The sequence below is a fragment of the Pygocentrus nattereri genome, chromosome 19, assembly GCF_015220715.1.
Source record: "Pygocentrus nattereri isolate fPygNat1 chromosome 19, fPygNat1.pri, whole genome shotgun sequence".
NCBI classification, from domain to species: domain Eukaryota; kingdom Metazoa; phylum Chordata; class Actinopteri; order Characiformes; family Serrasalmidae; genus Pygocentrus; species Pygocentrus nattereri.
In genome coordinates, this window is record NC_051229.1 from 7,527,537 (window position 1) to 7,599,625 (window position 72,089).

At 40.2% G+C, this 72,089-nt stretch overlaps 4 protein-coding genes across 5 annotated transcripts in view; 2 read left to right on the forward strand and 2 right to left on the reverse strand.

Moving 5' to 3' along the window:
* Nucleotides 1-2,279: 2,279 nt before the first annotated feature.
* mkxb (mohawk homeobox b) lies at nucleotides 2,280-31,453 on the forward strand. 2 transcript variants are annotated; one of them, XM_017702460.2, is made up of 7 exons: nucleotides 2,280-2,320; nucleotides 2,597-2,834; nucleotides 7,656-7,803; nucleotides 9,710-9,863; nucleotides 12,503-12,823; nucleotides 28,018-28,051; nucleotides 30,750-31,453. In XM_017702460.2, exons 2-7 carry the CDS (start codon nucleotides 2,659-2,661, stop codon nucleotides 30,949-30,951), a joined length of 1,035 nt encoding a protein of 344 aa, XP_017557949.1. In that variant the 5' UTR covers nucleotides 2,280-2,320; nucleotides 2,597-2,658; the 3' UTR covers nucleotides 30,952-31,453. The 2 variants fall into 2 exon arrangements, with proteins under 2 accessions (XP_017557949.1, XP_017557950.1); XM_017702461.2 differs by lacking the exon at nucleotides 2,280-2,320 and adding an exon at nucleotides 2,325-2,411.
* Nucleotides 31,454-40,770: 9,317 nt separating this feature from the next.
* Nucleotides 40,771-52,906, reverse strand: rab18b (RAB18B, member RAS oncogene family). Its single transcript, XM_017702480.2, has 7 exons — nucleotides 52,765-52,906; nucleotides 50,607-50,662; nucleotides 50,049-50,110; nucleotides 47,233-47,305; nucleotides 45,643-45,761; nucleotides 44,915-44,981; nucleotides 40,771-42,562 (listed from the first exon to the last, which is right to left on the reverse strand). The coding sequence occupies exons 1-7, from the start codon at nucleotides 52,830-52,832 to the stop codon at nucleotides 42,390-42,392; spliced, it is 618 nt and encodes a 205-aa protein (XP_017557969.1). The 5' UTR covers nucleotides 52,833-52,906; the 3' UTR covers nucleotides 40,771-42,389.
* Nucleotides 52,907-56,338: 3,432 nt separating this feature from the next.
* LOC108430154 (patched domain-containing protein 3) lies at nucleotides 56,339-65,343 on the forward strand. Its single transcript, XM_017702455.2, has 4 exons — nucleotides 56,339-57,055; nucleotides 58,464-58,585; nucleotides 58,684-58,829; nucleotides 63,807-65,343. The coding sequence occupies exons 1-4, from the start codon at nucleotides 56,339-56,341 to the stop codon at nucleotides 65,318-65,320; spliced, it is 2,499 nt and encodes an 832-aa protein (XP_017557944.1). The 3' UTR covers nucleotides 65,321-65,343.
* A 3,842-nt stretch (nucleotides 65,344-69,185) lies between these two features.
* The window catches only part of yme1l1b (YME1-like 1b), a 13,775-nt gene continuing 10,871 nt past the window's right edge, over nucleotides 69,186-72,089 (reverse strand). The window contains exons 14-18 of the mRNA XM_017702481.2: nucleotides 71,953-72,089; nucleotides 71,493-71,619; nucleotides 71,033-71,106; nucleotides 70,297-70,383; nucleotides 69,186-70,210 (exon numbers count right to left, since the gene is read on the reverse strand). The exon at nucleotides 71,953-72,089 is cut by the window's right edge and continues 15 nt beyond it. Coding sequence (XP_017557970.1) covers nucleotides 70,067-70,210; nucleotides 70,297-70,383; nucleotides 71,033-71,106; nucleotides 71,493-71,619; nucleotides 71,953-72,089 — 569 coding nt within the window. The 3' untranslated portion in view covers nucleotides 69,186-70,066. The remainder of the gene's footprint in view (nucleotides 70,211-70,296; nucleotides 70,384-71,032; nucleotides 71,107-71,492; nucleotides 71,620-71,952) is intronic.

A 72,089-nucleotide genomic window follows, 5' to 3' on the forward strand; every position in this document is an offset into this window, starting at 1 on the left:
ACGAATGGACCAAAGCCACTCAGAACAGCAGCAGAGTCCTCTTTTAGAACGTGCCTACAGGAGGATATGTATAGGCTAACATGTCGTGATAGTATAGGCTCGTGTGTTATGGCTTCTCGTAATACTATACTGGGAATACATAATAAAATACTGCAGCCCGAGCAAAACCTTTAGAGTGACTTATGTTGTGCCACTGGCCCTATTAAATCACTGGTGTAATGCAAAGCTTACACCCTTCCAAATAAAAAACAAGAAGGGTCTTTGGAGTGACATGGTCTTTGGTTTCACTAAGGATGTGGTTTGGTGGTCTTCCGGGCCCTCCAGACGGTTCACACTTTTGCTTCAACCCAACTCGCAACAGTGAGGCTGGCTGTCCAAGCTTTCGCGTAACGCTGCAGCGTGTAAACGCTTAATTGTTTTTATACAGAAAAAATGTGCTTGTTTTCTGAACACAGAACAACATAAAATGCTTCAACACTGCTGTTATAATGTTGAGCACTTTTCAGCTCCAGTTGTTGGACTCTGTAACATCAGTGAGCACAAATCACTTCAGCCAATGAAACCTGTTAGCTTTTCAACCAATCAGCACCAAGTAGCAGTAATGTCAACCAATCAGCACCAAGTAGCAGTAACGCCAACCAATCAGCACCAAGTAGCAGTAATGCCAACCAGCCTCTCTTTGTCTTTTTTCTTTCTTTTGCCATCTTTCTCTTTTTCACTCTTCCTCTCTCTCTCTCTCTTTTCCATCTCTCTGCCTCTCCTGCCCCCTTCTTCTCTTTCCTCTTCTCTTTCTCATACTCTCTTTTTCTCTCTCTCTTTTCTTGCTATCTTCCTCTCTCTCTCTCTCTTTCGCTCTCTGCATGTCTTTCTCTCTCTCTCTCTCTCTCTCTCTCTCTCTCTCTTTCTCTCTATATATGCCCCTCCCCCTCCTTCTCTTTGGGAACTGACCTGTGTCTTTAATGTGGAAAGTATTTTTGTCGTTTGTTGTTTATCTGTTGTGTTTATCTCAGTCTGACCGTGTCTCTTGTTTTTCCATGTTTTCTTATAGGTAATATCAGCCCATGCTGAGGCGAGGCTACCTCCGAGGGAGACAACTGTATGACCTGTGCAGTGTGTAATGTGCCTGCGCTGCTGGTGCGGAATGCGCTGTCTGGGTTTAGGGTGTTGTACGGGGCTCGCTGTGAGTAGAAAAGCTGAAGCTGGACCACTCTGGGTGGCCGTCTGCGTCGCCTGATGTATGTGGATGCCTGTTTTTCCTGCATTGTGACAAACGTGGACACCGTGTACTCTGCTGTGTTTGTTTGTTTGTTTGTTTGTTTGTTTGTTTGTTTTGATAGGTATTTTGCTGCACTTAAAAAAATGTATTCGTTTTTATCAAATGCTTGAAACGTTTTGTCCAGTCAGAAGCCACATTCTCAAAACAGTTAACACACAATACCAAACAGAGGTGGTCTGGCCAAAATAAGACACTTTCTCAGCAAAGTGGCCAAATCTTCACCAAACACTAAACACACACTAGAAAGGCAAACTTCACAATCAGGTGAGTAAATGTATTGAATCACTCACAAAACAACCACCTCCGTGTCACTGCAGGACTGAGAATAGTCCACCAACCAAAAATATCCAGTCAACATCGTTCTGTGACCACTGATGAAGGACTAGAGGATGACTAGCTCATACTGTACAGGTAGAGATGAGCTGTCATCTCTGGCTTTACATCTACAGGGTGGAACCAACAACACAGGTGTGTCTAATAGAGTGGACGACAGTGAGTGTTTAAAAACTCCAGCAGCACTGCTGTGTCTGATCCACTTGTACCAGCACAACACACACTAACACACCACCACCACGTCAGTGTTACTGCAGTGCTGAGAATGATCCACCACCCAAATAGTACCTGTTCTGTGAGGGTCCATGTGGGTCCTGACCACTGAAGAACAGGGTAACAAGTATCAGAGAAACAGATGGACTACAGTCTGTAACTGTAGAACTACAAAGTGCAGCTATACAGTAAGTGGAGCTGATCAAATGGACAATGAGTGTAGAAACAAGGAGGTGGTCATCATTTAATGCCTGATCAGTATATAGATAGATACACACACATACACACACACACACACACACATATATATATGCAGACTGTTATTTGTTTCAGTGTTTACCTTTAACATGTAGTCCAGCCAATCCCACCGCGGGTGGGCGTGGTCTGTGTGAATATGGGTGGGTGAATAAATAAATGTCCCCGGAGCGCCGCCCACTGGGACACGCGGAGCTCTACACGCACCGCGAGCAGCAGCTCATGGATGGAAGCGGAGGGGAGGTGAGGCACGCGCAACATGTCCAGCTCTGTCTGAGTTCATTTCAATGCATTAACCCTTTCTGACCTGCATGACGACCCTCATTCTAGACTGGTGGGCTCGTTTTCTGTGCACTGAAGCAGCCAGTGCTGCTAAGCCATTCACTTAGATCTAGTTTTTGAATACAGACGCGCTGGATTACGAGGAGACACGTCACCTGCTCGCTGCTGTGGTGTCTGTCTGTCTGTCTCTCTGTCTGTCTGTCTGTCTGTCTGAAATCTGCTCTAACCTCCTCACAGGGTCATCACAAGAGAAGACGTGCGGACAGTTTGTGGACCCCCAGATTCATTCCTGGACAAAGATGAGTGCCATTGTCTTCAACAAACTGGAGGAGCACCTGCGCTTTGAGGAGAGCGGGAAAGATGTAGAGAGGAACAGCCTGAACTATTTAGAAGTGATAGATGGACAACATCCAGAACTACTGTCCAGGCACAAGGGGGTGGACAGCCAAGGGGCTCTCAAACCCAGGAGGAGTGGGTACGTACTGTGCGTTCTGACCGGAGACTTTCTTTGATCTCTGGTCAGATGACTGCGGGGACCTCTGTGGAGCTGATCCTATTTTTGGTGCGGTTCGAACCCGTGTGTCCAGTTCGCTGGAAAAACGGTGTTTTCCAACGCCCATCGCTTCCGCGTGAATGAAGCGAATTGCATCACCACGAAAGAAAGTCAAAACTGACGTCACGTCGCGTCGTTTGTTCGCGTGCGTTAGAGTCAAGTGAATTGAGCGCGCTAGTTGACTGAGGCGTCCTGTGGGCTGATACTAATACAGCTCGAATAGAGCTCCAGGCGCAGTGCGTTTTACTTTGCCTGTGCAAAAGTCATGGCACCCCTGTTCAAATGACATTTTGCTTATTTTTCTAAGGGAAAATATTATTTTTTTTTGCACAATTTAATGCACAGTTGCTTTCTGTTTGCTGGTTGGAGCACATTGAGGGAGAAAATAAAACATAAAACCTGAAATTGGGGGAAAGTTATGTGCTAGACTCAGCAAATAAAGTCAAACCATGCACTGGCATTGGCAGAAAAATGTCATATTTGATGTAACATATGTGTCGTAGTCTGTACCGGACGCGCTGCCTCATTTTCTCCTTTTCGCCGGGGGTGCCAAAACTTTTGCACACGACTGTGGGTGCCTCCAGTGTACGTGCCGTATAAACGACGGCGATGATAAGGAGTGTAATGGTGCGTAATTGACGAATTATCGATATTATTAGCCGCCCTTCCCTTGCTTCGGAGTGCTTCGCCTTCATAACCCGGTCAGAGTTTTTGAATGTGCTTTACAGTGAGGGTGACTTAGCCCACCCTTCTGACAGCCCACTGTGTTTGGAAGAAAGCTGAACATAGTCAGAGCTGAGTGCCAAAACCTGCTGCAGTAGCACTCAGCAGTAGCAGCTTGGGCTATACAGTGACATCTGCTGATTAAGGAAACTTCGGCTTACAAGATTAGAGCCTGGTCTACTTTATTCTAATGAGTCACACACACTGAACTGCTTCAGTGGCCAAAGGCAGGTCCGGACTTTTATTGTAAACTTGTGTGACTTGAGAATAACTCACAGCAGTGCATGTAGTTAGTGAATAGTGCGCCTAAGGATGGGGTTTTAAGGCGTTCACGTCTTGAACCATGGGCTGTGATTGATGTTATTAATGTTAAGACCTTATCTATCTTAGTATTAACTGAGATGGTTCTTCAGTAACTGCTATGAAACTAACATGTACCGCACTGTCCAAAAGTCAGAGACCACCCTTCATTTATTACATTTCCCTTCAAAACGGTCATCAAGTTATTCATTTTTCAGTGTCAGGAACAAAAGCAGAAAACATATTTAACAGAAAATTTCAGCACTCTTTACCTTTGTTAAAGCTTCCGTTCTTTCCGGAGACTCGCTTTCGGTTCTTCAAAGAAATCTGCAGGGATGTTTGTCCGCGCCTCCAAAGTTCAGTCTTAGAAGTTGGTTGTATTTTCTGCTTCTCAGTGGTGTTGAGGTGTGCACTCTGGGGTGGTCAGTCCACTGTTCAGCTTCTTTGTTTGGTGTGTCCGTCTCCTTTTCTCAGTGAGGTTCTTCTCAAACAGCTACACATCCTTTCAGACCCACAGCGCTGAGTGGTCTTCTCACAGTGGAAGGATGGACAGAAACACCTGTGGATGTTTTCAGCTCTGAAGCAGCTTGATTTTCTCCTCTCTCTCAGAGACGAACGCTTTAAGTGCTGTTTATCTGGTGGGGGCAGCTTTGGTGGTTGACCAGGTCTTGCTTGGTTGTTAGGAGTGCCAATTTCTCTGTAGCTTTTCATCGGTTCTGTAGTTCTGAGAGTGAGGAACTGAAGTGTGGACAGGGTTTTGTGGTCTAAGGTGTTGAAGCATCTCCTGGTTTTCACATTTCTGTGAGCAGAATGTTGAATTCAGTTTGATTTTTTCTGAATCTCTAAAACTTTACATTTTGGGTTCTTGTTGTATGTCAGATATTTGTGTCGAAGTTTGTAATAGTTTGTGCGTTTGCCATTGCTGCATCTCACTGTTGTCGGAAAAAAATCTCCAATTTTGGTCGATTTTCAGTTTTTGACAGAATTTGAAAATGCATATTGGCCTTTATATTGTGTGTAAAAATCATGAAGGATGGACCAAAATAAATGGCCAAAAATGACTTGGAAAAAGGTCTGGTTCCATTGACTTACATTGAAAGTAATGTGGGTTTGTTCCTTCTCCTATAAAGTTACCATTCTGGAGTTTTGTTCCGACAACAGCGAAATACTTGTGGTCTGATGCAGGGGCGGGCAAAACAATGATATTTATCATTACAGTGATCAATTACAACACAGTGTGCTTTTCTGAACATATTATGGACATCGTCAGTGCTTAACATTGACCGACTGCATGTTTTGTTACAAAGAGAGCATCATTGGTCCTGTTTTACTGGATTTAGGCAGTGCAGCATGTGACGCCGAATGCAGGTCATAGTTTGTATTAGCATTTTGTAAATGTGGCACTACTGATTAATTCCATCTGTTCTAGTCAGTCTTCTCAATCCTAAATATTGCAATACTGAGATCAGTATATTGTGATATCATGTGTCATGTAATGTCTTCAAGTACTGCAGTACCTTTTCTTGCTATATTACTTACCCCTGCTGTGGTGTCTCGCTTACTTTCATGCTTTTGATGCTTTATGATGCTTTTATTCTTGCACTACAAATATGTAAAAATCACTCATGGGTCACAATCTTCAAAGCTGAATTGTGTGAATATAAGATGAATGTATCACTGTCTTCAGAACAAAACCTCATCTCCAAAATGGTAACTTTACAGGGGAAGGAAAAAACATGCTGTACTTTTAATGTAAGTCAATGGAACCAAACTTTTTTCCAAGTAATTCTGGGTCATTTCTGTTGCTCCATTCATCGTAAAATTTATACACAATATGACGTGCAACAGGTATTTTCAAATTATGTCAAAAACTGGAAAACAGCAAAAATAGAAATATATGATATCATATGATACTCTATTATGATATATATATATATCAATATATATATCATAATAGAGTATAATTTCATATATATCACTGCTGTTGGAATGAAACCTCATATTTCTATTTTTGCTGTTTTCCAGTTTTTGACATAATTTGAAAATACCTGTTGCACGTCATATTGTGTATATATATATATATATATATATATATTCACAAATTTTAACTAATTAGTAGAAAGCTGTTGTCGGTGGTTCTATAATTACTGAGAAAGCTGAAGAACATTGAGAAAGAAGTTAATAATAATAATAATAAATAAATAATAAGTTAATATAATATATTAATATCAGAATGCTTCATATTTCAAAAGTGGTGTAAGGAAATCTTGAGATATCTTGGTCTGTAATATTGTATATAGATATCTACAGTATAGCATTGTAACTAAATAACTTGCTGGTGAAAAATAAGTGAAATATTAAATATTCAAATTAAATAAACAATGTATAAAGCTATTTTATACTGTTTAGGTCTGCATGTTAAAAGTTTTACTGTATATAAAATCACACACAAGCTAATGAGGACAGATGTTTGAACAGTAGTGTAAATCCTAAAGATTGCGGCCCATGAGGGTGAATTTCTTCTGCTTTTTTCCCTTTTTGGAGTGTTTATATGAAATTGAGGCATCACAGATACAACGTTTAAACAGCCCTGATCGAATGACATGTTGAGTTGATTTTCCAAGCGTAAATAAGTTACACATCCTCTACACTTCTGCGCATTTTAATGCAGTTACTGCTTATTAGCTGGATATAACTTTTTTTTAAGGGGGGCACAGAAAATGTACAAATGTTATGGCACATGTTATGCTTTCTTTTTGTTGTCCAGCATGGATGTATTAACTTTGATGGATGGTCATTTGACCAGGGGTGTTCAAACCTTTGCAAACAACTGTTACTACTTCTTGATGTGTGTGTAAGCCAGCACTTTGTCTCTTATTAAGTTACATAATTGCACATTTTCTGCAGTTACACAAGGTTCTGAAGAATGTTCTGGACAGTCCTGTGAAGGTGGAACAGCTGGACTGGAGTGGAGTGGGATGTGATTCATTCAGGCCGACACTGTTGTGCTCTTGCGGCTTTAGTGTTGCTTCAGTCGCTCTTCAGACACTGGCCTTTAGCTCGAATTGTGGGCACAGGAGATGATCAGAGGGGTCCAAAGGTCCAAGTCCACAGTGAAAATCTGGGATTTTTTTACTCTTTTAAACCTGGAAAAAAAATCGGAGAAGAAAAGTTATGACAAGTAAAATCAAGACGAAATATTCAAGATTCTGCACTATTTCTAGGCCGCTGTTCAAATTGAAGCTAATCTGTGACATTGACCACGTTAAGGCCTTTATGCAACAAGTCTGATTGTTGTTTAGTCTTATTTCTTCCACTGAAACATGTTCAGATGACTCTCAGATGGATTTGATTTACTCAGAGGTTTTTAGCCAAACTCGCAGCGTTCATGTCAAGATTTAGCTTTTCGCTCAAATTGTTATGCTGATCATATCTTTTGTAAAGTAATGAAAGTTGTATTAAATTAGAAACTAATGCAAAAACAGAAGCATTTTCACTCTTTGGTTTTGGACCCCGCCGGGTGTTGTCATTTCTGAGGCGTGGCATCAGCATTTGAATGATTCTGCTTGTGTTTCAGCTGTCGCCCTGAAAACTGAGACCATTTTTGAAAAACAACCAGAGCTTCCCAACTTCTAATAGCAGCCAGAACTGAATGCAAAGCTAACAGACCCAGATGTCTGTCCCAAATGACTCAGCCTGTTGTTCTCTCTCTGTGGTCAGTGGAGGGAAGGTCCGGCACAAGCGTCAGGCCCTGCAGGATATGGCCAGGCCGCTGAAGCAGTGGCTTTATAAACACAGGGACAACCCCTACCCCACCAAAACCGAGAAGATCCTACTGGCCCTTGGCTCCCACATGACCCTGGTTCAGGTGAGGTCAGCAGCCGTCCATCCATACACTCAAAAGAGACTCCACACTGTAAAAAATGATTTTAAGTTTCAACCTAATAAAGGTTCCTTAAAGTTTTACATTTATTGAACTTCGAATTGTTAACAAAACGATAATGTGTTTTATATCTGTTATTTTTTGAAATACATTGAATTGTAAGGCAACCGGGTTACTAACGTTTTGAAGTATGAATCATTTTTACAGTGTCTATCTGCATGATGTCCCAATGTTTATGAGTTTTAGTGTTTTTTAATGAAATTGAAAAAAATGCTGTAGGACAATATGAATTACATTCTTTACAAATCAAAATAAATCCAACAACAGCACTGAGAAATCACGTGACTAACCCTTGTGTGGTGTTGATGTTGTTACTCAGTGGTCTGGTGGGCCCACTGCATTATTGTTTTGATTTGAATTCATCAATACAGCCATAACAATTTATGTAAAAATACCAGATGTTTAAAATATCACAAGTGGCCAGTGTAGGGTTCTCCTTTAGCAGCTGTAGCCAGTCAGCAGCCTGTCCATGTCCATGCGGTGAACAGAGTGAAGACACTGAAAATGGGTTATTTTATATGTTCTTCACAGAAAATGAGCAAAGGCTGAAGAATTTGAGGTTGAAATAATAATAAATTGCTTCATTTTTTCTTTTGGTAAACCTTGAAAATGGGTCCCACAGACCTGAGCACCACACAAGGGTTCATGGAAAAGAGCAGATTAAATTGCAGAAAGTGCCACATTTTTGTGTCTGCCTTAAAGAAATCACTGACCAACTGTCCTGTTTAACTGGATTTACTACAGCACAGAATGAGAAATGTTAAATAAATATCATTGTATTCATCGTTTCTGATAGTATTTTGTAAACGTGGCTCTGCTGCTTCTTTCATGTCTGTTCCAACTTTGTATTTGTTTGTATTTGTGTCACGTTACTTCAGTCAGAGGTCAAGTGTCCAACTCTTAGTTAAAAGTGCCAGCATGGAACCAAAAATATACTTGAGGGGTAGTAAAAAAAAACTACATTTAAACATAATTCAGACATATAGACGTGAAATGTTTATGGGGCCACTGTATCGTTTTTCAGCTTTAAAGCAGCTTTTATACTGGACATGTGCTGATCACGCTTTGTTATCCAGACTAGCAAGTCTGCATTTTCTTTTCAAAACTTGTTTGTAAAAGTCCTGTATGTGTAAACACCAGGATAAACTTCACATAACTTCCCATAACTGAGGCATTGCCAAATGTGTGGGATTGGCAAGCAAAAGAAAAAGAAATCTTCTGGTCTGTCAGATTTTGAGATCTGTAACGAGTACTTTGCATGTCTAAATGAACGTAAGGAGTAAAAAGTATGTTTTTTTTTTCTCTTGGAAAGGGAACTTAGTAAAAATACAAGTATTTCAGTCTCAAGAATAATTAAACAAAGTACAGATCTTACAATTAATGCTTAAGTATAGCAATGAAGTCCAATTAGTAGCAATTTTCGGTTGTTGGACTTGGGGGCGGGTGATGTGGCAAAAAATTGTATTTTGTGATACTTCAAGAGATTTTCATGATAGACGATATGCATCAGAATATTTTGTGTTTATAAGTTAATGAGTTGGAACAGACAAAAGAGAACCTGTAGCACCACATATACAAATACTGTGCTAATAATAAGATTAATAAACTTACAACTAAAGTTAGTATTATTGTTATTAAATGCTCACTTTATAATGACACATGCAGTCAATCATTGTTCTCTAAGTTCTGATGATATCCACGGCTCAGAAAAGCATATTTTCAGATATTTTATCATGATCATGATAAAAGTTTGTCATATTGCCCACCCCTGGTTACCACTGACCAGTTACACTGCATGGCTATTTATCATGTCATGTTGTGGTTTCTGCAGGTATCAAACTGGTTTGCTAACGCTCGGCGCAGGCTGAAGAACACAGTACGGCAGCCTGACCTGAGCTGGGCTCTACGCATCAAACTCTACAACAAGTACGTCCAGGGCAACGCAGAGAGACTGAGCATCAGCAGCGACGACTCGGCCTCAGAGGGTAAGACGGGAGGAGAGAGGAGAGTGAGTGAGAAAGAGAGCAAGAGACACACCAGGTGTCAGTTACTTACCAAACCCTTAAAGCAGCAATTTAGGGAAGTCCGGAGAGGCCATGAGGCCCTTATAATTCTCTGTGTTGTTATCCTGCGATCACGACTTAATTATCTTGTGATCACAAGATAGCAAAAGTTGTATTTTGAGATCACAAGATAACAACTTAACTCTTTTGTGATCTCAAGATAACAAAGTTGTTGTCTTGAGATTGCTTGATCACAACTTAATCATCCTATGATCTCAAGAAAACAAAAGTAATTGTATGGATTGTTATCTTGAGATCACAACTTAATTATCTTGAGATAACGTTTGTTATCTTGAGATCACAAGACAATTAAGTCATGATATCAAGATAACAAAGTTGTTGTCTTGAGATAACTTGATCAATACTTAATTGTCATGTGATCTCAAGATGACAAAAGTTGAGATCACAAGATAATTAAGTTGGGATCTCAAGATAACGAGCCAGAAAGTTATAGCCACCTGGACGTCCGTCGCAATTTACACCATTTCAAACTCCCTTTAAGTGTAGTCGTTCAGCAAAGACCCGTTTGGTGTCTGACGCTCACTCCAGTTTAGTACTGGAGGAATGAGGCTAATGTTGTTTACAACAAACGGGTTTTGGGCAGCAGGATGCTAGCGTTACTGCTACCGAGTGCTGATTGGTTGGCAAGCAGAGCAGCTCATTGGCTGTTTGCGCTCACAAACGTCATGGGCGTACATGAAGCACCGTTTTGAACTCCTATAACTGGAGTTTAAAAGTTTTGAAAAAATATAACAGCAGTTGTAAAATGCTTTATGCTGATTTGAATGACTGTGTTCTGTTATATAAAATGTTTAAGCCTTTATAAACTTTTTACTTTCTTGTTGATTTATTTATTTTCTTACTGATTTTCTTAAAATGCTCCATCTTAACCCATTCATTTTTGACTCGCTCAGCAGCGCCCTCTAGTGTTTGAGAAACCCGAAAGAGTGGTAATTCTACTCTCTACAAGTTCTCTATTCATATTCGGGTGCCCTTTGCAACATCTCTGGCTAAGATGTGAAAATGCTAATAGACTTGCTTATGTGGTTTCTGATGCTGGATGCAGTCTGAATTTTGTCTTTTTGTCCATTTTCATATATAAGAGTGTGTCAAATCGTGTCAGAAACCACAAATGCGAGTCTATTGGAAAGTACTTAACTACTGAACCTGGTTTGAGGCAATAGCAAGATGATTTAAGCATGCAGTTAGCACAGTGCAGATTGGGATAGCATTAGATTCTATTACTTGTTAGCTAACATGAGCCTCACAGCCCCAGTGTAAAACTAAAGAAGCTAACTAAAGGCACTCAACTACATTTGGGGTAAGGGGGTAAACTGTGTATTGCTTTTAACAAACTCATACTGACCATCTCACTCTGAGAATCAGTAGAGAACCTGGATCAAGTGTTCTTCCATCCACACAGATCTTATTCACTATGATTCGACAGTACTAAACAGCACCGAGATGCCAAAACTTGATATAAAGCACTGTGCAAGCGTCTTAGAAAATTCTATTTAAAGCTATTTATCTGGGCAGTAGGCCTTTATTTGCTCGGAAAAGCACTAACATTACAATAATACAAATAAAAATGAATATAGTCCATGATAATTTAATGAGTGTATTAGATTAGCCATTTCCATAGTTCTCCTTCAGGAAGTCGAGTATTTACAGTTAGCGTCCAGTACATGCCAAACCCTGATAAACAGCACTGTGCAAACGTCAATTCTTCTTTAAATTAAATCAAGGGGTGCTACTGATGGAATATAAAAGTCCATGCAATGGCTGGAGTTTACCAAGAATTTAAGAACCAGACCCAAGTTCTCCTCACCAGCTCAAAACATAGCAATTAATTCTTGTTATATTTGATTGTATTCATGGTAATTTGCATTTACTCTGATGTTATGTGGTGTTTACAAGTGAAAATGTGCTTAATGCCGAGATGGCCGTAAAAGACTGGTTCAGTGCAAAATTACATTTACACAATGTTCCACTAACTCCAGATGTAGTCGATCAGCCAGGACATGTTTGGTATCCAAATTTTGCTTCTTTATTTTAGCGCTGAGCTAAGAAACTTACAACACTAGAAGTCAATAGTCACCCAAATCTTTCCTGTGAATTCATTCTAATACCAACCTGCTCAAACCACATCCAGGTATTTATTAAGGCCGCCCGGACTTGTCAATGCAGTTTGGGACACAGTTTGACTTACTGTGAACTATTAAAAACAAACAAAACTTCATCCTTTAGCTGAATATTGTGGGCAGCTATTTTATAAAACAGTCGTTTTGTTTGTGTTTACAGCAGGTATTTACAGAAAGGATTTGGGTGACTATTGACGTCTAATGTCATGTTAGAAGCATTAGTCTCAACGCCAGCTCTAAACTAAAGAAAACTGTGGACACCAAGCATGTCTTGGCTGATCGGCTACATCGGGAGAAAGTGGAAAATTGTGTAAATTAGATTTTTGTTCCTTTAAACAATTTTCCTGACTGGCCTTAGCCTTTTGCAGTATTGAACTGTGTATAACACATTTTCCTGTTCCACATCTTTCTTCACCACAGACGGTGAGAACGCTCTTCAGATGCAGGCGGGTGAATCTGAGTCCAGCAGACCCAAGAGTGTGATCCAGGACAGTCAAGGCTTAGGGGCAGGCCTGAGGACAGACCCATCGCTCTGTGGTGATTATGTTTCCCCGCCAAAGTACAAGAGCAGCTTGCTGAACCGTTATCTCAATGACTCCCTGCGCCACGTCATGGCCTCCAACAAAGGCCTTGACTCCCGTAAGAGGCACCACTCAGGATCCTTTAGCTCCAACGAGTACGATGATGAGCTCCTGTCACCATCGTCCTCAGAGACGGAGGCCAACTTCACCTACCGCACAGGTAAGAGCGGCCAGCGCATTAGCGCTGAAACCTTGAAAACGTATGTAGTTATAAAGGTAGCAGGATATAAGAATTACTCTCATCACATATTTGTAGCTTTAAATAATAAAAAACATCATTCATGTAAATATCAGATGTGGGTGCAGAGAATATTCATATATATATATATTTATTGCCAAAAGTATTCACTCACCCATCCAAATAATTTAATTCAGGTGTTCCAATCACTTCCATGGCCACAGGTGTATAAATCCAAGCCCCTAGGCCTGCAGACTGCTTCTACAGACATTAGTGAAAGAATGGGTCGCTCTCAGGAGCTCAGGGAATTCCAACATGGTACCGTGATCGGACGCCACCTGTGCAACAAGTCCAGTCATGTAATTTCCTCACTACTAAATATTCCACAGTCAACTGTCAGTGGGATTATAACAAAGTGGAAGTGATTGGGAACGACAGCAACTCAGCCACGAAGTGGTCGGCCACGTAAAATGACAGAGTGGGGTCAGCAGATGCTGAGGGGCATAGTGCACAGAGGTCACCAACTTTCTGCAGAGTCAATCGCTACAGACCTCCAGACTTCATGTGGCCTTCAGATTATCTTGAGAACAGCGTAGAGAGCTTCATGGAATGGGCTTCCATGGCCGAGAACGGTACTTGTCTGACTGCATTGTGCCAAGTGTAAAGTTTGGTGGAGGGGGGATCATGGTGTGGGGTTGTTTTTCAGGAGTTGGGCTCGGCCCCTTAGTTCCAGTGAAAGGAACTCTTAATGCTTCAGCAGACCAAGAGATTTTGGACAATTTCAGGCTCCCAACTTTGTGGGAACAGTTTGGGGACGGCACCTTCCTTTTTCCAACATGACTGCACAAAACAAGGTCCATAAAGACATGGATGAGCGAGTTTGGTGTGGAAGAACTGGACTGGCCTGCACAAAGTCCTGACCTCAACCTGATAGAACACCTTTGGGATGAATTAGAGCGGAGACTGTGAGCCAGGCCTTCTCGTCCAACATCACAAATCACAAATGCGCTTCTGGAAGAACGGTCAAAAATTGCCATAAACACACTCCTAACCCTTGTGGAAAGCCTTCCCAGAAGAGTTGAAGCTGTTGTAGCTGCAAAGGGTCGCCCGACATCATATTAGACCCTGTAGATTAAGAATGGGATATCACTCAAGTTCATATGCGTATAAAGGCAGATGAGCGAATGCTTTTGGTAATATATATATATATATATTATATTATATTATATGTATACACACACTGATTAGGCATAAAATTATGACCACCTCCTTGTTTCTACACTCATTGTCCATTTGATCAGCTCCACTTACTGTATAGCTGCACTTTGTAGTTCTACAGTTACAGACTGTAGTCCATCTGTTTCTCTGATACTTTGTTAGCCCCCTTTTACCCTGTTCTTCAGTGGTTCAGACCCCCATTGACCCTCACAGAGCAGGTACTATTTTGGTCGAGGATCATTCTCAGCACTGCAATAACACTGATTGTGTGGTGGTGTGTTAGGGCATGTTGTGCTGGTACACATGGATCAGACACAGCAGTGCTGCTGGAGTTTTTAAACACTGTGTCCACTCACTGTAAGTAAGTAAAGTAAGTAAGTAAACATTTATTTATATAGCACTTTTCTAAGCACAGCTACAAAGTGCTTCACAATCAACAAGTAGTAAAAATAGAATGATAAAACAAAAGATACATATAACTATAAAAACAGTACAGCTACATTCATAAACAACATAAAACTGACATAAAACCATAAAAACAATGCAGCACTATCTAATAAATAACAAAAGCATCACCTGTGACCAACCTCAAATATTCTCAGTCCGACAGTGACACTGAGGCGTAGTCATAATGACCAAGGAGGTGGTCATAATGTTATGCCTGATCACAGAAGCAGAAATCTGATAACTGTCTGACTCATATAGACCTGGAGTGTTTCCATTGTCTGATTACTCAAGTACATGTAAATGTGTTGATTGGATTACCAAGGAAATTAGATTTTCTGCAATTATTGTTTATTAATTATTAATTATTATGTAAATGTGCTACATTTTGCCCCATTGCCCATCCCTACTACCAGAGGTGTAAAATCCAGGTCCAGAAAGGAAAAATCCTTCCCAGGAATTTGTTCCAACAGCCTGGCTTCTCTAGTTAGATTAAACCACCAGCAGAGCTGTCCAGGCAGTTGGAACAAAATCCTGGGAAGGAAGTTTTAATTTCTGGACCTGGATTTTACACCTCTGCCTACTACTTCGCTGGACTGTGTTGTTGTAGCAGATCAAAACAACAATGAGTGGAAGGTTACACTGAGTGTAAATGACACTGAATTTGCCACCATGCTAACATTCGCTTGATTTCGTGACTAGAACTTTACACCAGAGAGGAGAAATCTCTCTGACTTTTTACAAGCTTATAAATAGATCTATTTTGAAATTAAGAATGCATTTTAAATCTGGGTACTTCACACTACAATCTCTCATTAGGTTAAATGGAATTTTCACTGACATTCTGAAAAGACTGTCATCGCAACAGTAGCTATGCATAAGAACAGATTTGCAGGATAAGCATGGATTGGCTGAAGGCTCAGTACCTCAACAACTGGTGCCAACATTGACGGTACCCCAGGTGAAGAAGCAGGTCAGCTTTGTAGGTACGGACAGCCCCTTTTTCACAGATCACAAAGCTGTTCTGTCTAAGTTGTTCTGCCGATTTGATCAGTTCAACAAGTTCTCAGCATAGTCAAAGCACCGAAGCAGACAAGTTATAACAGGGAGGTGTTTCAAGCAGGGGTGCTGAAATTTTAAGCACCAGATATGTGATGACTTGAATTTGATGGCAATGGATACATTTAGCTGAGGCATCAGGCCACTGACACACATCATCTCTTTGCAATCTCTATTGTTTAGTGTTTTTATTATAAATATTATTATTACTGTTATTACTTTTGAAGTCTGAAGTCTGGGGGTGCTGCAGCACCCTCAGCCCTGGCCCCCCACCCACCCACACTTCCCACAGCCACACTTCCCACAGAGTTATCATGTAATAAAACCCTATGAAACTTTCCTTAGTCCTTGCAGGTTTTTTATTCAGTTATGATTATTAAAGTAGGTTGTTTGAGAACTGAACTGCAAAATCTTGGTATCTTGTCAAGTGAAATTGTTCGCAATATAGTCAGTACATCTAATATTTCTCCTGTTGAGATTGTTGTAAGTTGTAAGTTTATCATTATTTACTGTATTTAAAGACATTTTTACTTGTTTTAAGTAACTTTATTCATTTACATTTACGGCATTTGGCAGACGCTCTTATCCAGAGCGACTGACAGTTTGATCATTTTACACAGGTAGGCTATGGTGGTGTTAGGAGTCTTGCCCAAGGACTCTTATTGGTTTAGTGTAGGGTGCTTACCCAGGTGGGGATTGAACCCCAGTCTACAGCATAGAACACAAGTAAAATTAAGTAAAATTGTCTCACTGTACTGGCAGGTTAGTGCACAACTATCTCAAAGTGGGAAATATTAGATATATCAACTAGATTTAAGTTAATTTCACTTGACATGAGGCAAGATTTTTTGCAGGGTACAATAAATTATTCAGATATTACTATTAAATTATAATGTCATTTTCATAGACAGAGTGAGATATCGATCTGTTGCCCACATATGGATCACTAAAGGACTGACGTCATGAAGTAGTTGTTTTTTTAAGAGAACAGAACTACTTTGTAGTGTTTTCAGAAGTAGTTTGTAAAGTTATTTATAGCTGCTTCGGTTCTCAGTCATAACTGGAATATCTTAAACTTCAAAAGCACAGTTACAGCTCCAGTTAATTGCTTGCCTGTTTTAAAACTGAGGAATATTATTAGCTGACATCATGCGAGTAATACTTTTCGGATGATGTGTTTATTCTGAACGTATTAAAGGCAGTTATTTGAACTGTGGAAAGTTCTTTTACTCTGTGGTGTCGTAGCTTATAGGAACACCTGCTAACGTCTCTGAACAGTGAATGTTTCTGTCAAGCCAAAGAGGTTGAGTTTAATTCATCGTTTGCATAATTTCCACCGCAACCTTTTCAAACGTCCTATTTCTCTGTTGGTTTTGTCTAGTTGCCACAATGGAGCGGCCTCATTTTAGGAAAAAAATGAAGGAATGTTCTCCTTTTGATTTCTTTATGTGTCTGTACTCGTAATTTAAGTGAGTCGTTGTTTGTGTTGCTTGCCTCTAAGCCAAACAAGGTAGCCAACCACAAAGTGTGGACAGATTACATTTCCCTAATGGGACATAATAGCAGTGTGGGTAGCATTAGTTGCTTATCTCCTGATTTTATCCTGTTTCACAGGCATAAGTTGAGTTTTTAGATGGAGTTGATGTTAGTGGGTGACGTGGCCTATTCGTTAGAATCCTTCTCCAAGGTCACACGGGTCAGGTTTGGTCCATTTTTTGGAAAGAATTCAGCAGACTGTGATGAAGCATAGATGGTCACTTGAATAAGATGCTTGCAAGGTTTAACACAGACAGACATATGTGTTAACCTGACTAACCCTTGTGTGGTGTTCAGGTCTGTGGGACCCATTTTCAATGTTTACCAAAAGCGATTTATTATTATTTCAGCTCCAGATTCTTCCGCCGTTGCTCGTTTTCTGTGAAGAACATATAAAGTAACCCATTTTCAGTGCCTTCACTCTGTTCACCCCCTGCACATTTATATTACACATGTGGTGCTGAGCTGAAACTGCAGGGAATAAAAGTGTGGAGGTGATGTGTCCTTCACTCTGTTCTCCTCCTACATGGCCTGCTGTTAGTGTGTGTGCGTGTGTGAAGGTGGACAACATGGACAGGCTGCTGATTGGCTACAGCTGCTAAAGCAGAACCCTTGTGGTATTTTAAACAATTGATATTTTTACATGAATTGTTATGGCTGTATTGATTTAAATAAACAATAATGTGGTGGGTCCACCAGACCACTGAGTAACAAACGCATCAACACCACACAAGGTTTTTTTTTCTGAATTAGGTGATGCAGATTTTATGAACATGAAGCTTGTGCCTTTTTCCATAGTGAATTTCTAATCAAGAACTAACTGACTACATCAGGCCCCACTCTGGAGACGTGACTATGGACATCCAATAATCATCTACAATCTACGTTTAAGTGTATAGACTTTGGGCACAGTGATTTTAATGCTGCTTTTCAGCTAATCTATTGCAGGTTAAGAAACCTGGACTCATCCCTGTTTAAATAGTTTGGTGAAGAATCAACTTTACATGTTTCCTGTTACTGCAGGTGTAGGAGATCAGTCGGTATATGCTTGGTTTTCAAAGCTTACCTCTTTAGTTTTAAAATGTGAAGAGGAACAGACAAAAATGAGGCTTCAAGAGGCTTCAACACCACTGTGTTTTTGTCCATTTTTAGAGATAACAGTAATTCCAGAAATTTTGGAGTTGACCCCGATTCCAACTAAAAGGAATAGATAGAGCTTGTGGAGACGGACTGATCGCCGCTAATCTGTTGTTAATTGACAACTGAATGTTAATAATAGCTAAACTGCCAGTTTAGTTAAGGCAACTCTCATATGGAAATCTGATATATGACCATATAGGCACACACGCTCACCAGCCACTTTATTAGGTACAACCTGTTCAGTTGCTTGTTCCATATATGATTCCATATATGATTTTTTTTCAATCATATATTGTTCAATATATGTGTTACACATCTTTCACTGTTGTCGGGAGAAAACCTCGTATCTCCAGAATGGTAATTTTACAGGATAACTTACTTTTAATGTAAGTCAATGGAACCAGACTTTTTTCCTGGTAATTTTGGGCCATTATGTTTAGTCCATTCATCCTGAAATTTACACACAATATAAAGGGTACCCAGTATTTTCACGTTATGTCAAAAACTGAAAAACGTCAAAAATGGAGATATGAATATGTTTTTTTATATTGATGTATGGCTAAAATATATTTGCCATACTTAAAAATGGCAAATTTCTAATTAGATGACATATATATATATATATATATATATATATATATATATATATATATAAAATCAAACATCTATATGTGACAAATGTAAGTTGGATATATAAGAGAAATCCGTATATGTTAATATATGCCATATATTTGAAATCCATGTTATGCCATAATATATCAGCTTTCCATCTGATATATTAGATAAATAAAGAGCTAAATTTCTGCCAGCTCTTTCATTGTTTCAGAACTGAATCTGATTCTTTTTCCAGACAGGCTGTCTGGACTGTGACAGCAGATGTCTAAAGTCATACATCATCCTGTAGTCTTCATCATGCCCATGTTAGGAACTCTGGGTCTTTTCTCTAGGAATGGCATTCTTGAACATCACCACTACCGCTGCCCCAAAGCCGATACGTTCTCTTCTGTGTACATTATTTCCCCAAGAATCACTGGATCCTCCAAAATATGAGGTTGTTTAGCAGTTGAAATATATAAATTGTTGCATACATGATGCCTGCAAGCTACTATTCTACTATATACTATTATCTACTATTATTCTACTGTAAGTCTACTATTAACCTACAACATTTATATACCAACACCAGCTACTCAAACTGCAGCCAAAAACTCCACTAAACTAACACATTTGACAAGGTCGTTGATTTGTGTGGGGTGTTTTGCTGAGGTTGATGTCAATTCAGTGTGCAGCAGTGTTATTTTGTGTCTTTGACAACCTCATTAATCGAAGCATCCTCCAATGTTCAGGGGAAAAATGTCCAAAACGTACAGGCTGTGGAACATTTTCGTTTACCACAGGATGCGAGAGCGGCAATTTTCCAAAACACTGTTCAGTATTCCTATAGAGAAAACCAGTTTAGACCCTTATATGGGCATGACGCCAGCTACAGAATGAAGACACGATTTCAGAAGGCCTGAAGCTCACACTGCACACACACTGTGCAAGAGTGCGGTCAGACTTTAAGGTCACTGTGTGGAATCCAAAACTTTGGAGTTGACTCTCAATTCCCGAATGCCTGGAATCTGACAATATTTTTCTTAGACTCCCAGCTCTAGATAACAGTACATCATACAGTGTCAGAAACCATATAAGCAAGTTTATTTGAGATTACTTAACAACTCGACACAGTTTGAGGCGAGTTTTCATGATGCTGCTTGGCGGGGTATGAGCTACCGTTACTTGTAGCATTACTGGAGCCTTGTAGCTCCAGTACGACATTAAAGAAGTGAACATGATGTCCTCCACAGCTTTACAAACCAACTTGACATATTACTGTTAAGACCTTTGATGTGTCTGTCTTCCTTCTTTTCTGGAACTGTCCAGCTCCATCTTATATAGTTATAAAGAAAAAGACACTTCAGTACTTTTCCATGCGCTGTGGCAGCGCGATTGCCAAGACTATTGTCAGTGAAAGTCTCACTGGAGGCCACATCCCACACAGAAAAGAGACATGAGATATGTACCTAATGAAGGCTGCTGCTTGTCAGGCAACAGACAATCCTATTAAACACACCAGTGGAGTGGTTGTCTGGCAGTTATTGAGGGGTTGGCTTATTTCTACTCGCTTTGCTCCTAACCTGCTGCAATTTCATCACACAGGAATGTGAATGGAAACATTCTAGTCAAACCAGAGTGGAACTATGGCACATAAGAGCCATAAACCACCCCCCTTTGCACTGTTTCCTCCAAGATGTTACACTGCTCCAAAGCGAGGAGCCATACCGGAGGCTTTCCTTGCCCTACATCTGCGGCAGACAAAACTGTACTGCTGCTGCATCTGTGGTAGATTTGAAGAACCTCAGCCTCTGGAGCAGCCATGCTATTTAGATTATATATGGTTTTGCCCATACATATTATACACTATGTCTAACTTTGTTTCTGGAGGGTTCTTATTCTTCAGAAGTTTGTTCTAACTGCTCAGGTTCCATTGTTAGCTCACTATTCCAGATGCAAAGCAATGGTACCATTAATTATTAATATTATGTCTTTTTTACTTGTTTGGTGTCCAAAGTGTCTTTATTTTTGCCCTGGAGCTACAGAACAAGCAGTGGGGAACCGTGCTGGGCCTTCTAGTCGTCCAGAGAAGGTCTGATGAGCTCTGTGAACTAAATATATATGTCTAATTTTTAGCTCATCTGTATTCAGTGCACTGCCCTGAGTGAACAGGAGCACTGTCATAAAAAAAATCATTCACTATAGGCTGGAGGTTCTAGATACAGCAGCATTCAGTTAGGCTTCATATCACTCTTTACTGAAAGGCTGATTGTAAAACTGCTATAATGTAAAATATATGTCAATGAGTGCGTTTATATTTGATCATAATCAGATTTTTGCAGTTATCTGATTATTTAAATGGTCATGTAAACAGCATACTCATTTCTTAGATCGGAGTGAGGTATAGAAATCTGATTAAGAAATCCAATAAGGAGAGCTGGATGTTGGCTCAATAATCAGATTTCTCTGTGCATGTAAACTCTTACTCTGATTTCTTTCGGATTTCTCAGTCTACGTATGTACGAAACAGATTATGGAACTGGAAATAAGCGAGCAGCTCTGCCACGAGACGCAGCAAAACACTTTTGTAGCGGCGCTGAAACCAAATACATGCTTGACAAAATTTAAAAGGATTTAAATATTCATCTTCTAGATGATGTATGTTCATATTTTCGGGTAAAGTGGTGCGATGTTATAAAAATGCAAAAAGCTGCGGTATGAAGTTTTGCATTACGTTCACGTCACGTCTTCTTCTGTGAGTTTATTGGCCGGTTGCAAAGCAGAAATCTAATTACTGTCTGACTCATGTGAACCCAGAGTTTCCCATCATCTGATTACTCAAGTGTATGTAAACGCGTTGATCGGATTACTGACAAAAGTCAGTTATCGGATTATTAAGTGCATGCAGTCGCTTTAAATAAAATAGATAGAATGTCTTTTACATGTTTCAGATGTCTGTGATTAATCTAGTTTGGCCAAAAAATGGTAATGTGCATCAGAGTTCAACTAGAATCCTATTGCTGGCAGAGTATCAGAAATTAGCATTGTGGGAGGTGTTTTTTCTCCCTCACTGAGTTTTGGAAACTTATAGCCACATGAATCATCACGTTGTTAAGTGAGTAACCTTAAAATAAAGAAGAAATTAAGAAATATTTCAGCCAAAAATGTTATGTACACACAATATTGACACCATTTTCCTTCACCCCAAATATAATCAGTCGTCCAAGAAAGTCGGAAGAAAACCTTCTCCAAAATGGTAATTTTACAGGAGAAGGAAAAAACATACTAAGTGAATGGAACCAGAATTTTTCCCATGTCATTTTGGGTCATTTCTTTTAGGCCAAACAATGTAAAGAGTAACAGATCCTTTCAAATGATGTCAAAAACTGAAAAATGCCAAAAATGGAGATACAAGGTTTTCTTCCGAGAGCAACGAATGTTTAGTGTTAGAAGTTCGCTTCTTTTGTTTTGTACTGTAGAGGCCACCGGATTAGAGGCTAATGTATCTTACCGGATGTGGAATACTGGAAGCTTATCCCTCACCAGTTAGCGCTGTGCTAACTGCATGCCTAAATCATCAAACTCTTGCCTCAAACTTGAGTTCCTAAGTAATCTCAAATCTACTTGTATACATGGTTTCTGACACTGTGCGACATACTGTTATATATAGACCTGGATAACGGTTAATATATTTCTGAGAAGCATCTGTCTTGAATGCTAAATGAACAATGTGACACAAGGAGCTATCTGCTTCCGTTACTTGTTAGCTACCTTAGCCTAGCAGCTCCTAGCAGTGCGCAATAAAAGAACAAAACTCTTGACAGCAACTAAGCTTTCACTGATAAATGACATTTGAGGTAAGAGAAAGTACGTCTGAGGGGCATTTCTCAAAGTTAGCCAGGTAACTTAAGTCCAAAGTAATTCAGTAGTAGAAGAACAAGTGAGATTTTTATTGGACAGTCCTCACTTTTTTGCTCCAGCTATCCAGCTAATGGAGGAATCCTGCTTTTTGAAGCCCCCCTCTGGCTTGGCTGTAACACTCAGACACTTTTGAAGACTAAACGGTTGGATGAGGCGTGTAGTATCAGGGTTAAAAAATCTCTCTCACAGTGGACCGTCAGGAGTAGTCCAGCATTCTTGACCAACACATGATGTGAATATGATTACACACACAATGCTATTGCTTATGTTCCATGATTAGCTCACTATTTCCCTGGTCCCCCTCCACACGATTAACACTGCATGCTTCAGTGCACTGCAACTGCAATCTCAGGGCCCACTGCCCATCCGTCTTCAATGGAAAATCGCTTTCTTTTCAGATCAGCGCTCATAAAGTGTTCAGGTCAATATTTTCACACCGCAGCTGCAGTGCTGTTCCAGCGCGGATAATGGCCAGGTCTAAAGGCACGTCTAGCCATTGATAGTGACGAGTACAATCCAAGCGGGGCCGGTATTTTAGAGGATGCAGGGACGAGCTTACAAGGCCAGTCAGGAGTCGAACAGAGGCAGGAGAGGGAGAAAATGAGACATATGTTGACTTAAAGCAACAGAGTGTGAAAATGTGGCACAGGCTAGGTTGGGTTAGTCACAATGTGAGTGTTTGTTTTAGTACATTTTCAGGACAAAATAGGGTTAATCTACACATCCAACAAGTGGTCCTGACTTTGTAAAGAGCTTTTTATATGTTCGAATGTTTCATCGTTTGACGTATTGATTCACTTATTACATATAGATACTCCTATATCTATAGGAGTACATATGGGTCACATTATTAGTACATGTATTCTTCGATATACCCCCAAAATCATAACTTTTAATCAAAATTCCAAACCGTTTTGGAGAATTTCTGTTGTTCTGTTCATCATGAAATTTTTACATAATGCAAACTCATAATGCAAATCATGAAGAAAAATTAAAATCAATATGTATCGACAATATATAATAAAATTGTGACATAATTACATGTAGTTATTTACATGTATAATGCATATCGCCTCTGTCCGATGAAAAACGTATCTCCATTTTTTTTCGATTTTTACTTTTCTGCATCGTGGGAGCTTAGCAGTCGTCCTTTGCCTTGCGTGAAAATTTCATGATGATTGGACCAATTGAAATGGTCTAAAATTGCTTAGAATAAAAACTTTTCCCATTAACTTGCGCTGAAAGAATAAGCGTAATGTTTTCACTTGTATCTTGGAGATACTTGTTTTTTGTTGGACAGTGATGATATGGGACATATTACATATACATACTTACATATTTAATATAAAATACATTTTACATATAGTTATTTTTGTCATTGTTTAATATAGTTTGAAAATGCTACCTGTCATTTACATTGTATAAATATTTCATGTTGAACAGAAATGATCCAGAATTACTTGGACTTTTTTATGTTAGCTTCCATTATAAATGGAAAATTATATTCCTTTATTCCTTCCCCTGTAAAGTTACTATTTTGCAGATGGTATACGTAATAGGTATGGGAAATATGAAATGTATGTGTGTATAATTACTGTATATTTGCTAAACTTCAATAATAATAATAATGCCATATATATGTGTGTTCTCTGTAGATAATGTATGAACTTATTAACACGTAGAAAATCAACAAAACCTGTCATTTGACCATGGGTGTTCAAGGTCATATGAATACATGTATGTCCATACACAAGCTTGTGGTATGTGATGAATTTTGTGGTCGACTGGAATTCAGTTGGTCAGCTGTGTCATTTGAAGTGCTCTGAGTTTTTCCGAACTCAACCTGACTTCGGCATTTCTGAGCCATTGACAGTAATGAGTATTATGTATTATTAGGAAGTGAGACAATTGAATTTCACTGATTAAAATGAAATTCATTTAAACACAGGTTTTCTTCGCCTTGAGAAGCTCAATCAAGCCTGAGTGGCTAAAGAGAGACGTTCAGTAGCAGCAGCAGAGTTTAGGCCAAATGATTTATTAATGCCTTATAGTAGCTTTTGGCTCAGATGCTGTTTTAAGAAATCTGAGCGGGAGATGTTTTAGGCAAAGACTATTGAAAATTGTGTTTCGTGTGCGAGAGGTCGCAGTCCAATTTTCCCTCTCATGGCTCCCCTAAGAGAGATTTTTCCTCACTGATCTGGCTTCTTCCAGCAGAATAATGAGGCAGTTTCATCTTTCTGAGCCAAATTGAAGCAGATACACCTGACAAGAGGCCAAAACCAAAAGACTACTGTAAAAACGTGTCTGTGGCATAGATCATTTGACCTATATTTGTATGCACGTGGAGCGTGCAGCTGAACAACAGATCTACACGACATCTCTATTTCACACAGCTTATGACTGCTGACGTTATTGCATGTTACTTTTTATCGGTTGTAGTTCCTTGTAGCTAGCTTCTAATTCAATGTATTCATTGTACAAGATGTTAGTGTGAGGGCCCACAGCCACCAAACTCAGCACTTCTTCCTAACCCAGTGCAGATGATTGCTTTTGATTTTTTAAATTAGATGTATAAGTAATAACTTATAAGATTTATAAATATGAAAGGTTACAATTTCTAAAATTCCCATACAACTACTTTCAGTGTCTGCCGCTTGTAGACCACTACTATGTCATGAGTACAACCTGTTGCTTATGGAGCACTGTCATGTCGCCAAAGCAGCCTTTCAGTTATAGACAAATGTGATGTCATCAAAACAGCCTGTAACTTACAGGCCACTGTGATGTCATTAATACACCCTATCCCTTAAGGGCCATTGTGATGTCATCAAAGCAGTCTGTCACTTGTGATGGCATCCATGCAGTCTATCACTTATGGGCCACTGTGATGTCATCAAAGCAGTTTGTCACTTATGGGCCATTGTGATGCCATCTTTGCAGCTTGTAATTTATAGGCCATTGTGATGCCAACAGTGGAGTCTGTCACTAATGGGCCATTATGATGTCCTCAAAGTAGCCTGTCACTTATTAACCATTGTGATGCCGTCCATTCTTTCTTTCACTAATGGGCCTCTGTGATGCAGCCTATCCCTTATGAGCCACTGTGATGTTATCAGTGCAGCCTGTAATTTATAGATCATTGTGATGTCTTCGGTGAAGCCGGTCACTTATGTGTCACTGTGATGTCATTGGTACAACCTGTCACTTTTTGGACACTGCAGTGTCTTATGGGTCATTGTAATGTTATCAAAGCAGTCTGAAACTTATGGGCCATCGTGATGTCACTGGTGCAGCCTGTCACTTACAGGCCATTGTGATGTCACTGGTGCAGCCTGTCATTTGTGGGCCATTGTGATGTCACTGGTGCAGTCTGTCACTTACGGGCCATTGTGATGGCACTGGTGCAGCCTGTCATGTATGGGCCTTTGTGATGGCACTGGTGCAGCCTGTCACTTATGGGCCATTGTGATGTCACTGTTGCAGCCTGTCACTTACGGGCCATTGGATGTCACTGGTGCAGCCTGTCATTTGTGGGCCATTGTGATGTCACTGGTGCAGTCTGTCACTTACAGGCCATTGTGATGGCACTGGTGCAGCCTGTCATGTATGGGCCTTTGTGATGGCACTGGTGCAGCATGTCACTTATGGGCCATTGGATGTCACTGGTGCAGCCTGTCATTTGTGGGCCATTGTGATGTCACTGGTGCAGTCTGTCACTTACAGGCCATTGTGATGGCACTGGTGCAGCCTGTCATGTATGGGCCTTTGTGATGGCACTGGTGCAGCATGTCACTTATGGGCCATTGGATGTCACTGGTGCAGCCTGTCATTTGTGGGCCATTGTGATGTCACTGGTGCAGTCTGTCACTTACAGGCCATTGTGATGGCACTGGTGCAGCCTGTCATGTATGGGCCTTTGTGATGGCACTGGTGCAGCCTGTCACTTATGGGCCATTGGATGTCACTGGTGCAGCCTGTCATTTGTGGGCCATTGTGATGTCACTGGTGCAGTCTGTCACTTACAGGCCATTGTGATGGCACTGGTGCAGCCTGTCATGTATGGGCCTTTGTGATGGCACTGGTGCAGCATGTCACTTATGGGCCATTGGATGTCACTGGTGCAGCCTGTCATTTGTGGGCCATTGTGATGTCACTGGTGCAGTCTGTCACTTACGGGCCGTTGTGATGTTACTGGTGCAGCCTGTCATTTATGGGCCTTTGTGATGTCACTGGTGCAGCCTGTCATGTATGAGCTTCTGTGATGTCATCAGTGCAGTTTGCCACACCCACAGATTACATAGGCCTACAGAATCAGTAGTCTACACTCTAGTAGTCTGCTTTCTCTGTACACCACTCAGCATTCTCTCATTACAACATTAAATTAAAGCGATATTGATGCCGCAGAAAACCATAATAGATCACATGTGGCTTGAAAGTCATTAAATCTTTTAGATAAACAAACGTTAATAAACTGTCACCTGAGCTAACATTACTTCCCTAATCTTTTTCACTTCATCATGAACCAACCTTTGTTTGAGAGGTATCAGTACAGTGCCATTGCTCACTTGAGAGTCTGGTAAAACAGTGTCAGGGAACAGAGAGAGTCGGAGAGAAAAAAAGCACTGTAATAACGTTAAATGATGCAAATGAGCTGTAGAGCGGTGGAACAGAGCGGCTGTGTTCCTGACACAGCACAGATATGGTTTTTCCATCTCCTCCACACAGCACAGACATAATTGCATTTGTTTTGGCCAAAGCGCCCCAGTACGGTCAAACGGCCTGCAGCACTTTGCTTAAACCTCTTAACAGACACACACACTCGCTTGCTAGCACGCACATGCACTAGGAGAGTGTTTCCCAACATGCCTGGAGTCCCCCTGCCTTTCCTTATTTCAGTGTTTTCCTCTCAGCATGGCTGATTCAACTCATCAGCTCATTCTCAAACCCTTCATGTGGTTAGAATGGGCGTGTTAGAGCAGGAAAACTCGAAAATGTGAAGGACAGGCGAACTGCAAGAGCAGGCTTGGGAAACTGCTCCAAGACATTTAGATTAGATTTACACGAAAGCAAGTTCACGCTCATGTGCACTCGGATAGTTCTAATGGGCCTCGACGTTAGTGGGCCGAATGATGTGTCCAATCTGTGTTTACCTTAGTTTTGCTTTCTGTGGTTTTCCAAGCGGGACCTGGGTTATTTCAGCTCAGCCGACAGATGTTTAGGTTGTAACAAACAATACTGAAGGCTCTTTTTTTATTTCTTTCTAGAATCCTTGGACTGTGGCTCACATCCCTGTGATAGGTAAGACTTTCCTTTACACTGCAAATGCCTTATTCCTTTTAAAACTATAAAGGATATTTACACTTTCCCCTTTCTCCAAATGTACTTGTTTGAGGGTTGTGCAAAGTCGTGCAAACTGCATATCTACTTGCCTCAAACCGTGTTGAGGAATCTCTAATAGACTTGCTTATGTTGTTTCTGAAACTGTATAATACTGTTATCTATAAACATTGACAAAAATACAGTTCTGTGTTCAAGTAGGCTGCTACTACTGTACTATTTTTGTCTATGTGATGTACTGTATATTAGTGTTTCTCAATCCTGGGCCACTGTCCAACACATTTTAGTGCTTTCCCTGCCTTAACACAGCTACTTGAACCCAATAATGGTCTGTTAATGATCTGATTAGTTGGATCAGGGGTGTTGGGAGCAAGGAAAAGACTAAAAAGTGCAGTGCCCTGTATCATAGGCTACGTTCCCATTACCAGGTTGAAGTGGCACAAATCAGAGTTTTTGCCCTAAAGTGACTCAGATCGGATGTTTTCAGGGCTGTGTGGACGCAAATCTGATCTTTTCAAATCCGACCTGAGCCACTTTCATATGTGGTCCTAGATCGGATACATATCCGATTCGTGGCCATGGAACCATAATGTGACGCTCAGATCGGAATTCATGTGCTTTTTTTTCGCTGTGCATGTGCCATCATTCAGCGTTACCATGGCAGCAGCGCCGAACAGAAGTTAAAGCCTGTAAACGGTGGAAAAGCAGCTCATCTCCCCTTTCTTTCCTTCGTCTGGCTCTAATAATGAAGCTGAGAGCTGATCAGAGTTGATGATCTTCTCACTGAAGCTCGTTCTACTCGTTAGTTTGTGCTGATGATGCAGTGATTCAGTCACGTGACATTACTGAGAAGGATGAGCTCATGCGGGTTATTTCAGGACGCCAGTCCTTCACATGAATGGCACATTTGAGTCAGTTACTTAAACGAGTGTGAACCATCCTGTCAGAGATCGGATGTGAGCAAAAAATCGGACTTGAGCAACGAGCCTTGTAATATGAACGCAGCCTTAGTGTCAGTAACAAAGGCAAGTCTATTTTAAGTTACAACTGAACATTTAGCTCTAAAGCAACACTAAAGCAACACTACAGTGGCAATGAAAATCATTCTCATGCTTTTTTCCCACCTTAAGTAAATTAAAGAGACTGACAAAGCTCTTCTTCGGTCATCTCCAATCTGTATATGAGATCACTAGGGCAGATATTCCAATTACAAGTGGTGATTCCACACAATTTTCTGGATTCCTAATTCCAAAAAATCAAGACACAAGCTCTTTTCACATGCACTTTTCAGCAAAACTCAGTAATTAATTTACAAAAGCTGCATTCCAAAGCCTAGGCTGCAGCTGAGGTAGGGCAGGTCCTCAGTAGGACTGTCCTATAAAGCCTCCTTGGTAGCCTATTGGTCACACAAATGGAACAGTCCTAACAAGGCTGCATGGTGACGTTGCCAGAAAGGTCTTGCCTCTTGCAATTGCAGTGTGAAACTTCTGAGGGAACTGGTGAGACAAAATGGATCTGCTGCATTGAATTTGTTGCTTTTTCATTTTCTCACAGAAATGGAGATAAACTACATAGGCTGTCTGAACAAAACCTTGTATCTCCATTTTTGCCCATTTTTAGTTTATGACATAATTTGAAAATTCCTGGTGGCTTTTATATTGTATGTAAATTTAATGAAGGATGGACCAGAAGTCATGGCCCAAAATGACTCGTAAAAAAGTCTGGTTCCATTGACTTACATTAAAAGAAAAGTTTTTCCTTCTCCTGTAAAATTACCATTTTGGAGATACAGCAATATACAAGTGCTTCTAAATAAAATATATATGTATGATATAAAATATATGGATGAACTCTTTTTTGATGAACTTTTTAAAACAACCTCGTCTCCAGCCGCTTTGTTTACCGTCATTTTCTCGTTGCTGTTTTTTTTGCCATGTCGTTCTTGCGTAGAGAACTGTGGGTAACTGAAGGCCAGGACAGATACATCAGTTGCATCCTCAAAATCACTCTGAATGTAGGCTGCATTTCTAGGCCGTATACAAAGCATCCTTCACGTTGGAAGGGCCTTCTGTGACGTAGTGGCCAAGAAATGGGCTGCAGCCTGGGCTTCGCATTCTGAACACAAGCCAGAATCAAAGTGGCAGTAAGACTGACTCTACAATTTCCTTCACAAGAGTACAAATCCTGTGAAATTACTCAGAGGGCTGATGTGTGAACAGAAGCCAGTAGGCAATGATCTTGAGTACAGCAAGAAAGTCCTGTAACCTTTAACAATCCGGCCTACTCCCTCCTCTCCTAGTGCTGTGAAGGGCACGACTCTTAAATAGCCTTTACCCACCGTGGTTTGCTGTCAAATGTACTTACTAACTAATTGTGAGGCCATAAATCATGTGTTGACATTAGTGTCTCTTATTAATAGCAAGGGGCAGGTAATCTTCTAATGATTCAACTTACAGTGAAATGGGCCTATGGTAGCTGTCAACTTGCTCTAGTGATGTCTCCCCGACTTACTGTTTACCTTTCAATCCCCCCAGAAAAAGGAAATTCTGGCTATGCTACTGCTTTTGACCCAAAACCTGTTGGCTAGTTAACTACATTTAGGATAAACTGTATAAATATGATCCTTAATTTTCACTTAACCTCTTCTCCTGCGTTTCAGGAGTGGCGGTGTTCGTAAAGGAGGAGTTCATGGGAAAGACGCCACCTACTGGAAGGAGATCCATGCTGCCATGGCTTTGTCTAACCTGGCCCAGGGCGAAGAGAATGTGGGCACTACAGGGACGACCAGCTGCATCATCCAAAAATCGTCCCATATAGCAGAAATAAAGACTGTAAAAGTGCCAATCGCACCCCATCATTAGCAGCTCAGTGCTTGTGCCATAATTACTAAGACAGAAGTCTGAGTGACAGAAAGTTGCCAAGAGACTCCTTAAAGACTCGTCTCACACAAAAGATCCACTGCAGGACTTTTTGAGGAGGCTTGGCATGCATTGTTTGACCAATGTGCCTTTGTATCTCATTCTGACCATAATATAAGTACCCAGCAAGGACAGGAAAGGGTCTCTGGTGGATCGAGCTCAGTTTTGTTCGGACTGTTAATGCCACTGAACTCCAATGTCGGTTCAACTCATGAAGACCACTTGTTTCTGTTTTAATTGGTTTTTTTTTTGACTCTGACATCTGCCGTCATCATTTGTTACCAGAGACCATCTTCTTCATGGTCGAAATGTAATATATTCATATATGTCTACCATTTTCTAAGTTAAGGTTAATGTTTATTGAGGCAGGATTTTTGTCCCACGACTTCAATGCGATACAAAAAATTACAGTTGTTTTTCTTTATTTTTGTTTGTTTTTTTTATATGTATGGCCATAATGTTCCTTCTTAATGAAATTTTTCATTGAATTCACACATACCGTATCTTTCAGTGATTGACTTGATATTTTGGTCGTCCACAGCTCAGAAAAAAAGTGATGGCAAGTTCACGTTGGCACCAAGTGCTGACCCATGCTGAAAGACCAGCCCACTGGGTTTAAATATAAATGGTCTTTGGTAACACTTTCTTTGGATAGTCCACTTTAAATGCTTTGTAGATACATAATAACTCTAAACCTGGCTCTAATCCTAACTTTAACCTTAACCTCAACCCAAAACCTAAAACCAACACTCACCCTGCTCCAAATCCTAACCCAAACCCCACCAGAAGATACACTGATCAGACATAACATTATGATTGTTCTTCAGTGATCAGGACCCCCATGGGCCCTCACAGAGCAGGTGCTATTTGGGTAGTGGATCATTCTCAGTGCTGCAGTAACACAGATGTGGTGGTGGTGTGTTAGTGTGTGTTGCGCTGGTACGAGTGGATCAGACACAGCAGTGCTGCTGGAGTTTTTAAACACTGTCTCCACTCACTGTCCACTCTATTAGACACTCCTACCTGGTCAGTCCACCTCGTAGATGTAAAGTCAGAGACAAGAGCTCATCTGCTGCTGCACAGTTTGTGTTGGTCATCCTCTAGTCCTTCATCAGTGGTCACAGGACGCTGTTGGCTGGATATTTTTGGTTGGTGGACTATTCTCAGTCCAGCAGTGACACTGAGGTGTTTAAAACTCTGTGTCTGATCCACTCAGACCAGCGCAACACACACTAACACACCACCACCACGTCAGTGCTACTGCAGTGCTGAGAATGATCCACTAGCCAAATAGTACCTGCTCTGTGAGGGTCCATGGGGGTCCTGACCACTGAAGAACAGGGTAAAAGGGGGTAACAAAGTATCAGAGAAACAGATGGACTACAGTCTGTAACTGTAGAACTACAGAGTGCAGCTATACAGTAAGTGGAGCTGATCAAATGGACAGTGAGCACAGAAACAAGGAGGTGGTCATAATGTTATGCCTGACTGGTGTAGTTTGTTAATAATTTGAACATCTATAGATAATCTATAGGGGACTATAGTGGACTATCCAAATAAAGTGAGGCCTGTTCTTTTTTTAAAGTACAGGGGAATTCATGTGCGTGGCGATCGACTGTATGCTACAGACGCAGCAGATAGAGATCAGAATGAAAAACACTGGACTATTCCTTTAACCATGACTCTGGCCGTAGACAGTCGACCGCGCTTTTTCCACCATTTCCACTTGAGTGAAATAACCTGATTCTGTTTGACCCACCTTACGTAAAAGAGCAATGTACTGGAGAGTCCCCAGTATACACACGCCACATCGGCATGGAAAAGACAAATTATTTCCACCCAGAATTTAGTAACACATACAGTAGTGTGGAAACTAAACCGAGAGCCATATTTTTGGGAAGGATTCTGCAAAAGAGCTTCCAATCTGATAAAGAAATAGCACTCCCCATGCTGAAACAGTTAGCTCCTTTCACGTCCAAACAATGCTCTGATGTTAGTATGTATTTGTCCTTAGTGGACAAGTATGTGCATTTCAGTTATGCGCCTCGATAACAATGTTAGATATGCTTTGCGAGGGATCAGATATGTGCACAAAAGCCAGTCTGGAAGCTGTTACTTCACAAAAGCAGGTGTTTATGGAACTGGATGTTCAGGACAGTCTTGTGACCATCACATAACCCATGGCCCTGCTGCTCTGTTTAATTTTCAGCGTGTTCCTCATCCAAAGGTCAGAACAGGGGCATCATTTTTAGTATGTTTTCAGTTTTCCATCACCTGGGGCTGTTTCATCTACTGGAGAAATACACCCTCTGTATCAACACAGTGGAACATTAGTTCAACCACAACAGCATTACTGTCGTTTTTTCCCTTTAGCGGATGGATCCACCACTTCTTCCCCTTTAGCGCTGTTAAAATATCAAGTGTTTTGCAGTTTGAGGAGAAATGCTTTATTGGAGCTGTAAGACCTGGGCTTTAAAAACCAAACATAATGCGTCTAAATCCAGTTGTGATATGGCTAAGCAACCAGATTATCCTGACAGTTCTCTTATTTAGTATTCTTACAAAGTGTTGATCCCCCCCTCAACTACAGTACGGGGCCAAAGTCAGAGACCACTCTTTGTTTACTTGGTTTCCAGTTAAAACGGACATTATGTAAGGGTTATTCAATATGTCTGAGGAGGTGAGATCTAAAATAATCCCCTTGCATAAGCAAGGGATAAGTCAAAGGGAAATAAGTTAAAAAAAAAAAAAAAAGATAAAAGCTACAGAAAAAATGGAACTGCTAACAACCGTGCAAGACCTGTCATCATCAGATGAACAGCACTTCATGAATCCACAACACTATGGCTCAGAAAGGATGTGTAGCTGTCCAGAGGAAAGAGAGAAGAAGCTTCTGGGTCCGTATTACAGAAACGTCCCGTCTTTTTGTCTTACGTTAAGATCTGAGAGGTCAAGATGCAAATTCGCATTACTGAAGCAATTCTTATCTTCCTTTATGGATCTTATCTTACAGCACCTTGTCTCAAGTTAAGAAATCCTAACTTACAGTCGACAATCAAGTGTCATGTCTGTTGCCTAGCAACCAAACATACACGCAGAGCTGAGACAAAAGCGTAATCAAAAAAATCAAGCTAGTCAGCCAGACAGCTACGTTGGCTGCCGTTACTGATGCACAAAAAACTCAAGCAAACCTAAAGTTAAGACGCTCTGGGATTGTCTTAATGTCAGGACAGTATTTCGGGGATCATGCCTGGCTAGGATGTTTCTGTAAAGAATGTTGGAGATGGAGCTGCCGGGTAGAAGGAGAAGAGGTAGACCTCAGAGAAGGTTTATGGATGTAGTGAAGGTGGACATGGAGATGGTTGGTGTGAAAGTAGAGGAGGCAGTAGATAGGGCAAGATGGAGGCAGATGATCCGCTGTGGCGACCCCTAAAGGGAGCAGCCGAAAGAAGAAGAAGAAGGATGTTTCTGTAATACTGTTTTCTTATCTTGAGTGAACGGATAAGATTATGAACTTAAGAGCTGGTGTTCTGTGACACCTTCTGTCCTAAACTCAGTCGTCAGTTGTCATGGTGACTAAGCAGATAAGATTTTAGACTTGGGACGTTTCTGTAATACGACCCCTGGTGTTCTTAGAGCAATATATAGGCCACCATAGAGTCCAGACCTCAGCATCAATGAATGTGATTACTCAGATCATAAGAAGCAGAAAATACAACCAACTTTGAAGGTGTGGAAAAACATCCTGATTTCTTTCAAAAAACCGAGTCTCCTGAAAAGAATAAAAGCTGTAATAAAGGTAAAGTTCGGAAGTCTGGAGAGGCCATGAGGCAGTTAATCTTCTGGATAGTTATTTTGAGATAACAAGTTGTCTTCTTATCTCGAGATGAAGTTGTTATCTTGAAATAACAAGTTAATTATCTTGTTATCTTGAGACAATAAAGTTATTTTGAGATAATGTTACTTGTTGTCTTGAAATCACAAGATAAGTAACTCCATCCATTTTCTAAGCCACTTCTCCGTCAGGGTCGCGGGGGGATGCTGGAGCCTATCCCAGCAGTCTTCGGACGGAAGGCAGGATACACCCTGGACAGGTCGCCAGTCCATCGCAGGGCAGACAGACACAGACAGTCACTCACACCCAGGGGTAATTTAGCATGTCCAATTGGCCTGACTGCATGTCTTTGGACTGTGGGAGGAAACCGGAGAACCCGGAGGAAACCCACGCAGACACGGGGAGAACATGCAAACTCCACACAGAGAGGACCCTGATCACCCGGCCGGGGAATCAAACCCAGGCCCTCCTCACTGTGAGGCGACAGCGCGACCCACCACGCCACCGTGCCGCCAGATAAGTAACTCATTATCTCAAAATAAGAATCGAGACAATTACAGATAAAGCTCATGACCTCTCTGGACTTCTGTAGTAAAGAGTGGACACAGTAAACACTGGAAAAAATGAGATTATATTTAGATATTGAGGCATATATTTCAGCTAAATGTTTGCTTTTTTCCTGATGCTGAAACATGAACATATATAACTGCCATTTCGATTAGAAATTATGACCGGATAAATGAAACATGGTCTCTGACTTTTGCGCATTACCGTAAGAACTTCGAAACTAAATGGAGGAAATCCTTCTTAAAAGGTGCATCTGTACGTAAAACTGGGAAGTGAGTTAAAAAACACACCCTAAAGAAAAACATCCACGGCAGTCATAATAGTGGGACAGACAGGTTGTTGGAAACTTTATACAGTTTTCTTTTAAACTGACCACCGTCTCACCATCAGAGGAATAACACCTTTGCTGACGAGATCCATGAATATGCCATTACGCTAGACAAACATATTCCACGAAGAACAACCATGACCGTGTTGGTATTTAATGACAGACAAATTTTGGTGTTTTCATTCCTGACGTGTTCATCAATATGAAACCAGACTTGATCTTTTGATGCGCTGGGTGAGTGATGGACGTGCTGAAGGCTGGAGTGTTGGAGGAGTGACCTGAGGTACACCACATGTGAGCGCAATAACATGGAAATTGCTGGCACATGAATGGTTCTACTCATCCTGGTATTTATTGCCACAAGCTGGCCAAGTTTGGAGTCTATTCTCCGCTTATTGCCTTAGTAAAAAGATACGGAGGTGTGGGATCGAATTCCTGTCTATCTACGGTCGTCTCTGACTGACCCGTCTCACTTTGAGGGAGGCAGCAAAAACTGACCAAAGTCATCTGGAGTTCATTTTCTGTCATTCTAAGTATTTACACAATTTGTCTAAGCATGAATTACATCAGCATTACACAATAAGGTCTTTAATAATCTCTCATAGAGTAGAGTTTAATGTTATTGGACATTTGTGGAGGGTCTTTTGTGACAGATTTTAATGTCTTAGTTTCAATGTTCTCAATCATGAGTGATTCTCTCACTACCATACCCAGTAAGCATTATGCAAATACATCATGCCATCCCTGTGATATTAAAAAATCCTGACCTGAGAACCCACAGAAAAGAACTACCACTCTGTAATGTCTTCTGGGTTTCTCAAACGCTAGAGGGCGCTCCCGAGCGAGTCCAAAATGAATGGGTTAATATGGAGCATTTGAGTAAAATCATAGTATAGAAATGCTTAAACATTTTTAATGTGAAAGAATGCAGCCGCTTCATGAACAAAGAGCAGCATAAAACATTTTAACGCTGCTGTAATATTTTTAAACGCTTTTAAACTTGAGTTATAGGAGTTTAAAGCAGCACATCATATCACATCATGATGCCAGTGAGCGCAAATAGCCATGCAGCTCCGCTCACCAATCAATCAGCACTCAGTAGCAGTAATGCTAACAGTGTTCTGCCCAAAACCTGTTTGCTGTAGAAAAAAGGAAACATACAAGTGAGTTTTCTTAGCTTTTTACGTGAAATACATCCTTCTACTTCATAAAATGAAAGTTCTAGTCAAGTGATTAGACTGTTTAACTTCTTGTTTTTGGCTCTTTAGTCCCATTCACCCCCATTCATTGAGGACTCGCTCGCGGGCGCCCTCTGCTGTTTTGCAAAACTGGCTCTCATATAACAAAGGAAATAAGAAGTGGCCAGGCTCCTCATAAACTGGCTCTGTCCTGACTGCTAGCCTAGCCACTGCTCTATAGGCTAGTATTAGTGTAACTAATACTAAACAGTGATTCTATCTTTAAATTTTTTTTTACATATTTTTACCCAGGGGCAGTCGTGGGCTGGAGGTTAGGGAACTGGCCCTGTGACCGGAAGGTTGCCGCTTCGATCCCCAGGGCCGACAGTCCATGACTGAGGTGTCCTTGAGCAAGACACCTAACCCCCAACTGCTCCCCGGGCGCCGTGGATAGAGCTGCCCACCGCTCTCGTGTGTGTGTTCACTAGTGTGTATGTGGTGTTTCACTTCACGGATGGGTTAAATGCGGAGGTGGAATTTCCCCGGTTGTGGGATCAGCCAGTGATTAACAGCCATCTGAAGATATCCCAGGTATCGAGATAGCCTGATAGATCCCTTGGTTAACTGAACATTCACCTTGTTCTCTTCATTTGACAGATTATTTGAGTTCTCTTCTTTGAGACGATGATTGGAATTACTACTTACACAGCTGCGATATTTGATTTCCTAGCAGTAAAGTAAGCTGCCTTCCTTCTGCTTTTACCAGCTAATAATAATATAAATTAGAATTATAATAATAACAAAAGTTCAAAGCAGCACACCTCCAAAAATCCACACCAGCAGTTGTAGTTGTAGTTCAGTTGTAGTCCAATAGTTCCTCCCAATCATCAGAGGGTTTCCTGGTGCTACATAGAACCAAAAGGGTTTTTCTATTGTTACAAGCTCAACATTGTAACAACAACAGAACCCTTTTGGGTACTATGTTGAACCATTTTTTAAAAAGGTTCCATATAGAACCATCTATAGCACATTCTCCATCAATCTGAAGAACACTAATGATGCAAACGACCTTTTAATCATGCAGAGGGTTCTTTATAGAATCTTTTTTTTTTTTTAAGAGTGCATTTCAACTCATCTCTTGGATGTGCATCAAACCTCCGTTACAGAAGTGGTCACTCAGTCCTGAGGGGCAGGAGTGGATTATTCAAACGGAACAAACACGCCCTCCGCAGGTTAGATTTGTTGAGCCAATCAGCTAGCCATGCAAACCTTGCAGTGAAGAACGTTTAAGAGGTTTGAACGTAACGTGTGTCTGGCTATAAGTCGTGGTGCAATGCCCTTTGCTTTTGTTCCTGTTAGCTGTGTAGCCTTTAGCAGCTAGCAAAGTGATGACGCTGTCATGCATAACAGATGGAGTAGCTTGTAACTTGAAGCCCAGCAAATCCAATGCTATGGTTTTGAAATGTTTGGCATTTTGAAGTAGTTTATCGTTATAGCTTATGAAAACTTTTGTCTGCCACCGTTTCGGGTTTGAAAAGGGAAATGCATCAGACACGCAATGATTTCTGGGCAAACTTTCGGCACACGTTCACTCGATCCCTCGCCCCTCCGAAGAGCTCATCTAACACCCTTCACTTGAGCTAATAAAGTGATGGAACAGCCTTAAGATGGCGCTGGGGGGTTCCCCCAAAGGGAAATGTCGAGGCCAAGTGGACGAGGGTTTGTTAAAACCAGAGGTATATACACTACACTGCCAAAAGTATTCGCTCGTCTGCCTTCACACGCATATGAACTTGAGTGAGATTCTTAATCTATAGGGTTTAATAGGATGTCGGCCCACCCTTTGCAGCTATAACAGCTTCAGCTCTTCTGGGAAGGCTTTCCACAAGGTTTAGGAGTGTGTTTCTGGGAATTTTTGACAGTTCTTCCAGAAGCGCATTTGTGAGGTCAGACACTGATGTTGGACAAGAAGGCCTGGCTCGCAGTCTCCGCTCTAATTCATCCCAAAGGTGTTCTATTGAGTTGAGGTCAGGACTCTGTACAGCCCAGTCAAGTTCTTCCACACCAAACTCGCTCATCCATGTCTTTATGGACCTTGCTTTATGCACTGGTGCACAGTCATGTTGGAACAGGAAGGGGCCGTCCTCAAACTGTTCCCACAAAATTGGGGGCATGAAATAGTTCCTTTCACTGGAATTAAGGGGCCGACCCCAACTCCCAAAAAACATCCCCACACCATAACCCCCCCTCCACCAAACTTTACACTTGGCACAATGCAATCAGACAAGTACCGTTCTCCTGGAAACTGCCAAACCCAGATTCGTCCATCGGATTGCCAGATGGAAAAGCATGATTAGTCACTCCAGAGAACACGTCTCCACTGCTCTAGAGTCCAGTGTTGGCGCTTTACAACACTGCATTTGACGCTTTGCATTGTGCTTGGTGATGTAAGGCTTGAATGCAGCTGCTCAGCCTTGGAAACCCATTCCATGAAGCTCTCTATGCTGTTTTTGAGATAATCTGGAGGCCACATGAAGTTTGGAGGTCTGCAGCGATTGACTCTGCGCACTATGCTCCTCAGCATCCGCTGACCCCACTGTCATTTTATGTGGCCGACCACTTTGTGGCGGAGTTGCTGTCATTCCCAATCGCTTCCATTTTGTTATAATCCCACTGACAATTGATTGTGGAACATTTAGTACCCAGGAAATTTTATGACTGGACTTGTTGCACAGGTGGCGTCCGATCACGGTACCACGCTGGACTTCACTGAACTCCTGAGAGCGACCCATTCTTTCACTAATGTCTGTAGAAGCAGTCTGCAGGCCTAGGGTCTTGGTTTTATACACCTGTGGCCCTGGAAGTGATTGGAACACCTGAATTCAATGATTTGGAGGGGTGACTGAATACTTTTGGGAATATAATGTAAGTGTGTAAAATAAATGTGTTTCATCCTTCTATCAAACCTCACTATAGTTGCTACAAAAGCATGCATTTGTGGGCGAAGCATGGATGGGTCAATTGCAAGCACAGTTCATATAAACAGTTGATATAACAACTAAGGGTGGAACAGCCCAGGTCACTGATAAGTAAGGCTCTCCAACGGATAATTTAAAAACTCTGTCTTAATGGGATGTGATGCGTATGTTCATCTGCAAGAATCTCTTCACTGTGATATTTGTTTCAGCATTTCTAATAAATGCATTTTTAAACAAGATTATCAATATTACCACCCAGAAAATGTCAGGTGGTGCCATCACTATTAAGTTATTTACCACTACTGAAAATGTGCATAAACTAGTCTTTGTACTTTGACACCCATATAAGAATATGCCCTTGAATTCAACGTATTACAAATAAATACATCATAATTACAGATCTCTATTGTTTTCCTGGGGTCACAGTGCCTAACTTGGTCAACTGACCCAGCAAGTGACACAAAAATTACCATTTTTATTATTATTATTATTTTTTTTTTTTTAATATTTGTGAATTTCTGACCATGCACCATGAACATCAACTGGGGTCTTCTTTATGATGCAATACCCTTCCTACTTATTCTCAAAAGGGTATCACAATAAAAGTCCTTTTGTTGTCGGTTGCACTGCATGACATGCGTCATTTACAGACAAAACTTTCAATGAGTCTAATACTTTTACAAAAAGTCGCCTTATTTTGCAACATGTTATGATTTTACATGCTTCAAACCAAAAACCACGCCAAACTGATTTATAAAAAACTTTGTATAAATGCCCCTTTCTAAGGACTTTGAAAGGCATAAATGTCTAAAGAAGATTTTATTGTGATGCACTGAATAGGTATTTACATAAAGGAGGTATTGTAGGAGACTATTATATATGATACGTATTTATTGAATTATTTTATAGGGAAAAAATGGACCTTGATTCTTGCTTTAATGGTATTCTATTCACAACACAACAAATGCAGTAGTGCCTTTGTCACAAATGCCACCGTCATGAAATGACGTTTCAAGCCTAATTTTCACTAACATAAAGAACAAAATTAGACTGGAAAAAAGGTCGATAACATGCTTACTTTTACTTATAGCTCCTTTAAATACAACTGAAATCGTTCACTTCGTTGACTTCTGAATAAAGACTTAAAGTCCACAGCTCAGAAATATCTGTCTGAGGAAGAACAAACACTTCCACTGCAATAATACCAGACGGATTCATATAGTCAGACACAGTGACCAAGAACAATGTTGATTAAACCGATCAGCACATAAACTACTGATAAAACCATCACTGTCACCTATATTAACTCCTCCATCCGACTCATTTTGTGTGAATGCTACCAACAGTGACGGTCGTGTTTAACACGTTGCACAGTTGTGTGATCTAGTCAATGTTAAGGCATGATTAAGTCTTGATTAAACATAGTTGTACAAACACAAATAGGTTCAATAAAAACAAGCCATTCAGATGCAGCCCAGCGTTTTGATATTCATTAGTGATGAACAAGAACGGTAACATATTTTGTAGCTTCTGTAAAGCAAGGCTGCATGAAACCAAGCATGGATAACTGTGTAATTGTACATGCTGAAATTTTCAGATAACCATGGTCCACGTAGAACAGGTAATGAAGCATATGTAGAGCAAGGCAGGCAACCCAAAAAAAAAAAAAAAAAAAAAAAAACTAACAAGAAAGACTAATAAGAGTTATTGCACCTTATTGCAAACCTGATCTACAGACAAACTACCTGGCTCACTTTAGGTTTGCCAGTACATAACAGAGTTGATAAAAAAAAGACAACAAAAACGCATTCCTTATGATTTAGCTCGATTTTTTGGTGGGAATAGTTCTTCCGCATTGACAGAGGGACCATGCTAAGCAACATTTATGAGCCGCATATTATAAAAACAGCAAACAGGACAGTTGCCAAGATAAAAGCAATTAACATTGAAGGAAGTAATGATAAAAATAAGGATGTAGAGAATATGTTACACAGCAAAGGGCCTAAGCAGAGGGCAGAACATCATAACTTCAGGAGGTAAAGACCGTATTGGACATTTTTATGGCTGTTTGCCTCTGGAGTGAGTTCACCAGACCAAAAGATGTCCATTCCCAAAACAATTCCCCAACTATTTCCTTTCTATTGGCCCCTAGCGCTCCCGAAAGAGAGAGGCAAGTCAACTCAGTCCTCTTGCTGGGGGCATAAGTGACTTAGTGGCTTACTGGAAGATGTTTAGAATGTAACCTTAGCCAGGACAATGATGGCAATTCACATAATACATTAGCATGATAAATTAGATGTGTGTCATCTTCATGTTGAAGTGTGTGAGGACAAACGCTGAGTGACAGAGTGTGTGCAAACATCAGAACTCCCTTTGCCTGAGCAGCCCGGATGGAGCGGACCTTCCCCTCTCAGAAGGAGCACTCGTTCAGAAGCTAGAAACCGCCACGTTTCACCTCGTGTCTCAGTCCGTCTTTGCCGGGGGAGCTGTCAGAGTTAGAGCAGGGAGCAGTAGCCTCCGCAGGCGCCGTGGGCTTGCTGCTGATGCTCATTGAGCTGCACGCCGTGGCTCTGCATGCTGCTCTCCCAAAGCCCAGGTGTCTGCAGGATCTTCTCCACCAGCTCCTCAAAGGCACACTGAACTCCATCTCGCGTCTTAGCGCTGGCTTCTGCAAAAGAATTATAGAAACAAAAAATAAAATTGCTCTCAGATCCCTAGTGGAGTCCATCAGCCAAGACATGTTTGGTGTCGGAAGTCTGCTTCTTTGTGTTCGCTCTTCCACCTTTGGAGCCACATTTTATTTCCATTTTACCATCTTAGCTGTAAATATGTCTCAGTATGTGTTAATGTACTTGTACAGGCTAAAAAAATAATACACATTAAACGCACACTTTCTGTTTCTGTTCCACCTTTAATGGTGTCTGGGTCGCCAGAATGTGACTGATGCACCATTTAAGGTGGAACGGGAAAATTCGAATGAGAAGATGGCAAATGAGTAGTTGACTTCAGCCTCGCGACTTCATACTGTTCGACAGTTTATCATTGTAGATTGAACATATCAGGAAACCAGCTGGAGTGTTTATAAACGTCCATTTCTCATCAAATTATCGATGTTTGCTGTATTCACCTGCTATGGTGACCTGCAGTCTGCATGCCAACCTTCAGGGTTAATGGGTGAACTAGGAGTTATACATTAATTCCAGTGTTTAAGACAATTTAATGTTAAGACTGTGTTAGAACGATCAGCAAAGCTTTATTTTACTGCAAAGTAGAGTTATTTATTCTTACATAAAAAAATCGAATTCTGTTGTGGACGTACAACAGCGCAGTAAAAGAGCCGCATGTTGCCGCCCCCTGCTCTAGAGCTACGAGGCTAAAGCAGCTTAGGTACATAAAATAGCACTGGGAGCACTGTTGAGAATAATGCTGTGCAAAATAACAAAAGTAATGCGGAGTCAAGTCCATAGTATCCCTGCGTTTTGGAATGGGATGATCATACAGATATGGCTGTCAGGTGTCCACTTACTTTTGGCCATAGTCATTTATAAACATTGAAAATTTATCACTAAAAACAGAACTAGCAGCCACCTTGAAGCCTGAATTATGCCTGTACATTTGTCCATTTTGGTCCAATGAAGCAAAATGAGACACCATGCCTTGGCTGATCACCTACATTGAGGGTAAGGGGCCAAATATAGTGTTCATATGTTCCCAAACTTTTGCTTTAAACACTCTTAAAATCTCTTTAGATATTCAGTTGCTTATGATGGTGAAAAGTTGAAATGAGTCATCGGTACAAAGGATATGAGCCTCTGATGATGCATTATTGATGACATCACTCTAAAGCATGTGTCAGGCTCCAGTCCACGTGGACCAAAACACTGCAGACTTCAGCACACCGCGTCATTAAACACACCTGTTTCAGCTCATCAGCTAATTAGCAATGGCTTTATGAACTGAAATCAGCTCAGGAGATGAAGGTAAATGCTAACCTCCGCAGCATTTTGGCCCAGAAGGTCCCCAGTTTGACATGCCTGCTCTAAAGACTAAAGCACATGGTCATGCTCGTGATGACAAATGAATCGCAAAGGTCAGTTCAGCAGCTTATGCAACAGAAAGGCCTAATGACTCTGATAACAGTAATCATGTGAATCTTTCGAGTTACATATTTCAGTCTTACAAGCCAGCCTATAACCTTAATATTAAGTATTAAATATTTACAATGTATCCTGTATAGCTGACTTATTTGCTTAATCAATAGAAAGGGAAGTAAAATTTTAGCTAAAACTATCTAAGGAACATTGTTTTTAACACAGAAATACATGAAAATAAAAAGTATTATAGCTTTTAAACAAGCTTAAGTTTAGGCTTAAGTTATGCATTTTAAAAGTTATTAAATACACAGAGGCCTAGAGTTTAATCCCTTAAACTCTAAGGAACTGAATATGTGGGTCCACGCTTCCATCCTCAGTCATAACTCTCTGTGTGTTACAGATTTTACCACGGTTAAGGCAATTCCTCTTGGAAGTGAAATTCCACTGATTTTTTCACACATCTGGATAATTACAATGTTTAGACATGAGTGGTTTGATGTGAAATGCTCCGTTCAAAGGGAAACTTACTGGGTCAGAATTGTTCACGAGGTGGTGACAGGAACCAGATGTCTGAAGTGTTTAAAAGTTTCTAAAAGCTACATCACCAGGAATGCAAATTTTGGCACATTCTTGACTGATAACTAACTGTCATTAGTCAGCAATTAAGCAGTAAGATAAAACGATAATGATAAAAATGATAGTGCCGGTTCTGTAACCTGGACATTCTAAACATAATCATGGATTCAGCTGTATGATCCAAGACGCATTCTGTGCTGATCTACAGGCTCTGGTGGCCAGCAAGGGCATAAAATCTTTAACATGACAAAGAATTTAATTTGGAAGATAATTTATGAATTTCAACACGCCCATCAATATGCTCCACCATTTACTCATGAAAATGTCAAATAAATAAGTCGAAAACTTACCAATGAACAACATCGAGTGCTTGCGTGCAAATTTTAGGCCTTCATTCCTGTCCACCTCACGGTTATCCTGAAACAAAAACATTTGGATTCTAATTCAGTGGAATAATTTACTAAAAGCACTGAATGTCTTAAAGGAGTTTTTCGGTGAAAAAATCACATTTCCACAATGTTCCACTCACCCCAGATATCAGCCAAGACATGTCGGATTTCCAAATTTTGTTTCTTTAGTTTAAGAGGCTAACGTCGCTAACAAACAATAGAAGCCAATAGTCGCTCGAATCACTTCTGTAAACACAAAACTTTTCTCAGCCCAATCAAAACACATCTAGGTTTTCATTCGGGTCCCACGGGCTTCGTCAAAGTGCTTTGGGTCACAGTGTGACTTACTGTAAACTACAAAAACAAACAACACATTTTAGACAATAACTGTTGTGCAGAACTCCGACTCTTTCTGACTCTTTACTGTAGTGCTGGAGCAAAAGGAAAACTTGGGACACCAAACATGTCCTGGCTGATCAACTACATCTGGGGTGAGCGGAAAATTGTGTACATTTGATATTTCGATAAACCATTCCTTTAAAAGGAATATTTTTAGCTTGGCAAGCTCATCTCCGTGTTACTTAGAATAGTAAATCACTCATGACACAGCGCATATCCAACATGCGCTCTTTACGTTTAGCATATACACGCTGGTCTGATACAACAGTTTATACTGCATATAAACAAACCTTGTCTATTTTGTTTCCAACCAGCATTTTCACGAGGTCGTTGCGTGTGCAGTACGTCTCCAACTCATTGAGCCAGTTCTCGAGCTTTGTGAAGGAGTCCCGCTTCGTCACATCATACACTGACACAGACAAGATCATGCATTGCATTGGTCAGGAATAAACAATCACATCACAAGCTACAACAGACTTTAATCATTAATAGGGGTGTAAAAAACCTGATACACTTGAATATCTGACTATGCACTAAATGTATACGTCCAATACACCTATAACACTGGCCTACGCACATCTTGTCTACGTTCGACACCTGTACCTACTGACCATGCACATTTTGTCTGTCTTTGACTGTCTTTTGTCTTTGCACTGTTTACTATGCAGCTTTTATTACGGCACTGGAAAAGTAGCCCGATAGTGTTTCGTTATACTGTACTACCCTGTATTCTATAATGACAATAAAGTTGAATTGAACTGAAATCTGAATCATCATTATGATGATCTCCATGGACAATCCAGACCGCATCTACACCTCAGAATCAAACTTCTAGCAAATCTATTCCTGCACATATAGATTGACATCATGTACATTTTCTATCCATATCTTGTATAATCTGGAATATATATTAATATTCTATCCCCTGTGTACGCTGCATCTCATTTACCTACCTCAGACTCACAAACTACATACATGTAAATGTGTACAACTGTGCATATCACTGTACGCCATAGCATTTATTTCCTAACTTACGTATATATTGTGTACATGTGTATTAATTATTATTATACAGCATATGTTGATTTAATCTGATATGCACTGATGCACCATGATGAGGCCATCTGAAGATGGTGAGGTATTCTTGACCAAAATATAATTATCAGGCCATTTTAAAATGTAAACTAAGTGTTTAATAGGTATAGTGTGTTCTCTGCTGCTGTGCAAAGAGCTCATTCAGTCATGTTTGTATATCTGGTGCATCTTTATAAAATAATCGCATTAAATTAATAAAATAGAATCAAGCTGAATTGTGGTGAAATCTCAAATCTCATGATGCATGATAAAGTACTACAACTGGGCTTGCAACACATTTGATCAAATTTAACAAATACGACAATTAAAATATTAGAAAAAATTCATTTGAGTAACTGGGACTTGGACCTCATTCAGTCCAAATGGTATTCATACTGCTCTGGACTTCTAGCTAGCAACCTCACCTCTGTATTTAATTCTAAAAATTAATGACAGTATGCTGGACAGTGAACTTTCTGCCCAAAGCACAAATACAAAGCTGAGTTTAGCATGTGCTGAGGTATAAAGAGGTTTTTAAGGGGCTTAAAAACTCATACTGAATCTAAATGATGGACAGTTCTTCACTCACTGACAAGATCTGACCCAAAAGCTCAAACCACACAGGGCTTACAAAGATGCTCCTGAATCTGCTCTCCTGCACTGACATATTCAAACAGTCTCAGCAACCTAGACTGGGTGGCCAGATTGAGCAGAATTGTTCAAATGGAGTCTTGTGGTCCAACTGAGACGGAGATGTGTTCATAAGTTGAGAGCATTTCTTTCGAGTGAGACAGGCTTCCACTCACCTAATATTACTCCCTGTGCTCCTCTGTAGTAGCTCGGTGTCAGAGTTCTGAACCTTTCCTGTCCGGCTGTGTCCTAGAAACATCACACAAAGCTATTTTAATGAGTTGCACTGTGTATATCAGTACTATGTCAGTACTGCATTGCTGGTTTTGTCTTTTCTCTGATTTAACACATCTGATTCAGACCAACAGGTAATGAGCAAGTCCTTTGTGTGTATCAAACGAGTAATCCATAAAACTCTGCAGCACTGCGGCTCCTCAGGACCTGAGCGGAACCGACACCACTACAACGATGCAGTACTGACACCTTGTGGGCAAGGCGATTCATTACTTTTAATACAGGAAAACATCAGAAACAAAAAAGTATTACAGCTATTAAACTCCTAAGAGGCTTATTACTCAGCCATTAACCTTAAAATTTATTTCATATACTGACCCTTACAGTTTAACCCCTTAAGGGAACCATATGTGGGTCAACTCCTCCTTCCTCAATCTCAGTAACCTCAATAACTACATAACCTACAGATGGGCTTCACAATAGCTACAGCAATATGATATGACCGGCTGTGTGCTACAGATTTTACTACAGTTAAGGGAATTCCACTTGATTACCCTAATACCATAAATTTCTACATAATAAAAACGTTTAGTAAATGTTTAGTTTTATAAACAAAACTATTCAGAGTGGTGTGATGTGAAACGCTTTGTTCTGCAGAAACTTGCAGTCAGAACATGTTCACAGTGGTGGTGATGGGAACCAGACATCTGAAGAGTTTAACACCGCTAAAAGCTTTTTCACCAGGGATGCAAACGTTGTCTTATTGTTTAGAGCGACCATTAGGCTACAATTAACTGGTAACGGGCAAGCCTAAAAATCGAGGACATAACTATTAATTATAAAAAGGACAGTTTCGGTTCTGAAATCTGATTGGCTGAGCCCCAAAGCCACTCTAAATTACTCAAAGTATGCACACTTACGAACACATCACACGAACTCTGCATTAATGCACTGAGATACTAAAGTGTTCCTTGTAAGAACTGTGGACCGCAGTACTGACAGATGGGGCTAGGCAGACATATATGCTGTAAATGGCCTAAAACCAAAATAAACATAACCAACATAACATGTTTTGTCCAAAACAAGTGGCTGACAACTGCAATACGTTCATGACTCCAGAACGCCAAACTACAATGGGCCTCATTCTCCAATGTCTTCCTACGTTTTTTCTTAAACTTGTTCGTGAGGAAGGTCCTATGAAACAGTCTACGTCAGATTCATGACGTGTTCTTAAACAACAGAACCGTCTCCACCTTTGTGATCATGAGTTTGTTTAGATTCTGTTCTCAACTAAGAACAAGTCCAAAACAAGGAAACACTGCTGAACGTCAGAATCTTTGCGAAAACTGCGTAAGTGGATTTTAAGAAGACATTTCTTCTTAAGAATGGTTGGTGGATGAGGCCCTATGTTTACAAAATGACTGGAATACATAAATGATGGGCTACTAAAAGATATACGTTCTAAAGTTCTGGAGTTACATTTATCACCCATTACCAGCCCAAACTCAAAGAAACATAAATGCCATTTCCGAACAGCTTCAGCTTAGTTTACCTCAGTACGTCTTAAAAACTGTCGCCTGTCCGCCAAGTCCTTTTTCATACCCATGTGTGGTTTCTTCACGACAGCGTGAATCACACTTTTAGAGAACACAGACAGAACTGTTGTCCGTCTTGCTTTCGATAAGGAACATCACTGTGGGTGTGCCCTTGTCCCTTGAAACATGCTCCGAACAATTGTTAGCAGTACTCTTAATTTCCTGCGGCCATATCTAGCAGGAATCAGTACGAAAAACCTGCTTATTCAAATAGAAACTGTGGATTAATGGAAATGAAATAAAATCTTTCGTCGTTTGTCACTTAGCGGTTAATGGGTTAATCATTTACACCCCGCAGATAGTTATTCCATTAAATACGTACAAATATGTTGCCCAATGTCTTAGATTTTGACTAAAATGTACTTTTATTTTTCATGGAGAGGTACATGCAGGGTGCTGTGAGGCAAAATAATCCCCAAAGAGAACCTTTTGTTCTATTTTACCATCATCAACATTATATATTAAAATCTCAAAGACATGTGTAGGTTCACTGCTGAATAAAGTAATAAAATATGTGAAATAAAGTATGTAAATAAAATGGCCAGACTTTGTTACAGACACTGTGACACCGGTTTATATCATAACCACTCTAAAGAAATCTGCGTCGGTAAGTTTTTCTACAATGAGCCATTTCACATCAAACCACTCTGAATAACTTTGTTTACATCTCAAAGACTGAGTAATGCAGAATTTTTAAAATGCTGGTGGCATTCCCCTTTACATATGGGAAAAGGACTATGACACCTGTTCTCTCACAAATAACACGATTTGATAAAATACAATATTCGTTATGTTTTTTCATGTATGACTTATAATAACTGAGGTAAACAATTCTTCTGTCAGGTAAAACAGTCTGTTATCAGTAGGTAAGCAGTCATACATGCAACACACACAGCATTACAATGGATGTTAATAACTTAATGCATTAATACAAAACTCAGCCAATGTGTGCAGTCCAATGTGTGAGTACTGAACACTTTACAACAGCTGCAAATGTGGCTCAATTAGATTTTACAATGTATTTTATGAAAATCGTAAATTAAGAGGTCAGGTCATTAATAACTAAATAATAAGCCTAGGGTTCAAAGGGTTAAGGAGAAAAACACTAATAAAATAATTTGACATGTTACTTAAGTACGAAAATTAGCCACAAATGTACTCACCCATATTGCCAACTTTGCTCTGTTGCCATCTACTGCTATGGTTTTCACTTTAAAGTCCACACCTAGAATGGAAAGACACCAATTTCAGATGAGTTTGTCCTATTTATTTGAGCTAATGTTCAGTTACGACTCACCTTTGACGATATTCAGTACCTTCAATTTCCAGACGTGTACTTGAACAATACTAAAGCTGTAATTATAAAGATCCGGGCCAAGATTTGAGCTGTTTGGTTTAATCCACTACAATTATGTGACTGGCCAGAAACTCTGGTCACTACATAAATATGCCTGCACTCACTCACAAATTAGTAAAGACAAAAACCTTTAGAGAGGAAAAAAAGGTGAACCTTCCCTTTAAAGAGGTCTTTCGTGTTACTTTTAGAACTGGTCAAGGTAAGTATTCACTAAATCTTATTAAAGCACATTCGAAAGCTCAACAGCAGCACGTGTGCCTGATTAAACTCCATGCTGACGTAATGTCTCTAATATGCACACTTGCTGTTAGAAATAGCTCAGTGAATCAGACAGCTCACTAAACAAGATAAGATTTTGACTCACCGATGGTGGCGGCTAACTCTGGGTCAAATGTGTCATCTGTGAACCTCAGGAGCAAACTGGGAGACAGGATTTCAGCACAGTTAGCACCATAATGTATTAAAGAAACCTTTAAACCACCCACAGCCTCTTCAACTCCTTGAGATCACCGGTGGCTCCAAACTGCACTTCATCATATTCTTCATAACTTTCATATTTCATACACTACATTTATAAGCTGGGCGTCGTATGAGGCTGTAACTCTTCTCTCCAGTCAAATAGATGATGGTCATTTTAAACCCTTATAATAAAAGAAGCTGAACTCAGTTTGTTTTTCTACTGAAAGTCGACCCGTTTTTCCCCAAATCTGGGCTATAAACTACAAACAGACGGCGTCTCTTCAGTGACCTGCTCTGGAAACATTACTTTTATAAAATAACACAAAGAGCATCTGAGATTTTTGGCTTTCAGCAGTACATTGTAAGCATGTGTAGATCATAAAACACGTTTTCTGTTACTTCGAGGGGAACGTTTACTAACTAACTAAATAAATAGAATAAATAATCTGCATTTATTTCATGCCGTTACTGAATAATCTGCCTTACGATTTGGCCACATAAATTCAGATGGCCAAACTAAAACACACCCTGGAGAATAAGAGGATAAGGTCACATTAAGAGAAACTCTTCAACTTCAACGTTAAGAGACCCTTATTAGTCCCACAACGGGGAAATTTCACCCATCCGTGAAGTGAAACACCACATACACTCTAGTGAGCACTGAGCACACTTGCCCGGAGAGGTGGGCAGCCCAATCCGCAGCGCCCGGGGAGCAGTTCGGGGTTAGGTGTCTTGCTCAAGGACACCTCAGTCATGTGCTATCGGTGCTGGAGATCGAACCGGTGACCTTCTGGTCACAAGGCTGGTTCCCCAACCTCCAGCCTATGACCCCTCCAGGGTTTAGCTTTAGTTTATGCTACCGTCATGAACCAGAGAGCCGGTGCTTTGGCCCCTTTTTCCAATCACAGAAGATAAAGTGCACAGTTTGACTTCAAAATTTTAATACACATTGTACAATATATCACAACTATTACTGTAATGACCCTTTCCATTATGCACTTTACGTCACACTACAATACTGATGCAACTCAGAGTTAGTCAGGTCTATAATATGTGCTGTTAGACCTCACACCACCCAGTGCCTGCTCTCTGTAAAGACAGCGAATCTGTCTCATGTGCCATGTGAACATGTAAACAGATACTTTTATACCTTATTTTATTTCTCTTGTACTTTAACTTCTGTCTAGATTTATTTCTGTTCTGTATTTTTCTGCATAGTTTGTGTGTAATTATATGTCTTGCTACTCAAACACTGCAATTTCCCTCCGGGGGTCAATAAAGCTCAGTGTATCGAAAATGTAGTTGTGTAGATTTTGATAAAGCCACAGCCAGTTAGCTTAGCACGACAGCTTAAACGCTGGGAAGCACTTCTGACCCAGCTAATGAAATCATACAGTTAGGTGTTCGAGTTTAGCAACAACCAGAGGGAATAAAATAAAACACCTCCAACAATTCGGCTTGGCTTCTCACTCGCCCCTTAGCTAACTTACTTGCTCTCTGTTCCACCTTAAATGTGAGGCGCTACAACACGACCGCCGCATTATATAAGCTGGAACGAAAAACTAGAAGCCAGGTTTAACTTCATATTTCATAAGTAAGTAAGTTAGTTAACCTAGTTAGTTAGTTACGTGTCTCTTAAACTTAGTGGTTCAGCTCAACTACCGTTATTTCAGCCACAGTCACGGTTGTTTCGCAAGCTCGCTAGCGCTAGCTTACCTTAGCTGGCTAAGATGAGTTGATAAGGGAAGCTCACATTTAACCGACTGTTAACTATTAACATTTTCCTGACATTGTGGTAGTTAGGAATGACACGTTTGGGAACATGTGGTAGGTTATCGGGACCCAGTCACAGCCTGATAAAAACGACTAGCCTTGTTTCTTCATCCTGAACTCAACAGAACGGCTGGTTAGCTTAGCTTAGCTTAGCTCTGCGTTAGCCGGGCTAGCCGTCCGCCGCCAACTTCGCTCCGCACATAAGTCGCGGCTTCTGAAGGCTCAACCGCGTTGTCGCGATCTCATCATCCAAACTATGAGGACACGTCGTCAAGCTAAAGCCGGGTTACCTTGATTTCCCGACGCCGCTCTCTCCGATAATCAGGATTTTTAAGGTGGTTAACACGTCGTCGTCCATGGTCTCCGTGTTTACAGTACAGGCTGCCTTCGGCTGACGTGACACAGCTGAGCGGCGCAGCGGAGAACAAGGCCCGCCCACCCTGTGGGCGGCGCTCTTGAAGAACGATGGTTCTTCAAGGGTTCTTTTGTAATGGTTCTGCTTAGAGCCTTGACTTCTGTGTAGAACCATTTAATGCTTTAATGGTTCTCTGCATGGTGAAATGGTTCTTCAGGTTGATGGAGAATGTGTTGTATATGGTTCTACATAGAACCTTTTTTAAAAATGGTTCTACAGTCTTTACAACGATGGTTCCTCAAAGGTTCTTTAGTAAAAGGAATGGTTCTGCTTAGAACTTTGATTTTTGTGTAGAACCATTTAATGCTTTAATGGTTCTCTGCATGGTGAAATGGTTCTTCAGATTGATGGAGAAAGTGTTGTATATGGTTCTACATAGAACCTTCTTTAAAATGGTTCTGCACTCTTTAAAACGATGGTTCTTCAAGAGTTCTTTAGTAAAGGGAATGGTTCTGCTTAGAACTTTGATTTCTGTGTAGAACCATTTAATGTTAATGGTTCTTTGCATCATGGATGGGTTCTTCAGATTGATGGAGATTGTTGTATATGGTTCTACACAGAACCTTTTTAAAAATGGTTCTACACTTTTTAAAAAGGATGGTTCTTCAATGGTTCTTAAGTAAAATGATTCTGTATAGAATGAAGAACACTTGAAGAACCCTTTGCATGACTCAAGGGTTCTTTGCATCTTGAAAGGCTCCTTTAGATTGAGGGAGAATGTGCTGTAGAGGGTACTATATAGAACCTTTTTGAAAATGGTTCTATGCAGCACCCGAAAAGGTTCTTCTATTGTTACGATGCCAAGCTTGGGGGCTATATAGAACCCTTTTCAGAAAGCCTCTATAAGGAACCTTCTATAGCACATTCATGCACATGTTCCATCAATCACAAGAACCCATTTTCTTTTTACCGAAGAACTCTATCTTTTTTAACAGTACACTTAGCACCACTGTATTGTCATGATGTCCAGCTTGTAACCATAGAAGAATCCTTTTTTTGGTGCTAGAACCATTTTCAACCAGATTCTATATAGAACCCCAATAACAGCACATTCTCCATCAACCAGTTCACCATGCAAAGAACCATATCAGCATGACATGGTTCTACATAGAGCTCACAAATCTAAATAGAACCATTCCCTTTACTAAATAACCCTTGAAGAAGCATCTTTGTTCTTTTTGATGTGATGCCAAGTAGTGATGGACAATCCAGCTTTCCAGAGAGTTCGATCATTCGGGTCAATTCACAAATATGAGCCGACCCCTAAACAGCTCTTCATTCAGTAGCATTGTCACACAACCCCCCCCCCCCCCCCCCCCCCCAGTTAGCCAAATTAGTCATATCTATCAATTCATTTTCATAAACAAAGCTACCTTCTAATTGACCAGTGGTGGACCAAGTACATAAACCATACTTGAGTTAAAGTGGAGATACCCAAGTTAAAATATTTCTCCAGTAAAAGTAGAAGTTCCTCCCTTTAGACCTCCACTTGAGTAAAAGTACTAAAGTATTTACCTTCAAATGTACTTAAGTATAAAGTAAAAGTACTAAAAGAGTAATTCTGGCTCTGATGTCCTGTTATCATTTTTATAACCAGACTGGCTTCATGAACTCATTTCAGGTGAAAGTCCTCCAGCGTCTCTCCAGGTAAACCAGTCTTTTAATAGAAGGTCATTAATTAGTGACGCTGACGTCTATTAAAATGATCATAAGCACAAAACACTGAAGGTAAACAGTTTCCATCAGGGAGAACCGAGTGGCTCTGAAATCACTTTTTACACACAAGCAAAGTTTCAGTTTCAGATTTATTTACAACTTAGTTCCAAGTTTAAGTTGAATAAAAACTGGCTTTAAACTCAGGATCACAGATGAGCTCCTTTACTATGTTGATCTGTAGGCGTCTGTTCATAAACATAAACCAGCCCAAACAAATTTACTATAAAATGAAATGGTGTTTGTAGAAATTCAGAAAAAAGCCGCGTCAGTCTCGACTGCATATGTGGACATATTTCTATATTGTGCTCTATTTACACAAAGTTAGGTTAGTTCATCATTTATGTTGAACAGACTCTCCCAAAGTTTTACGCTGCTGCGCTGACGTTGAACCGCGTGCTGCACTGGGTCGGTCTGACCAACAGGTCAAAACCAACTCAGAACAAAGTGACCGCTGGGCCCTGATTGGTGCTCTGGCTTTGTGCTTCTTTTGTTTTGACATGTTACGTTTTTATACACACAGAAACCAAAAGGAACGACAGATTTCTCAAAATGTAGGAGGAAAAAGTCGGATATTAGTCTCTGAAATGTAGTGGAGTGAAAGGAAAAGTCGCCCAAAATGGAAAGTTGTTCACAACTGTAATTAACTGATTAACAAACATTGCTTGTTATGTTAGAGCTGGTCTTTTCAATTCTGCTCTTCGTTCAGTGTCAGTAACACTGGGCCTCATTTATCAATATCTTCCTAAGTTTGTTCTTAAATGCGTTCTTGAGAAAGATCCTAAGAAAAAGTCTAAGTCAGATTCATGACAAGAACAAATCTCAAATAAGAAAACATTGGTGAATGCCAGAATCTTCATGCAAACTGCGTAAGGTGGTTTTAAGGACAAATTTCTACTTAAGAACAGTTGGTGAATGAGGCCCATTGTTATTTATCATTTCAGCAACAATAACTAATTAACATAAATTGCATTACATTTGTTATTTCATGTAATAACTTTCTTTGAGGGAGCTTTTAGAGGCATTGAAGTCTTTAAACGTCTGGTTCCTATCACTACCACTGTGGACAATTTTGACTCTAGAACATAGCATTTCACACTAAGTCACTTTGAATGAAGAGAGGATGAAGCTATTTGGTAAAAAGATCATAGTTTGAGCTCCAGTTTATCTAATATATTATCTGCATCCTAAAATATATCTTGTTACAGGTTAAATAAACAACAGAGTGACAAATGAAGTATATCCATTTTCCTTTATTTCTGTTATTTCTTATTCAAATGGTGCCGTTTCCCAAAAGGAAGTTTCCAGTGGCTGGTATCAATGGCCTTTTGTCCTGTTACTGAAGTGGATAATTGTCCCCAGGTCTGTACGGGCCTACAGGAGGTACCTGACCAGTGAATTAGAAAATTACAGCTTTTAAAAGAAAGCTATAGCTGTGGGTAAATACACTTTGATAACAATTGCTGATTGTTGGCCAAGAGTTAAAAGACACCAAGACCTTTGTTCTTACTCTTCCAGCTCAAGTCAATCTCAATATGAGGCTAGGGCCCACAATTATAGGACACCAAGTTGATTGATAGAAGCATGGGTGGCAGAGAGGGGGATTTTTTTTCAGGATCCTTGCACATAATAGGGAAAGTAGCACTAGCAATTATTCAAATGGGTCAATCGCCATTGGTGTGCCATAGAGCTTGGTCTTCACCAACTCTCCAAAACTCCAGACGAGCCTAGCAACCATGGTGTGCACCACAGACTGTGTGGAAAAACCAATCCGGTTTTGCTTGGAAAGAGTGGGAAAGTTTATTGGACTCCATCCATGGTGGTTCATCATCGTTCCCCTTGCTCTAGCTGCATCTCTTGGATGGGGCTTCTGCTTTCTTGAAGATAGAAAATCCAATGATATTGTGCAGCAGTTCACACCCATTGATGGACGCGCGAAGACAGAGAAGCACTTCTACAAAGCCTTTTTCCCCAGTAATAAAGAAGAGTTTTCCAGTCTACGACTGAACACGGATGGAGTTTACGGATCTCTAATCTTCATCAGTGAGACGGATGTGCTCAGCGTTGGTGCACTGGAAGAAATCCTGCACATAGATGCCACCGTGAAAGGAATAAGCATCAGACATGGAGAAGAAGAGTTTGCATATTCAGATGTTTGTGCTAAAGTGAATCAGCACTGCCATCCCAACTCACTGCTTGAAATCTTAGATTACAATGCCAACAACATCACTGTGGTCAACCTTACGTTCCCAGTTCATCATCACTTCAGAATGGGTCGAGTACCCCTGGAACATCTCCTTGGTCAGGTGGACGTAGACAGCAACACAGTGGTCCAGAGCGCCAGGGCAGTGAGACTGTTTTACTATCTACAAGAAGTCAATGATACGCTGGAAGATGCTTGGTTGAATGAATTTGTTCATTTGTTGACCAGCGTTACAACGAATGTCACACAGGTATGTCATTGATCCCAATATGGTAATATGGTCAAATTTGGATTCATGCTTTTCTGGGTACTTCATAAGGTTCACCTACTTTGCATCTACACTCATTTCCCATTTTATCATGACCACTTACCATATATACTGTGAAGAAGTCAGAGACCACCCATCATTTATTTCATCTTCAATCAAACGGTCACTAAATGCAAGTTGTTCATATTCATTCAGGAGATATTTCTAAGGAGATTAGACATAAGATAATCCACATGCATAAGAAAGGAGAAAGTCAGAGGAAAACAAAGGAGTTACCAAAGTTTGAGTTCAAAAAATGATTAAAAGCTACAAAGAAAATGAGACAACTGTGTAAGAGCACCTGGTAGACCACCAAAACTGTCCCCATCAGATAAATAGCACTTAACGCTTTCATCCTTGACAGAGAGGAGACAATCTAAAACTTTTTGATGGGCAATTAAATAAATTAAAGGTGGCCTATGACAGTACTGTATATGACTTATTTAACCATATACACTCGAAAAAGATGGTTCTATAAAGTTGGTTTAGTAAAGAAAATGGTTCTATATGAAACCATGAACATTCAAAGAACCCTTTGCACGATTAAATGGTTCTAAATGAGTGAAAGGATCTTCAGATCCTTTCAGATGATGGAGAATGTGATTGTAGCAAGACTGGAAAACTTTTTGTTAAAGAGAACCCTTTTCAAAAAGGTTCTATATACAACCCCAATTCCAATGAAGTTGGGATGTTGTGTAAAACATAAATAAAAACAGAATACGATGATTTACAAATCCTTTTCAATCTATGTTCAATTGAATACACTTCAAAGACAAGAGCATTTTTGTGCATTCCTCAACTTTCCCAGTCTTTTGTTGCTCCTGTCCCAACTTCTTTGGAACATGTTGCAGGCATCAAATTCAAAATGAGTGAATATTTGCAAAAAACGACAAAGTTTATCCGTTTGAACATTAAATATCTTGTCTTTGTAGTGTATTCAATTGAATATAGGTTGAAAAGGATTTGCAAATCATCGTATTCTGTTTTTATATATGTTTTACACAACGTCCCAACTTCATTGGAATTGGGGTTGTACAACAGGTTTTAAATAAGTTTTTACAGGTGAAAAGTATGTAGTTGTACCTTCTCATAACGGAACCTTTTAAAACCGAACAATAAAATAAAAAGCCTGGAGGCGAGACGGGGTGTGGAGTCAATACAACTTAGAAAATATAATTTCAATGAATTATAGAACAGTTATGTCCCCTGAGTGAAAGTACCCAGATGTACCCTTGAGAGTGCTGCCCCTGTGACAGTTTCACACCTTTATTTCTGAGAGTTTACACTGAAACAATCTCTTGTATAATACTGACGCTTTTTAAGAACTTGATCATTCTGCCGTTTCTTTCAGGTATCCTACTTCACATCCTTGTCAAGGCAGCAGGAGTTTGAGAAAAGCACTAAGTCTGTCACTCATCTTTTTGCCATAACCTACTTCATAGCTATCCTGTTCTCAGTTCTGTCATGTATAAGGTTTGTATGACATTTATATATGAGTTACTTACAAATGGCTTGCAGCATGATTATGGATCTACTACGTATTAACCATGCTTGATTCTGTCTCTCTGTAGGCTTGACAACGTGAGGAATAAAATGTGGGTGGCCGGCCTTGGAGTGATCTCAACCAGTCTAGCTGTGCTTTCCAGCTTTGGGTTCCTCTTAATTCTAAATGTTCCATTTGTCATAACTGTGGCATCATCTCCGTTCCTGATACTCGGTAAGTCACAGGCCGTCTGTTAAAGAATCAGGCCATAAAAAACTCCAGTTTAGACAAATTGCTACATCAAGTTACTCAGTAATCAAAAGTAGACTTGCTTATGTGGTTTCTGATACTGTATTATTGATATACTATCTACAGACATGGACAAAATTATGAACAAAAGTCAGGGTTCAAGATGCGTGCTGCTAGTTTTTAGCTATTCATCATCATCACTTTTATTTATATAGCGCCTCTCTCATGCTCAAGGATGCACATCAAACAAAACACATTAAACAAAAGGACAACACAGGTAAACATTCAAGTATAGATGGAACAACAGTACAGAGAACACAAGTACGTTTTTAACAGAGATTTGAATGAAGACAGAGAGGTTGCATCCCGAATAAACTGGGGGAGAATATTCCATAACTTGGGAGTTACTATATTAAATGATCGACCACCCATAGAAACCAATTTAAATCTAGGAACATGAAGAAGGCCTAGATTTTGCAATCTCAAAGTACAGGATGGGACATATAGATGAAGAAGCTCTGCCAAGTATTGAGGAGCCAGGCTGTGCAGAGCTTTATATATTATAAGGAGAACTTTGTACTGAATACGGAATGTAATGGGCAACCAGTGAAGACTCTGAAAGACAGGGGTGATGTGGTCTTTCTTTTTCGAAAAGCTGACGATCCTAGCAGAGGCGTTTTGAACATACTGTCATTCATACATACATACTATTCCAGTGGTGGACAGTAACTAAGTAAATGTAATTAGTTACTGTACTTAAGTACTTTTTTGGTGTATCTATACTTTACTGAAGTTTTTCCATTTTGGGCAACTTTTTACTTTCACTCCACTACATTAGACTTCAAAGTCTAATATCGTACTTTTTAATCCGCTACATTATGCAAAATCTCTCGTTCCTTTTGGTTTATGCGTGTATAAAAACACGAAGCAAGAACACCAGGAAAGGTGCATATGACCCAGTGCAGCACACGGCTCAACGTCAGCGCAGCAGCGTAAAATTTTGGCAGTGTCTATTCACCATAAATGATGAACTAACCTAACTTTGTGTAAATAGAGCACAATATAGAAATATGTCTACATATGCAGTCGAGACTGACGTGGCTTTTTTCTGAATTTCTACAAACACCATTTCATTTTATAGTAAATTTGTTTTTGCTAGTTTATGTTTATGAACAGAGGCTACAGATCAACATAGTAAAGGAACCTTAAAGCAAGTTTTTATTAAACTTAAACTTGTTACTAAATTGAATTAAGTTACTTACTCTTTTAGTACTTTTACTTTTGATACTTAAGTACATTTGAACACAAATACTTTTGTACTTTTACTCAAGTGGAGGTCTAAAGGGAGGAACTTCTACTTTTACTGCAGTAATATTTTACCTTGGGTGTCTCTACTTTAACTCAAGTACATGGTTTGTGTACTTCATCCACCTCTGTACTATTCCACTGTTGCGGCCCCATGTTTTGTCTGCCATGAGTGCCGTGGGATCAGTAACATGTGGCATTAAAGCATTGAACTGGTGAGAAAGGATTGGTAGCATGAGGAACAGACCAATATAGAGCTTTTGAAGCCATTTTTATTCATACCAACCTCATTAAAACCAGAGTGCTATGATATCTAGTACCAGACTGGAACAATGAAACTGGATGGCACAAAAAACGATACCTAACCACGCTCGCCGACTCTGAAACAAGAAGCGTTTAGCTAGTCTAAAAAAAGGAAACCAAAGCTAACTACTCTAAATGTCCCTAGTCAGTAATCAAATGTACATGTGGCGGTGCCCTCTGGCCTAGGGAGCTAGACAGAGTAGACATCTACGTGGTGCAAATGTATACACGCGCCCCTCTTACCTGCTTGAAACCACAAGTGGTACAAACAATCTCTTGTAAAGCAAAGTTATGCAAACTAAGTTAAAGGAAGCACTGATAAAATACTGTACCTAAAACAGTATTCCTGATCCCAGCTGCACCAGCCAGGACTCTGATTGGTTCACCTCACATGACTTTGCAGAGTAGGTACCTCTGTGAAGGAAGGGACCAAGAGAGAGAGAGATACAAACAAAAAAAAACAAAAACAAAAAAAGTGCTTACACGTAGCGCCACATACAGTGCTGTGCAAAAGTCAAAGACCACCCTTCATTATTTGAATTCCAGGTGAAATGACCATTAAGTACAACGTGTTCATTCCCCGAGTCAGCGTTTTACAACATTTTACACAGGAGCCTCAACAACTAAATATAATATCACATGTTTCAGTATTTAGTGTGTTACTCTTTACCGTTATTACAGCTTCCATTCTTTTCAGGAGACTCACTTTCAGTTTCTCGCAGAAAACGTCAGGGATTTTTTCCTCACCTCCAAAAGTTCAGAAGGCAGAGTTTATCTCGATTTTCTCCTCTCTCTCAAAGATAAAAACTTTGCTGCTGATGGGACAGTTTTGGTGTCTACCTCATCTTCCAGGTGGTTGTTAGGAGGCCCATCCATCCATTTTCTAATCCGCTTCTCCGTCAGGGTCACGGGGGGGTGCTGGAGCCTATCCCAGCAGTCTTCGGGCAGAAGGCAGGATACACCCTGGACAGGTCGCCAGTCCATCGCAGGGCAGACAGACAGACAGACAGACACAGACAGTCACTCACACCTAGGGGTAATTTAGCATGTCCAATCGACCTGACTGCATGTCTTTGGACTGTGGGAGGAAACCGGAGAACCCAGAGGAAACTCACACAGACACGGGGAGAACAGGCAAACTCCACACAGAGAGGACCCTGATCACCCGGTCGGGGAATCGAACCCAGGCTCTCCTCGCTGTGAGGCGACAGCGCTACCCACCACACCAGGCCCGTTTCCTTTGTAATGTTTTTGAAAACCCTGTTTCCCCCCCCCCTTATCTTTCACCTTACTTATATAAGTGGATTATATCTAATCCCCTCAGAAATATCTCCTGAAAAATAAGTAACTTGTACATAACTTGCAGAAATAAGAAAATGAATGGTGGTCTCTGACTTTAACTATGTACTGTACTTTTATCCATATTTATATATAACAATATGCCATACAGTGTCTGAAACCAAACAAGCAAGTCTGAGATTACTTAACAGTTTAACACAGCTTTAGACGAGTGTGATGATTTGGATTCATGCTTTTCTGGGTATTTTCAAGTGATAATGCACTCACTGGCCACTTCATAAGGTTCACCTACTTTGTATCTACACTTATTGCCCATTTTATCATAACCACTTACCATATATACTGTGAAGAAGTCTGAGACCACCCATCATTTATTTCATTTTCAATGAAATTTCATTTCAATTGCTAATTGGCAGAATGCATGTTCTAATACTGGTTAGCTACATTAGCATTTCACACTATCAGACAGAAAGGTTCAAACAATATCAGTGGACAAGTTGAAAAGTTCAACATTTTTAAGATCCAAATGTGCATCTCAAATAAGTTTTTTCCAGGAAAAGGTACATATCATATTTCATAACCTAATGTTTTAAATCATAACAAAGTAATAAAAAGGCTGGAGATTAGATGGGGTGTATGGCATCAATACAACTTAAAAAGTATAAGTGCAATGGAATATGGTAAATTATGTTCCCTGACTAAAGATACACTCTTAGAAATAACGGTTCCTCAATGGTTCTTTAATAAAGAACCATGAACACTCAAAGAGGCAATCATGGGCTGGAGGTTAGGGAACTGGCAACCGGAATGTCCCCAGTGCTGACAGTCCATGACTGAGGTGTCCTTGAGCAAGACACCTAACCCCCAATTGCTCCCCGGGCACCGTGGATAGGGCTGCCCACCGCTCCGGGCAAGTGTGCTCACTGCCCCCTAGTGTGTGTGTATTCACTAGTGTGTATGTGGTGTTTCACTTCATGGATGGGTTAAATGCGGAGGTGGAATTTCCCCGGTTGTGGGATTAAAAAAGTATCACTTAACTTAAGAGCCCTTTGCCTGATTAAAGGGTTCTGTGCATCGTTAAATGGTAAAACATTTTTGAAAAGGGTTCTTCTATTGTTTCGTTGTCAAGCTTATAACAATAGAATCCTGGGTGCTGTATAGAACCCGTGTCCAAAAGGTTCTATATGATACCATCCATAGCACATTCATGCACATTTTCCATCAATTGCAAGAACCCTTGAAGATCCATCTTGGTTAAGTACATAGCACCAAAAAGAGTTACTGTATTGTTGTGATGTTAAGCTTGTAACTATAGAAGAACCCTTTTAAGTGCTACATATTTTTAATTGTGCACCTTAAATAGGCTTTTCCCAGCAAAAAGACACATATTTGTAATGTATAATAAGTAAGTAAGTATAATGTATAATAAATTATATAATTAAAAAGCTGGAGACAAGACAGAGTAAAAGGCATCTATAAAACTATAATAAAAAGAATAAACGCCAAGTATAATTGCAATGGAATATGGTACAGTTATGTTCCTTAACTAAAGGTACACTGTTAAAAGTGATGGTTCTTCAAGGGTTCTTTAGTAAAGAAAATGGATCTATATGCAACACTCAAAGAAGTCTTTGCATGATTAAAGGGTTCTTTGCATTGTTAAATCGTTCTTCAGTTTGAAGGGAAGTATGCTGTAGATGATTCTATATAGAATCTTTTGGAAAAGGGTTCTTCCATTGTTAGGAAGTCAAAAAGGTTCTATATAGAACCCTATAAAACACATTCTCCATCAATCTGAAAAAATGCTTTCATGATGCAGAGAACCCATTAATCATGCAAAGGGTTATTTGACTATTCATGGTTTCATGTAGAACCACTTTGAGGGTCCCATCCCAGTGACAGGCCAGTATCTTTGTTTCTAAAACCTAGAGATCCAAGCGCCGTGGGGGACTCACTACATTTGTGCTTTAGGCTAAATTCGTTATGCTTTGTAATTAGTTGCTGAGGTCATTGACAGTTCATGCAGGAACATAAACTATGATACGTCTCTTTCAGGGATTGGCATTGATGATATGTTCATCATGATCTCCTGCTGGCAGCAGACCAATGTTCATGACAGTGTAGAAGACCGCATGGCTGCCACCTACAGAGAAGCAGCCATTTCCATCACAATCACCACCCTGACCGACGTGCTGGCCTTCTTCCTCAGTTACAGCAACCCTTTCCGTTCCGTACAGTCTTTCTGCCTGTATGCTGGCACAGCCATATTGTTCTGCTACCTCTACAACATCACCTTCTTTGGTGCATGTCTGGCTCTGAACGGCAAAAGAGAAGAAGGCAACCGCCACTGGTTGACATGCATGAAGCTTCCTGAAGACTGTCCTCCAGGAGCCTCCACAGCATATATCGCATGTTGTGTTGGAGGAGCCTACAACCGTGAATCTGGAACTGAGGAGGAACATCTGATGCAAAAATTCTTCAGGAAGCACTACGGACCACTTTTAACCACATTTTGGGCTAAAGCAATGGTGATTATTCTTTACGTCGTATACGTTTCCATCAGTATCTATGGGTGCACTACTATTAAAGAAGGCATTGATCTCAAGAACCTGGCAGTTGATCAGTCTTACATAGTCAGATACTATGAGGATGAAAAGGAATACTTTGGTCATTACGGTCCAAATGTAATGTTGGCCGTGAATGGTACGTTTCCATATTGGGAGAACGTGGAACGAAAACATCTTGAGTATTGCATTGACAAATTTCAAAAACTTCCATTCGTCAGGAACCAATCTCCCTCTTGGCTTCATTCTTTTGAACATTATGCAAAGGAAAAGAGCATCAATATTAGCTCAGACGTTGAATTTAAGAAACATCTGGAAACTTTTCTAGGAGAACATCCAATGCTCCGGTCGGATGTTAGTATTACCAATGATAGCATAGATGCCTCGCGCATATTTCTTCAGACCGCCAATGTCCCATCAGAGAAGATAATGCTGGAATCATTGAGAAAAACTGCAGATGACTGCCAGATATCTTTAGTGGTCTACCATCCAGCATTTATATACTATGATCAGTATGCTGTGATTATGAACAATACCATTCAGACGGTTTGCGTAGCTACCTTGGTTATGTTGGTCATCTCCCTCATACTCATCCCAAATCCAGTCTGCGCTTTGTGGGTTGCTTTTACCATTGCGTTGGTCATTGTGGGAGTTGCAGGCTTCATGGCACTGCTGGGCATCAACTTGGATTCCATCTCGATGATCAACCTAATCATTAGCATTGGCTTCTCAGTGGACTTCTCTGCGCACATCTCCTACACATTTGTGTCCAGCACTAAGCCCAGTGTGAACGAGAAAGTTGTGGATGCGCTGTCACATCTGGGCTTTCCCATCCTGCAAGGAGCTTTGTCCACAATTGTAGGGGTTGTAGTGCTCTCTGCATCTGTAAGCTACATCTTCAGAACCTTTTTCACCATCATGTCTCTGGTTATTTTGTTCGGACTCCTTCACGGCATCACTTTTATCCCAGTGTTTTTAACTTTTTCACAATTTTGCAGCACGTGATACAATTATAACTGTTTATTTAACTGAGTTTTACTCATCATGTTATTAGAATGACTGCAAAGTTATATCTTTTGATGTTTGTTTTGAAAATGGGGCAATGAGACGATTTCTTGTGTTTATTATTTTCCTATTAGATCTAACAAATACATGGCATTTTTCTATAATACCTCTTTTATGTAAACACATTTTCAGTGCATCAGAATAAAAAGGTATTTCAAATTGAAATTGAAGTTCGAAAATGTCAGCAGTACAGCTAAAAGTATTCAAATTAATTATAAATCCTTTTTCTCCTGAAGTGTCAGGCAGTGCAAGGACTTTTATTCTGACATTCTTTTAAGAAAACAATAGGCAGAGTATTAAGTCATAAAGACCCTAAGTGACCTTCATGGTGCACCACTAAAGTCAAGTTTAAAATAAACAAAAAAAATCCAAATAAACACACAAAAAAAAGTGATTAAGCTGGTTCAATTAAAAGTCAGTAGTGCGACCACAGAAAAACCATAAAACAGTTTTTACTGTTATAATAAGGTTAAAAATACAAACAAAAAACGCATTCATAAACTTGAGTTGAAGGACAAAGGTCTAATATGGGAGTCCAAGTACAAAGGAGTAGTTTATACATGTTTTCAGTAGTTTTTACAATTAAAATATTTGATACTTGGTGTTGATCTTTTTGTTACTCAGTGGTCTGGTGGACCCACCACATTGTTTTTTTTTTTTTTTTTTTTTTAATCAATACAGCTATAACAATTTATGAAAAATGTCAGATGTTTAAAATATAAGTGGCCAGAGTAGGGTTCTCCTTTAGCAGCTGTAGCCAGTCAGCAGCCTGTTCATGCTGTCCACACACACTCACACACTAACTAGCAGGCCATGTAGGAGGAGAACAAAGTGAAGGTCACAGCACCTTCACACCTTTATTCCCCGCGGGTTCAGCCCAACACCACATGTGTTATATAAATGTGGGGGGGTGAACAGAGTGAAGGCACTGAAAATGGGTTACTTTATATGTTCTTCACAGAAAATGAGCAAAGGCCGAAGAATCTGAAGTTGAAATAATAATAAATCGCATCATTTATTCTTTTGGTAAACATTGAAAATGGATCCCACAAACCCAACACCACACAAGGGTTAATGTTTTTTGTTCATGTGGGTTGCACCAACTGACATTTTCTGGTTGTCAAAATAGATTCTGGGTAAAATGAATTTTGCCATTATGAAACATACGTAAGAAATATCAATGCATTGAAAAGAATCGTGCAGATATAAAACGCACATCATCCATCCATCCATTTTCTAAGCCGCTTCTCCGTCAGGGTCGCGGGGGGATGCTGGAGCCTATCCCAGCAGTCTTCGGGCGGAAGGCAGGATACACCCTGGACAGGTCGCCAGTCCATCGCAGGGCAGACAGACAGACAGACAGACAGTCAGACAGTCACTCACACACTCACACCCAGGGGTAATTTAGCATGTCCAATTGGCCTGACTGCATGTCTTTGGACTGTGGGAGGAAACCGGAGAACCCGGAGGAAACCCACGCAGACACGGGGAGAACAGGCAAACTCCACACAGAGAGGACCCTGGCCGCCCGGCCGGGGAATCGAACCCAGGCCCTCCTCGCTGTGAGGCGACAGCGCTACCCACCACGCCACCGTGCCGCCCTAAAACGCACATCATAGTGTTCAAAAAATTTTTAAAAGCCTTATTTTAAGGACGGAAGATTTTTGCAAGAACCACATTTAAATGCTCTAAATAGCACATTACATGTCAACAGATGAGTGAAAGTACATGTAACTGAGAATAAAGGAGTTGATATAAACTAAAACTAGCTTAAAACCCCTGATTCAGCAGATTCAGACTGTGAAATGACCTCATAATAAATGCCAGACTGTGTGAGGTCTTTGTTTGCGTTTCTCTTCTTACCAGAAAATCCATTATGCAAATTCATTTAGTCAGAAACAGGTCTGTCTGTTTTATCTATTCCAATTTTGAAGTGCCATCAATAAACACAGGGCTCTAGACTAACTTTTTACCCTGGTTGTACTAGTGCGTCTAACTGTTTTTCTTAGGTGCACCAGCACAAAAGTTCAGTGCACCCAAAATTTTCGACAGCATCGCATTTAACACCTCAGTTTTACAGGTTAATTTTTTTTTAAAGTCGCTGTCCATATAAGCAATGTTGACTTGTAAATGATTAACTAACAATAAAATTTACACATCCCACTTCATCTCCCTTATCTGTGGTAGGATGATCTCATTCCTCTGAAGTAGGAGGCTAAACTTACTAATGCCACTGAACACGTCTGCAGTAAAATGGCAGAAGGCCACAAAAGTGGCATCTTCCATTGATTGCCGCTGAAAGGCAGCGGGGGGAGGGGACACTTGGGCAGTATATTTATCGCGGCATGTAATGTGTTTTATAGATGCATTGTTCAATTTGAATGTATTAGAACCAGTCACAAATGCACTATTACCAGCCACAGTCTTCCCACACTCTTTACAGTAAACGCAGTGCATTATATTATCTGCTTTACTGTATCTTAGCCAGGGAAACTGTTCAAGCTGCTCTCTTCGAAATGTAGACACTTTCCCCCCTTTTAATTTCAGTGGGCTCTGGCTCGTCAATCGTATGTGGCTCATTATCTGATGCCGTCTCCGGACCAGGGCTTGACATAAACCTGAGAGGTTGGTGGCTCCGTGTCAGAGCACTGGTTATGATTTTCGGACAGATCAGGTCTTAACTTAACATTCTTAATGAAAAAGTCTGTTTATCTGACGGGCCTAGGCTACTCCCCTCTCTCTGTCTGACTGCAGCACACTCATTTTCAAACATACACACACGTACAGGAATATCTGGACCACGGTCAATCATTCTGGGGGTCCCCACCCTTCACCATCTCTGATTGGTTTAGAACACAATATGGGCCTAATGTGTGTCTGTTGTTGAACCACAGGGAGACTTTCAGTGGCAGAATATCAAAGAATAGCTTTCCATATACTTTTATTTATTACAGCAACTCATCCCTCACCAACTTTGCACAAATTTCAAGCGCAATTCACCTTAAAACTCAATCAAACCTCAGGCTTACATTCCTCTATACATCTATATACAAAGATAAAATGTTCCCACACAATAGTGTTCATATATACACGTCTAAACTTAAGTTAAGGAAGACATACAAGACAGGCGGAGTCAACTCAAAAGGTGGATCCACATAAATAACAGTATATCAAACCAAACTTCAAGAAAAAAGTGGATTTGACTAACACAGCAAAGGATAGATGACCTGACTTCAACCACACCTTTTATAAGGTTTTAGGATTGTGCAAGTATATGTTCCCAATTACTACATTATACAGCATATGTATTTATATATGCCAAGGGCACGGTCATGCATTCAGCTTTTCTTTAGAATTAGGTACAGTACTGTGGTCACGGCAGAGACTACGCTTCATTTCATTCATTTCCAGTCGAAATGGCCACTATGTACAAGTTATACACTTTTCAGTGTCGGGAAAAAGCTGAAAACATATCACCAAAAAAAAACAAACATACACTCACAGAATCCTCAGTAACTAAATATAATATCAATATTTCAGTATTGCTTTCAGTTCTTCCAAAATTCAGTCTTAGAAGTTGGTTGTATTTTCTTCTACTCATGATCCAAATAATCCCAAACATATTCAGTGGTGTTGAGGTCTGGACTCTGGGGTGGTCAGTCCATTGTTCAGCTTCTTTGTGTGATGTAGACCGATAGCGCTGAGTCATCTTCTCATCGGAGAAGGATGGACAGGAACACTTGAACAGCTTTAAGTACTTTAACTTTATGTGATGGGGCAGTTTTGGTGGTCTACCAGGTCTTGCACAGTTGCTAGTCGAGACACTTTCTCCATAGCTTTTAACATTTTTTTTAATTCAAGTTTTTTTTCCCCCACTTATTTTGCTTTGGCTCTCATTTATGCAAGTAGATTATTTTATATCTCATTGGAAATATCTCCTGAAAAAAAAAAAAAAAAAAGAGTAACTTCTACTTAATGGCTGTTTTGACTGGAAATGAAGTAAACTAAGGGAGGTGTCTTTGACACAGTAATGTATTTTTTTAGTTTGCAGGTAATGAAACTTATCTTTGGTGAACCTGCCAATGAAAAGACGGTGGAATTCTGAAGAAGCAACACGACAGTTAAGTGTCCAGACTGAAGAATTACAAAGTGACTCAAAAACCTTTGAAGCAGGACTATTCACAAGCAGGTAAACTAAAACAGTACATGTCCTTAACATACAAAACTGTAAGTATTCCACTTACCAAAGTGCCTTGAGACATTCTTTAGTCCCACAGTGACATTCTGTACATTCCCTTACAATTTTCTGAAGGCCACCGTGAGACCTACTCAACAAAACTCAGACTGTGGCTAAACTGGAGTTCAGATTTGTGCATAATGACATGTTTTCTCTGCACATGGACTCCCTCTACTTGTGGCCACTAGCGGTTGCAGACAATATCAGTGTAGCAAAGAAATAAGAGCTGTTCAAAAACAGTCCAAACGCATTATACGGAGAGCAAATATGACAGGGAATAGTCACAAACAATGTATAGTGCTTATCATTCAGCTATACAGACAGCATAAACCTCTTGAAAGCTGGCTCAGAAAATATATGATGAGGCTTGTGTAAATACTTTCTCTGGGTAAAGCTTAGATCGTCTACTGCATATGTACATTTGTGAGTTTTCATACTATGCAAGTCTCTCATCTGATTTCTAACGTTTTCCCCTCCAAGACCATCTGGATCTCTTTGGCGTCCAGCGTCTCGTATCTCAGCAAAGCTTCCGCCAAGTTTTTGTGCTCTTTTGCACGAGACTTCAGGAGCGTTTTAGCCCGCTCGTATGAATCCTGAGAGGAAAAGCAGCAGTTTATTTTCCCCAGCTGTGAGAATTTACATCAACAAGATAAAGCTAAAAAAAAACCTAACTGCTTACCCTCAAAAGCGACCTGACTTCCTGTTCAATAGCTGCCTGTGTTTCTGGGCTCCGCTTGGCAACATCAGTGTAAGTCATGACACCCAGCTAGACAACATACAAGAAACAAAAAGTTATACACGGTCAACTTTCACGGACAGTTTAGTTATCGATTTTATCTCTGCCATTTCTGTAAGAACTCCTGTCTGGTAGGAATGTGTGTAAATTTGAGGGTTATAGTTTACCAGCCTGAAAACAATGCTATATATGTAAGATACTAATAATTTGTTCACATGGCAATCCAGTACACAAGCAAATTTTACAAGCATATTGGTGTAATTTCTGCAAGTATGTCATGCTCCATTCATAGGTATGTTACACTGTACTATTGTTTTTCTATTACACCTCCAAAAATATAAAATTATACAGAACAACCACATCATTCTACCATCTTAAAAAACACAGATATTTTGTTCATTTAATGTTTTACTGTTTCCAGTCTCCAAAATTTAAAACTACAAATTTTGGTCAGCAGGAGGAGCAGTGTAGACACTGTTCAACCTCAAATTACGAGCACAGCCACTGGCTCACAACCCACTGAATGCTGTCATATTATTGGCTCCCTATTGTTAACTAGTGTTAAACGCAGTTATTTATATGGAACTGTCATTAACTGTCATGAGAGTGACAGGCCTAGAAGCAGCATCAGAAATATGTTAAGAGCTTTATTTTTTTTAAAAGAGGGATCGTCACAAACCTTGTCACTCATGCCGAACCTTGTCACCATCAATTCGGCTATTTTAGTAGCGCTGTCAAAATCACTTGATGCACCTGCCATATTGAACCAAAAATGAACATACATATTCATTAAACACACACACGTGTGTGTGTGTGTATATATATATATATATATATATATATATATATATATATATATATATATATATATATATATATATATATATATATATATATATATATATATATATATACATACACACACACACACACACACACACTACAATAACTCACATATCCCATTATACTTCTTTTTAGTTTAAAACTCTCACTGCATCTCAAACATCCGCACAATAAAACTACATTGTTTTGATGCAACTTTTCCAGCATCTCAATAAAAAAAAATAAAGGTTACTTTATTTTAGTTACCGCTACAACAAAATTTCGACCTGCTGAGGTTCACATTGGGGTAAACTCACCTGTGGTAATGTACTCATTTCCAAAGATGAGCTCCTCTGCCACTCGGCCACCCATGCTGACGTCCATCTGTGCCAGTAACTGAGCTCTGGTTTCACTCCAGCGGTCATTCTCTGGCAGCATAGAGACCTGGGAAGAATAATAACAACAACAACTGAGAACACAGGCTCCCCAACAAAGTACACACTGTAATGATTATGTTTTTGCTTTTAAGTAGATATAAACTAACTGGTCTGACTCAAATGAAACATAATAGAAATGAATAAAATAAATATAAATGGTATGTGAAATTTCATGCAATGTGCACTTACACGTACAATATACATTTGTCCATCCGCTAATGAACACAAAAAACTACAAAAAAGTCTTTCCTGACTGCAGCTTTAAAAGGTGAACTGTTTAATGACAGTGTGTGATCAGTTTGCCAGCGCAACACAAAAATAGCAGCGAGAATCAACTCACATGACCCAGAGTGGGTCCTCTTGGCATAATGGTTGCCTTGTTGATGGGCATGGCATCTTTGGTGTAGTATGCAATGATAGCATGGCCTGATTCGTGGTAGGCTGTGATCACTTTGTTCTTTTTATCTATCTCAGCAC

Excerpts from the sequence above, each read along its gene's own strand:
- mkxb (XM_017702460.2), top strand. The coding sequence starts at position 2,659 with ATGAGTGCCATTGTCTTCAACAAACTGGAGGAGCACCTGCGCTTTGAG. Across the intron at positions 12,824-28,017 it reads CAACTTCACCTACCGCACAG|AATCCTTGGACTGTGGCTCA; the intron begins GTAAGAGCGGCC and ends ATTTCTTTCTAG. Across the intron at positions 28,052-30,749 it reads GGCTCACATCCCTGTGATAG|GAGTGGCGGTGTTCGTAAAG; the intron begins GTAAGACTTTCC and ends CCTGCGTTTCAG.
- rab18b (XM_017702480.2), bottom strand. The coding sequence starts at position 52,832 with ATGGACGACGACGTGTTAACCACCTTAAAAATCCTGATTATCGGAGAG. Across the intron at positions 50,663-52,764 it reads AGCGGCGTCGGGAAATCAAG|TTTGCTCCTGAGGTTCACAG; the intron begins GTAACCCGGCTT and ends CCTGTCTCCCAG. Across the intron at positions 45,762-47,232 it reads AGCACAGGGAGTAATATTAG|TGTATGATGTGACGAAGCGG; the intron begins GTGAGTGGAAGC and ends TGTCTGTGTCAG.
- LOC108430154 (XM_017702455.2), top strand. The coding sequence starts at position 56,339 with ATGGTGTGCACCACAGACTGTGTGGAAAAACCAATCCGGTTTTGCTTG. Across the intron at positions 57,056-58,463 it reads TTACAACGAATGTCACACAG|GTATCCTACTTCACATCCTT; the intron begins GTATGTCATTGA and ends CGTTTCTTTCAG. Across the intron at positions 58,586-58,683 it reads TCAGTTCTGTCATGTATAAG|GCTTGACAACGTGAGGAATA; the intron begins GTTTGTATGACA and ends GTCTCTCTGTAG.